We start from the raw sequence: 71,853 nt of genomic DNA on the forward strand, positions 1-71,853 counted from the left end.
CCTCCCCTTGACATTCAATGGAGTTACCTTCACTGAATCCCCTACTATCACCTTGGGGCTTATCATTGATCAGAAACACAACTGGTCTCACCACATAAACACAGTGGCAACAAAAGCAATTCAGAAACTAGGAGTCCTGCAGTGAGCAACTCACCTCCTGACTCCCCTGAGCCTATCCACCATCTACAAGGCATAAGTCAGGAGTGTGATGGAATACTCCCCACTAGCCTGGATGAGTGTGGCTCCAATAACATTCAAGAAGTTTGACACCATCCAGGACAAAGCGGCCCCACTTGATTGGCACCACATCCGCAAGCATCCACCTCCTCCATCACTTATGGTCAGTAACAGCAGCATGTACCATCTACAAGATGCACTGCAGAAATTCAGAGATCTTCAAATAGCATTGATTGATTTGTTGTCATGTGTAGCAAAGTACAGTGAAAAGCTTTGTTAACAAGCTGTAAAGGCAGATCATAGTAAGCAAGGATGTACAGATCAAAAAGACCTAGACAGAGACATACAGGTTATATTGCACAAAGTGCACATGAGACAGCATCCAAGTTAGCAAGATCAGCATTATTTAAGGCTAGACGGTCAGTTCATCAGTCAAAAACAGCTTGGAAGAAGCTGTTCCTGAAACTTATGTTGAACGTCTTCAGGCTTCTGCCTGACAGTAGAGGTTATAGGAGATCATTACCAGGGTGTGATGGGTCTTTGATGAAGTTTGCAGTATTTCCATGGCAGTGAGCTGTGTAAGTGGAGTTCATGGAAGGAACCTTGGTTTTGTGATGGCCTGGGCTGTGCACACAAACTTCTGTCATTTCTTATGCTCTTGGGCAGAGCAGTTGCTGTAGCAGTCCATTATGCACTCGGACATTATGCTTTCAGTGGTGCATCTGTAGATGTTGTTGTGTTTCTTGATGGAAATGCCAAATTTCTTGAGTGGCCTGAGGAAGAACAGATGTTGTGGTGCCTTCTTGACCTTCACATTTATGTGGGAAGTCCAGGGCAGATTGTCAGTTATCATCACTCTGAGGAACGTGACGCTCTTCACCCTTTCAAACCCCAGTTCCGCTGATTGGGGGAAGGGGGGGTGGGGAGCATGTTGTTCTTTTTTTTTATGTCAATTATCACTTTTTTAGTTTTGCCGACATTGAGACAGATGTTGTTCTCATTGCGCCGTGTTACCAAGCCCTCTATCTGCCTTCTGTATTTTCACTCAATGTTGTTGGATAGTTGGGCTTTGGACCGGGGGAAGCCAGATTCTGTTAATATAAGGCAGGATCTAGCCAAAATAGACTGGGAACAGCTAGTTGAGTATAAATCTGCAGCACAGCAGTTCGAGTTACTGGGCAAGAGACAGGCTCAACATGTTCGTTCAGGACGAAATGTGGGAGCAACAAGCCCAGAAAACCCTCGATGTCTAAGAATGTTCAGGGGGTGGATAAAACGTAAAAGAGGAATCCACCTAACCTGCACATCTTTAGGTTGTGGGAGGAAACATACACAGACTACTGGAGGAATGTGAAAACTCCACACAGTAGCCTGAGGCTGGAATTGAACCTGGGTCCCTAGTGCTGTGAGGCAGCAGTGCTAACCACTGAGCCACCATGCCACCCTAAGTCACAAACCTGACTCAACCTTGAGTGTATGCAATGGCCCAGCCCTTTGGGGAACAGAAGTGCAATGGCGATCCAATGGCAGAGAAAGACGTCTTCATTGAAAGACCCTTTGTTTTTAATTGTGCCCCATCATTCGAGTTTCGAGGAGGAAGCACCTTCTCAGAGTCTTCGTTGTCGAGCTGCCTTAAGATCTTACATGTTGTTCTTAAAATGCCAGTGTGTATAAGGCCAATCTGCTCAACTTTTCCTCAGAGAAGAAACATTGAATTTAAGAACAGGATGAGGCCATTCCATTCAATATGGTCACGGCTGATCTTGCAAATCAGTCCCTTCTTGCTACTTTCTCCCTTTAATCCCACAATTTATGTTTTTGTATCAAAAACATCTTTCCTACATCTACTCTTTCTAATCTTGTTTGAATTTTCTATGAGATAGAGTCATACAGCACGGAAACAGAACCTTTGCTACAACCCATCTGCGCCAACCAGACATCCTAATCCTACCGAGATCTATTTGTCAGCATTTGGCCCATATCCCTCTAAACCTTCCTATTCATACACCAATCTAGATGCCTTTTAAAAATTGTAATTTTATCAGCCTCCGCAACTTGCTCTGGCTGCTCATTCCATACATGCACCAACCTCCGTGTGAAAAAGTTCCCTGTGAGGTGACTTTCAAGTCTATCCCCTCTCACCTTAAACCTATCCCCTCTAGTTTTGGACTCCCCCAGCCAAAGAAAAGGCCCTTGGCTATTCACCCTATCCATACCCTTCATAATTTTATAAACCCCTTAAAGATCAACCCTCAGCCTCTGAATTTCCAGGATAAAACATCCGAGTCCACTCAGCCGCTCCCTCTAACTCCCCTTAGATCTCCCCTGATTCTTCTAATCTCCAGTGAATATAATCTGAACTAATGTCATCTCTCCTCAATGTCAGTTCTGCCATCCCACAAAGCAGATTGGTAAATCTTTGCTGCATTCCCTCCATTGCTAGAACAATCTTTATCAGATGAGGCAACCAAATCACATGCAAATTTCCTATTGTGGTCTCACTAAGGCACCGTGCAGTTGCAGCAAGACATCCCTGCTCCTGTACTTGAATTCCCTCACTCCGAGGACCAATATACCATTTGTGTCAACGTAACATAGTTCCCAGCATCACTCATTCCAGGAATCAGTCTAGGAGCCTTCAGGTAGTCTGACAGGAGCCTGCTGTGTGAATGTTTAATGTGAGGAATCTGCGATTTTCTGAATGATGCCACTCGATACAGCCCATTTTGTGTGTATTTTATTTCTGTCTCTGTTTTTCATCCTGACCTTTGGGAAGTATGATGTTGCCTGAGCAGAGGGTCGTTGTACACTTTTCACTGTATTCCTGTACTCAAGTCCAAATCCGAATCCAAATCCAACCGGATGAAAGCAAACAGAAAGGACGGAGCTGACACTTTGGTAGCTGTGACATACAGGCATTAAAGCAGTGTGTTTATCAATTAACATTGGACAGAATAGCTTTGATTCTCACATTCATTGTCAATACTGAAAGATGTCAAACTTGACTGTTACAATCCTCAAACAACTTGATCATCTATAACAAACTACTGGAGAAATGCTGCCGGTCTGGCAGCATCTGTGCAGAGAGAAACAGAGTTAATGTTTCAAATCTGGTACTGGAACGCCATCCTGAATAGGAGGTATGTTGCAGTTTCCTCAATTTCTCTGCTTCAAAATGCTGGAAATCCTTCCCTTAGGGGCACTGTGGGTCCACCGACATTACATGGACTGCATTGGTTCAAGAAGGCAGCTCACCACCAACTTCTCAAGGTACAACTAGGGATTGGCAAGAAATGCTGGGCCCAGCCAGCGATGCCCATGTCTAGTGAATGAATACAATGCTAATTTTCAAGTTCAGCTGATGCTTCAACTCTTGTCAACAGCAACATTCCCACTGATTCCCTGGTTAGGAATCTTGAACAACCTGACCAGACACTTATCATACACCTGTGAGTCAGGTGGACTTTGGGCGGCATGATGGCACAGTGGTGAGCATTACTGCCTCACAGGGACTTGGGTTCAATTCTCACCTTGGGCAACTGTCTGTGTGGAGTTTGCACACTCTCACCGTATCTGCGTGGGTTTCCTCCGGGTGCTCCAGTTCCCTCTCCCAGTCCAAACATGTGCAGATTAGGTGAATTGGCCATGCTAAATTGCCCGCAGTGTGAGGGGAATGGGTCTGTGTGGGCTTGTTGGGTCAAAGGGCCTGTTTCCACACTGGAAGTAACCTAATCTAAAGAGAACTTGTCTTCGCACCCACTCTCCAATGGTCAGATCTGCCTTCAGTCACTGGGGATCTGCCTTTCTATTGGTTGGATCTACCTTCAGTCATGGGGGCTCTGCCTATCGAATGGTTGGACCTTCCTTCAATCACTGTGTCCTTTCCTCTGTATTGGTTAGACCTGCCTTCAGTCATTGGGACTCTCTCTGTCTATTAGATTAGATTAAGATTTTTTTTTTTAGATTAGATTTTAGATTATATTACTTTACAGTGTGGAAACAGGCCCTTCGGCCCAACAAGTCCACACCGACCCGCCGAAGCCCAACCCACCCATACCCCTACCCCTACATTTACCCCTTATCTAACACTACGGACAATTTAGCATGGCCAATTCACCTGGCCCTGCACATCTTTGGACTGTGGGAGGAAACCGGAGCACCCGGAGGAAACCCACGCAGACACGGGGAGAATGTGCAAACTCCACACAGTCGCCTGAGGCAGGAATTGAACTCGGGTCTCTGGCGCTGTGAGGCAGCAGTGCTAACCACTGTGCCACCGTGCCGCCCACGGTGGTTATTGGTTAAATCTGCCTTCAGTCACTGGGGTTCTGCCTCTCTAATGGTCAGAGCTTAATTCAGTTACTGGTACGTCCTCTCTATTGGTCGGATTTGTCTTTAATTTGCACCTCTCTCCCAATCTGCCTTCAGACACTTATTGCCTCTTACTCTATTGGTCAGTCCTGCCTTCAGTCACGACCTTTTCCTCATTCTATTGGTAAGACGTGCTGTCAGTCACCAGCCCTCTCCCTCTCTATTGGTCAGTGCTGCTTTAAGTCGCTGATCCGCACATCCACCAATATCATTTATTGTATCTGTTGCTCCCGATGTGGTCTCCTCTACATTGGGGAGACTGGACGCCACCGAGCAGAGCGCTTCAGGGAACATCTCCGGGACACCCGCACCAATATCAACCACACCGCCCTGTGGCCCAACATTTCAACTCCCCCTCCCACTCTACCGAGGACATGGAGATCCTGGGCCTCCTTCACCGCCACTCCCTCACCACCAGACGCCTGGAGGAAGAATGCCTCATCTTCCGCCTCGGAACACTTCAACCCCAGGGCATCAATGTGGACTTCACCAGTTTCCTCATTTCCCCTTCCCCCCACCTCACCCTAGTTCCAAACTTCCAGCTCAGCACTGCCCCCATAACTTGTCCTACCTGCCTATCTTTCTTTCCACCTATCCACTCCACCCTCCTCCCTGACCTATCACCTCCATCTCCACTCCCACTCACCTATTGTACTCTATGCTACTTTCTCCCCACCCCCACCCTCCTCTAGCCTATCTCTCCACCCTTCAGCCTCTCTGCCTTTATTCCTGATTAAGGGCTTTTGCCCGAAACGTCAATTTTGCTGCTCCTCGGATGCTGCCTGAACTGCTGTGCTCTTCCAGTACCACTAATCCAAAATCCTCTCTCTCGATTGGTCAAGTCTGCTCTTTAGGTGGACCTAAATTGGCCATTCTCTCGTTCTATTGGTCAAGGCTGCCCTCAGTCACAGATATGCCAATGCACTATTGGTTAATCTCACTTTCAGTCATCCGTCCTCTCCCTCTCTATTGGTTAATACTGCTATCAGTCAACATTTCTCTCCCTCTCTGTTGGGGAACACATCACAAACTCACTGGCAGAGGGAGGGAACCCCAGCATGTGGTGACGTCACAAACCTCTGCTGAAATCTAGAGGAACAACATCCCATCTTCAGATTGGATACTTTACAAACTTCTGGACTTAGTATTGAGTTCAACACCTTCAAGTTGTGAACTCACTTCCATCCCTTTCCTTTCTTTTAGCTTTCCTCGTTACATTCCTCAGTCACCATGTCTTCTCTCCTCAGTCCCCATCCCAGTGGGGCTGTCTCCCCCATCCCAGTCTGGGTTGTGCCATTCTCACATTCCCACCACTCAGTCTGAATTATCAACACCCTTTCTCCCCCAGCACTCCAAGACCCATTCCCCCACTATAGCATAGATGCTGACCCCTCCACACATCACCTCAGTGATGATGAGGAGTCATCTAGTCTCGAAAAGTCAGCTGGTACTCTCTCCACGGATGCTGTGACCTCCAGCATTTGTTGTTTTCAGCATAGATTCCAGCATCTGCAGTAATTTGCCGTCACAAGTCTCCACCGACACGTCGAACATTTGGGGTGACAAGAAACGGAGCGACCCTTCAAAGTGAGTGCCCCCTCCCCAGATTTACTCAGTGAAGCCCCAACTGTAAGTGAACCTGTAATGGTTTATTTATTAATTACAATACACTTTCATTCTGAGTGCGACCCAATTCCAAGTGACCCAATGGAATGAAAACACACAACAGGGGGGTTAGGAAAAGGCCAGAGCGGTGGCACATTGTTTGTTGTTTGGTTTGTTTTTGTTTTATTTGGGCCTGTGGCTGAATCTTGCCAAAATTGGGGACGTGACAACTGCTGTCCCTGAGGGATGTGTGAGCACCTGGTCCCCATTCACAACCATGTCGCCATGACAACAGCTACCAGGATGGAGAGAGAAATCACGGCACCTGTGAGCAAATGGAAGTATCATCACGTGATCCCAATTGAGTGGCAGGCACCACCTTAATGGGCTGAACGGACTGACTTATATTTTCTACCTCCCTCCTCTTGGACCAGTGGGTGGTTTTACTTTTAAGAGGAGGAATCTACCAAAACACTTGGGTTTGGAAGAAAGTCTCTGGACTAAACTGAGAGAGAGAGAGAGAGAGAGAGAGAGAGAGAGAGTGACAGTGAGTTAGAGTTAGAGAGAGAGAGAGAGAGAGAGAGAGAGAGAGTGTTACACAGAGAGAGACAATGATGGTGAGTGACACAGGGAGAGGAAGAGAAAGCCAGTGAGTTACTGAGAGAGAGTGATAGTTACAGAGAGAGAGAGAGAGAGAGAAACAGTGAATTATATAGAGAGAGAGAAACAGTGAATTTCAGAGAGAGAGAAACAGTGAATTTCAGAGAGAGAGAAACAGTGAATTTCAGAGAGAGAAACAGTGAATTTCAGAGAGAGAGAAACAGTGGATTACAGAGAGAGAGAAACAGTGAATTATAGAGAGAGAGAGACAGTGAATTACAGAGAGAGAGAGAGAGAGACAGTGAATTACAGAAAGAGAGAGAGAGCAAGACAGTGGGTTACACAGAGAGGGAGTGATAGTGAGATCCACAAAGAGAAAGATAGAGAAAGACAGTGAGTTACACAGAAATACAGACAGACAGTGAGTTCCGTTGAGAGTGAGAGAGGGAGACAGACAGACAGAGTAACACAGAGAGAAAACGACAGTGAGTTACACAGAGAGAAAGACAGGCAGGTATACAGAAAGAATGTGCAAATCTTCTATGACACCTTGATGTGATTTGTTGTAGTCACATGCACCTAAGTACAGTGAAAAGCTTTGTTTTGTGAGCAGTACAGGCAGATCAATGCGTACAAGGACATACAGATCATACAGTGCTTAGACAGAGCGAGGAATACAAGGTTACACTGCACAGGAGATTCACAAAGCAAGATCAACATGAGCAAAATCAATATTATTTGAATTTAGAGCATGAATTCATCAGTCTAATAATCACAGGGGAGAAACTGTTCCTGAACCTGCTGGGAACTGAGTACAGACGTCCCTATCTTCTGCCTGACGAAAGACATTGTAGGAGAGCGTTACTGGGTTGGGAGGGGGCTTTGATGACGTTGGCAGCCTTTCCCTGACAACGAGAAGTGTAAATGGAGTCCATGGATAGGAGGTTAGCTTCCATGATGGTCTGGGCTGTGATCACAATCTTCGGGTCATGGACAGTGCAGTTGCCGTACCAGGCCACCACACACCCAGACAGTGTGCTTTCGATGGGGCATCTGTAAATGTTAGTGAGGGTCATTATGGACATGCTGAATTTCCTAAGCCACCTGAGGGAGAGGAGATGTGATTGTGTCTCCTTGACCGTCACATCTATGTGGTAGGTCCAGGACAGGTTGTCGGTTATCATCGCTCTGAGGAAATTGATGCTCTCAACCTCCGTTCCGTTGATGTAGACGAGTGTGTGTCCTCCTTTCTTCCTGAAGTCAATGATCAGATACCATTTCACAACTTGGGTCAGAAACTTTATTGAACCAAAAGACTTGTTGGATTGTTAATCTTTAATTAATAGTTAACATGGTAAAATCTCATTTTGGTAAAGTCTCATTTTGGGAAAATGTGATTTAGATTCCTGAATCCAAGTTTACTTTTGAGAGCGAGCAGGAAGAGAGCTTCGGGAATGTTTTACATCTAAACAGTTGGAGTGGGGTCTGTAATGCACTGCCTGGGAAGTGAGTTGAGGTGGGGAACCTCGCAAACTTTAAATTATCATTTAGCTGAGCACTTGAACGACGCAACATTCAAGGCTTCGGGCCTTCAGCTGGGAGGTGGGAGTAGTGTAGGTAGTCATGTAGTTTTGGCAGGACAGACTTGATGATGTGTTCCAGCAGTGTAAGTGAGAGAAAGAGAGGACAGCCTGAGTGATATATATATATCTATTTATATATATATAAATAGAAACTGAGGTAGAAAGGCGAGATCGAAAGGCAGAGAGATTAATAAGGATAAATAGAAAGGCAAACAGAAAAAAAGACAGTTATATGGAGTCATTGTGCTGTACAGCACAGAAACGGACCTTTCGGACAATATGTCCATGCCGACCTGATATCCCAACCCAATCTAGTCCCACCTGCCAGCACCCGGCCCATATCCCTCCAAACCTTTCCTATTCATATACGTATCCAAATGCCTTTTAAATGTTGCAATTATACCAGCCTCCACCATTTCCTCTGGCGGCTTATTCCATACACAAACCACCCTCTGCGTGAAAAAGTTGCCCCTTAGGTCTCTTTTATATCTTTCCCCTCTCACCTGAAACCTATGTCCTCTAGTTCTGGACTCCCCACCTCAGGGAAGAGACTTTGTCTATTTATCCTATCCATGCCCCTCATGATTTTATAAAACTCTATAAGGTCACCCCTCTCCCTCCGACGCTCCAGGGAAAACAGCCCTAGCCTCGGAGAGTTATAAAGGCAGGCACATTGATAAGAGAGATAGAAAAACAGAAACCAAAGGGCATCCTCTGTACTGTATGTTTCTATAATCAATGCAACATTTAAACATTTAAGCGTATTTAAGGTAATGGGAGTTTTGGATTTCCAATGTGTTTTTACCAAAGAGTTTGAGTCATAGTTGTGTCACACATTTTATCACAAGCAAAGCTTCTCGTTCTGGAATGAAAGCAAAACAAAACTGCTGCATGAAGCTGCCCGTGTGCAAAAGCAAATATTTAAAAACAATGTTAAGAGTCTGGGAATACGCCTTGTTGCTAATTACCTCTCATTTCACAATGTCCACATGGAGCCTGAGGCTGTGTTATTGTATGTACCATTGTGGATTGAACACTAGGCGACGCTGCTCTCTGCTTGTGTCGTTGCCATCGGGTCCGTCCCTCCAGTCACCAACAGAGGGCAGTGTTTTAACACTTCCAAAACAGATGGGAAACAAGTTTGAGAAATTTCTCCACCCCTTCACAACTCAGCTCCTTTCGCTTTTATCTTCTCGCTTTCTCTCTCTGTTCATCCCTTTATATTCTGCATTCCCTGTCTCTCTACATTTCTCTCTCTATTTATCGTTCTCTCTGTCTTTTTATCTTTATCTGTCTCATTGCCTTTCTATCCCTCTTTACCTATCCCATACATGCCTATCTCTTTACCTCTCTCTGCTTTTCCATCTCTGTAGCAGGCTGTCTGCCATTCTCTCTCTTTGGCTGAGTCTCTGCTTTTCAATCTCTCTGTCTTCTTATTTCTCTGTTCTATCTTGCAGTAACCATCTTTCTTCATTTCTCTCAATCTGTATGTCTTTATCTCTTTATCTGTCTCTCTGCCTTTCCGTCCTTCACTATGTGTTTATCATCCTTTCCATCTCTCTAAATCATTTCTCTCTCCCTTTCTCCCTCTAGCTATCTCTGTGCCTTTGTATCACTCTTTACTTTTCCCTCCTCCTTTCTGTTTGTCTTATCTGTTTCTTTTGTCTTTCTATCACTTATTATCCCTCTTCCTGCCTCTCTCTCTCCTGTTACATATTTGTGGTTCTTGCAGTTCTCTTTTTCTCTTGCCCTGTGCCTGAGCAGATCCCCCAAACTCCGGCCTCACATTTTCCAGTTTGGAACCAAAGCAGACATCAGCAACAGCAGAAGCCATCAGTGTCCATTGGGAAAATGAGTGAGATTGTCTACTCAGGGTATCCCCAAGGTAGGTAGGGAATGCTGGGGAGCCAAATACGGCCCCTCGCCCACCCCAACAAGTCCCTCTGTTTTGTTTAAATGGGGAGAGTGAGCAGGGGAGAAGGAATCGATGTCTCGTGTTGAGCAGGAAGTGTTTTCTGGGGAAACAGGACAACAATTGAATGAGCAGTGACCGAACTCAGAAACTCTGTGAGCTTCAGTTAAAACAGTTGCTTCAAAAGAGATGTGACCGAGAAAGCAGCAATCAGCTGTTTTTAACCCTTCTCAAAAGTTGGCTGAGGGACAGGAGATTATCCCAATGCCATCCAATTCAAAGTTTGAGTCATGTATCTGATTTCCAATGATCCTGAGAGTGGAAGATTTGGGGCAATCACCTGGATCTTCTCAGCAGTAGCAATGATCCCCAGATTGTCATTGGTCTGATCAATATCACAACCTCCACAGGATCCCAATGCCTACCTCTGGCCCACACCCAATCTAACGATCTTGAAACTGGAAGGTTTGACCCCTGACATTGAGGAGACATCTTTGTGTTGTTCATACCTTTCAGTGGAAATGTCTTCCACAGCAATTCTCTTCACTTTCCTCATTTCCATCATAATTTCATCTGAGATGAGGAGCAATTTCTTCATCCAGACAGGAGAGAGCCTGTGGAGGTCCTTGCCTCAAAACCAAAACAGTCAAAGCCAAAACAGTGGCTGTTTCAGGAAGGGGATAGATATAGTTCTGTGGGCGAAAGGGATCAAAGGTTATGGGGTAGAAAGCAAGAACAGGGGACTGACGTGGATGTTCACCATAATTATGTTGAATGTTGGAGCAAGCTTGAAGGGCTGAATAGCCTACTCCTCCTCCTATTATATTTGTACTCTGTTCAATCCATATGCTATTTTGCAACTCTCTGTGAACGTATGTGTGTGTGTCTGAATCTGAATGTCTGTGTGAGAGAGAGAGAGAGAGAAAGTGTGTGAGTGTCTCTTTGTGTGTGAGAGAGGTAACAACTGTGTGTATGAGTGTGTGTGTGTGAGAGAGAGGTAGTAACTGTGTGTGGGAGAGGGAGTGTGTGTGTGTGTGAACGCACATTCCAATGGAGGGAGTTTCTTCTCTCTGTTGGATCTTAAACTGTTCGTTGGTGAGAAGGAGAAAAACAAGGGAGAAGGTTACAAGCGTGTCCCCATGACTGTTGACAGAAATGTAATGATGTGATTAAATGGGTATTTCACCCCGTTCTTCAGCTCCTCTCTGAATTTAGTCTGGGTCACAACATAAATACCTGTGTTAGTGCAAGTACTGAGTACTTGCAACATCTTTGATGTGCGGTATCTGGTGTCGTTCGGGTCAGTATAGGAGTAATACGGTATCATATCTGCAATTCGCCGGTAAATGATGTACACAATGTGTAACACCCATAACAGGATGAAACTGCCTGAAATGCTCAAGAGTAAAATAATGGATTTCCTACGATTCTTCATCTCTGGATCATTGTGCTCATCTCTGTAGCTTTTGCCCCGAAGTCCTCTTCGAACTTTACTTGCTACTGAAATGTGTCTGACTGTCAAAACATTGAGCAGCAGAATTAAAAAGAAAGGGATACAAGGTGTTAACATGTAATGAATCAGTTCTAACGCAGCCCATCCAGGGGATGTGTGGAAGCTTGGTTTAGTGACACAATTCCAGGGAACATTACCAATTACATATTCTGGTTCCTTTACAAAGCACCAAGGGACAGACTCCAAACAGCCCAGCAGGGTCACTGTTGCTATATCCACAGTCGTGATTTTCTTGGTGCAATATTTTGTTTTCAGATTCTCGCAACAAATGGCCACAAATCGATCCATGGTGAAAGCAACTGTGAGCCACACAGAAACAACAGTGGCTGCCATGGGTGAAAAATAAATGACAATGCAGAGAGGAGTAATGAAAATGAAGGAATCTGCAAAATAAATTGAGGCTGACCACCTCAATAAGGGATCGGTGATAACAACAAGAAGATCGGTAGCTGCCATTCCCACAAGGTAGCAAGTGATACATGGCGAGAGACCACACTTGCCTTGGCATTGGATCGCAATGGCCACCAGGCTAACTATCAGAGAGAGAAGGAGAGCGGAAAAGATCAATCAGCAGCTACACATTTAGTTTTGTCTTCACATTCTGTACCCTGATCACCAGTCTAATATCCAAATCCAGCCAAACAATAAAGTCTCTATTAATGTTTCAGTGCTTCTCCAGATGCTCCAAGCTTCTACCTCTGCCTGCACAATTTTCATTTAATCTGCACGCATGGAATGAAGACAATCTAAACTGTCTTCTAGATATCAACCCAATAAACTAATGCTCCTCAAATTTTAGTGTACTGTGTATGATCCCTGTTGAGAAGAAACAAAAACAAAGATCCAAACATACCAAACTGTCCAAGGAGAAAGGAAAACCAATGGACAAAGTTTCCTTTATCTAACTTTTATACTAATATCCAAAGAAAAGTCAATATATATTAAACATGAATTCATGGCAAATTGCAGTAAGTTAATGGTTAACAGGTTGACAACTCAGCATGTATGTGACAAATTACAGCCATAATGTCTGTCAAGACAGTCCTGAAGAAGGGTTACACCCGAAATGTCAACTTCTCCACCTCCTAATGCTGCCTGGCCTGCTGTGTTCTTCCGACCTACTGCCTGTATATTTAAGACTCTAACTTCAGTGCCTTTCCTTGCAAGATATGGTTTCCCAAAAAACAGATCTAAATTAAAATGTGTTCCATGTGTACTTTCTTTGACACAATGGTACATTTCACAGAGGCTGTGAGTCTATTCCCCTTCACTCTTGGCTGCATACATCAATTGAGACTTCCTTTTTCTGAACTGTCAGTGGAGACATTATGCACTGTGGGCCAATTCACAGCTCTCATTTGTTTGAAAGTAACAGAAACAGTGAAAACTTTGACTTGCATATCACCCACTCCAACAGCCAGCCTTCGATTCTCATTTTCCAATTACATCACCATCTTCTTCCAGCAGAAAATTCACTTATCAGAACAGTTTTTTCAGAGATTGATGAGGCACCACGTCTTATATGGATTTATCAAAACACCTGTTCTCTGTGATAAAGGTTGATTTAAAAAGTTACACTGCGGTTAACCCCAGAAAGTGAAATTATTAATACTTCCTGGTGGTCTGATTCCTGCTCTTAACACAGATATGTAATTCCAATATGTTCAGGGAGAGAAGGACCCTGCAACAATACCAACCTTTAATCAGCAAAGACAACTATCAATACAGTTGTCCTGTCAAAATTGAAACAGCAGCAAATATGTTATCATCCAACTGTTGGACAGACCAGATGGCTGTCTAAAACAGTCAAATATAATGTCAGGAACAGCCAACAATAGATTTACAATACTATTAAATGTGATAACAGCTTACCAGGATCTCCAACAGCTGAAATTAATGGATAATAAACACGCCTTATCTCCCATAATACAGAAGAGCCATTTCTGTGAAAAACAGTGATTTCTATTGGTTTGTGCCCAAGACTCTGACAAGATCTCACGCTGATCCACTCTGATAGGTTTATATGGAGAATAAATCTCCACTGGCATTGTTATTCACCTGTTCATTTAGATTATTTACAAGAAATTGAATAAACACATTACCTTACCAGACTCGTCTCTGATGTGGTGAATGGAGAACAACTATTTCACAGTCCAGAAGCTATTGCTAGGGATTATCTCAGTAATGAAGCTGGAATCAGTTCATTTACTAATTTCATGTAATCTACAAGAGCAAATTCACTATCATCGATACAATTATAAATGTGACAGATTTCTCCACTCTCCAACTTTATCAGGGACCCCAACATTCATGCTTCCCTTTGTGCTACAGGTTTCCATTCACAATACCAAGTCACTACAATGGGAACAGATTGAGTCCACATTCAGCACTTCAGTGGCTGAATAGCTGAGTGCAATAATAGAGGATTGCCAAGTGTCCTCTATCTCTTTTTCGGGATTATATGAGTGAAGGTGTGAATGGGTGGGCTGGTAGGCTGACAGCTGAATGTGTTGGTACGTGTATCAGGTCATGGGGGTGAGTTGGCAGGAAGGTTGAGGTGCAGGTGGGTGACTGGGTTGAGAAGTAGGTGAGAGGGTAGGTAGATGCAGTGGCAGGTAGGTGAGGGGATAGATGGACAGTCAGGTCAGGTGGCTGTCAGGTTGTGGAGCTCATCACATCTCACAGGTGAGATGGTTGGTCATACCATCATGGTTAGATATGTCGGGGTGCAGTCTGGTCTTTTAGGTAAAAACAATGACTACAGATGCTGGAAAGCAGAGTCGAGATTAGAGTGGTACTTGAAAAGCACAGCAGTTCAGGCAGCATCAGAGGAGCAGTAAAATCGATGTTTCGGGCAAAAGCCCTTCATCAGGAATACAGGCAGAGAGCCTGAAGGATGGAGAGATAAATGAGAGGAGGGTGGGGGTGGGGAGAAAGTAGCATAGACTACAATAGGTGAGTGGGGGAGGGAATGAAGGTGATAGGTCAGGGGGAGGATGGAGTGGATAGGTGGAAAAGAAGATAGGCAGGTAGGACAAGTCATGGGGACAGTGCTGAGTTGGAAGTTTGGAAATGAGGTGAGGTGGGGGAAGGGGAAATGAGGAAACTGGTGAAGTCCACATTGATGCCCTGGGTTGAAGTTTTCCAAGGTGGAAGATGAGGTGTTCTTCCTCCAGGTGTCTGATGGTGAGGGAGCAGCGGTGAAGGAGGCCCAAGACTCTGGGATACCCGCACCAATCAACCACACCGCCCTGTGGCCCAACATTTCAACTCCCCCTCCCACTCTGCCGAGGACATGGAGGTCCTGGGCCTCCATCACAGCCGCTCCCTCACCACGCGTTCATAATCATCTGATCAAAGAAATTCCACCTCTTCTTCAGTTTTGCCGACATGGAGACAGAGGTTGTTCTCATTGCGCCATGTTACCAAGTCCTCTATCTTCCTTGTTGTTGGATATCTAGGTGTTGGATTTGGAGAAGCCATATTCTGTTAAAATAAGGCAGGATCTAGCCAAAATAGTCTGGGAACAGCTAGTTGAGTGTAAATCTGCAGCACAGCGGTTCGAGTTATTGGGCAAGAGACAGGCCCAACATGTTCCCTCTGGGCGAAATGTGGGAACAACAACCCCAGAGAACACTGGATGTTTCAGAATAATCAGGAGTGGATAAAACGTAAACGAGGGATGCATAATAGTGACAGTGGAATCCACCTAACCTGCACATCATGAGGTTGTGGGAGAAAACATACAGACTACTGGAAGAATGTGCAAACTCTACACAATAGCCTGAGGCTGGAATTGAACCTGGATCCCTAGTGCTGTGAGGCAGCAGTGCTAACCACTGAGCCACCATGCCACCCTAAATCATAAACTTGACTCAACCTTGAGTGTATGCAATGGCCCAGCCCTTTGGGGAACAGAAGTGCAATGGTGATTCAATGGCAGAGAAAGACAAGTCTTCATTGAAAGACCTTTTGTTTTTAACTGTGCCCCATCATTCTAGTTTCGAGGAGGAAGAACCCTCTCAGAGTCTTCGTTGTCGAGCTGCCTTAAGATCTTATATGTTGTTCTTAAAATGCCAGTGTGTATAAAGCCAATCTGCTCAACTCTTCCTCAGAGAAGAAACATTGACTGTAAGAACAGGATGAGGCCATTCCATTCAATATGGTCACAGCTGATCTTGCAAATCAGTCTCCTCTTGCTACTTTCTCCCTTTAATCCCACGATTTATGTTTTTGTATCAAAAACATCTTTCCTAGATCTACTCTTTCTAATCTTGTTTGAATTTACTATGAGATAGAGTCATACAGCATGGAAACAGACCCTTTGCTACAACCCATCTGCACCAACCAGACATCTTAATCCTACCGAGATCTATTTGTCAGCATTTGGCCCATATCCCTCTAAACCTTCCTATTCATACACCAATCTAGATGCCTTTTAAAAATTGTAATTTTATCAGCCTCCACAACTTCCTCTGGCTGCTCATTCCATACATGCACCAACCTCCGTGTGAAAAAGTTCCCTGTGGGGTCCCTTTCAAGTCTATCCCCTCTTACCTTAAACCTATCCCCTCTAGTTTTGGACTCCCCAGCCAAGGCAAAGGCCCTTGGCTATTCACCCTATCTATACCCTTCTTGATTTTATAAACTCCTGTAAGATCAACCCTCAGCCTCTGAATTTCCAGGGTAAAACATCCGAGCCTACTCAGCCACTCCCCATAACACCCCTTAGATCTCCCCTTATTCTTCTAATCTCCAGTGAATACAATCCGAACCAATGTAATCTCTCCTCAAATGTCAATTCTGCCATCCCAGGAAGCAGATTGGTAAATCTTTGCTGCACTCCCTCCATTGCCAGAACATTCTTTCTCAGATGAGGAGACAAAATCCACACGCAAATTTCCTGTTGTGGTCTCACTAAGGCACCGTGCAGTTTCAGCAAGACATCCCTGCTCCTGGACTTGAATTCCCTCACTCCGAGGACCAATATACCATTTGTGTCAACGTAACATAGTTCCCAGCATCCCTCATTCCAGGAATCAGTCTAGGAGCCTTCAGGTAGTCTGACAGGAGCCTGCTGTGTGAATGTTTAATGTGAGGAATCCGAGATTTTCTGAATAATGCCACTCGATACAGCCCATTTTGTGTGTATTTTATTTCTGTCTCTGCTTTTCATCCTGACCTTTGGGGAGTATGATGTTGCTGGAGTATAGCAACTTTGTACAATTTTCACTGTATTCCTGTACTCAAGTCCAAATCAAAATCCAACCGGATGAAAGCAAACAGAAAGGACGGAGCTGACACTTTGGTAGCTGTGACATACAGGCATTAAAGCAGTGTGTTTATCAATTAACGTTGGACAGAATACTTTTGATTCTCACATTCATTGTCAATATGGAAAGAGGTCAAACTTGACTGTGACAATCCTCAAACAACTTGATCATCTATAACAAACTACTGGAGAAATGCTGCCGGTCTGGCAGCATCTGTGCAGAGAGAAACAGAGTTAATGTTTCAAATCTGGTACTGGAATGCTATCCTGAATCAGAGGTATGTTGCAGTTTCCTCAATTTCTCTGCTTCAAAATGCTGGAAATCCTTCCCTTAAGGGCACTGTGGGTCCACCGACATTATATGGACTGCATTGGTTCAAGAAGGCAGCTCACCACCATCTTCTCAAGGTGCAACTAGGGATTGGCAAGAAATGCGGGGCCCAGCCAGCGATGCCCATGTCTGGTGAATGAAGACAATGCTAATTTTCAAATTCAGCTGATGCTTCAACTCTTGTCAACAGCAACATTCCCACTGATTCCCTGGTTAGGAATCTTGAACTACCTGACCAGACACTTATCATACACCTGTTGATTAGGTGGACTTTGGGTGGCACGGTGGTTAGCACTACTGCCTCACGGGACCTGGGTTCAATTCCAGCCTCGGGCAACTGCCTGTGTAGAGTTTGCACATTCTCCCCGTGTCTGCGTGGGTTTCCTTCGGGTGCTCTGGTTTCCTCCCACAGACCAAAGATGTGCAGGTTAGGTGAATTGGCCATGCTGAATTGCCCGTAGTGTTAGGTGAAGATTGGAATGGGTCGGTGTGGGCATGTTGGGCCGAAGGGCCTGTTTCCACACTGCAAATAATCTAATCTTTAAATTGAACTTGAACACTCACTCTCCAATGGTCAGATCGGCCCTCAGTCACTGCGGCTCTGCCTCTCTATTGGTCAGAGCTTAATTCAGTTACCGGTACGTCCTCTCTATTGGTCGGATTTGTCTTTAATTGGCACCTCTCTCCCAATCTGTTGGCAAATCCTGCCTTCAGACACTTATTGCCTCTCACTCTATTGGTCAGTCCTGCCTTCAATCACCGCTGTTTCCTCATTCTATTGGTAAGACGTACCTTCAGTCACTAGCCCCCTTCCTCTTTATTGGTCAGTACTGCCTGCGGTCACCATCCTTTCTCCAGTCTATTGGTGAGACGTGCCTTCAGTCTTCAACCTTCTCCCTCTCTATTGGTCAGTGCTGCTTTAAGACGCTGGTCCGATGTTTCGACAGGTCAGTGTACTCACCGTCGTCAGTCCTCTCTATCGATTGGTCAAACCTGGCCTTTAGGTGGACCGTAAATCGACCGTTCCCTATTTCTATTGGTCAAGAATGCCCTCAAACACAGGTATACGCGCTATTGGCTAATCTCACCTTCAGTTATCTGTCCTCTCCCTCTCTATTGGTTAGTCCTGCTATCAGTCAACGTTTCTCTCCCTCTCTATTGGTGAATACATCACAAACTCACTGGCAGAGGGTGGGAACTCCAGCATGTGGTGACGTCACAAACCTCTGCTGAAATCTCGAGGAACAGCATCCCATCTTCAGGTTGGACACTTTACAAACTTCTGGACTTAGTATTGAGTTCAACACCTTCAAATTGTGAACTCACTCCCATCCCTTTCCTTTCTTTCAGCTTTCCTTGTTACATTCCTCAGTCACCATGTCCTCTCTCCTCAGTCCCCATCCCAGTGGGACTGTCTCCTCCATCCCAGTCTGGGTTGTGCCATTCTCACATTCCCACCACTCAATCTGAATTATCAACACCCTTTCTCCCCCAGCACTCCAAGACCCATTCCCCCACTATAGCAGAGATGCTGCCCCCTCCACACTTCACATTGTAGGAGAACGTTACTGGGTTGGGAGGGAGATTTGATGACGTTGGCAGCCTTTCCCTGACAACGAGAAGTGTAAATGGAGTCCATGGATAGGAGGTTGGATTCCATGATGGTCTGGGCTGTGATCACAATCTTCAGCTCATGGACAGAACAGTTGCCGTACCAGGCCACTACACACCCAGACAGTGTGCTTTCGATGGGGCATCTGTAAATGTTAGTGAGGGTCATTATGGACATGCCGAATTTCCTAAGCCACCTGAGGGAGAGGAGATGTGATTGTGTCTCCTTGACCGTCACATCTATGTGGTAGGTCCAGGACAGGTTGTCAGTTATCATCGCTCTGAGGAAATTGATGCTCTCAACCTCCGTTTCGTTGATGTAGACGAGTGTGTGTCCTCCTTTCTTCCTGAAGTCAATGATCAGATACCATTTCACAACTTGGGACAGAAACTTTAATGAACCAAAAGTCTTGTGGGATTGTTAATCTTTAAATAATAGTTAACATGGTAAAATCTCATTTTGGTAAAGTCTCATTTTGGGAAAATGTAATTTAGATTCCTGAATCCAAGTTTACTTTTGGGAGCGAACAGGAAGAGAGCTTCGGGAATGTTTTACATCTAAACAGTTGGAGTGGGGTCTGTAATGCACTGCCTGGGAGGGGAGTTGAGATTGGGGAACCTCGCAAACTTTAAATTATCATTTAGCTGAGCACTTGAACGACGCAACATTCAAGGCTTCGGGCCTTCAACTGGGTGGTGGGAGTAATGTAGGTAGTTTTGGCAGGACAGACTTGATGATGTGTTCCAGCAGTGTAAGCGAGAGAAAGAGAGGACAGCCTGAGTGATATATATATATGTATATATAAAAATAGAAACTGAGGTAGAAAGGCGAGATCGAAAGGCAGAGAGATTAATAAGGATAGATAGAAAGGCAAACAGAAAAAAAGACAGTTATACGGAGTCATTGTGATGTACAGCACAGAAACGGACCTTTCGGACAATATGGCCATGCCGACCTGATATCCCAACCCAATCTAGATCCACCTGCCAACACCTGGCCCATATCCCTCCAAACCTTTCCTATTCATATACGTATCCAAATGCCTTTTAAATGTTGCAATTATACCAGCCTCCATCACTTCCTCTGGCAGCTCATTCCATACACGGACCACCCTCTGCGTGAAAAAGTTGCCCCTTAGGTCTCTTTTATATCTTACCCCTCTCACCCGAAACCTATGCCCTCTAGTTCTGGACTCCCCACCCCAGGGAAGAGACTTTGTCTATTTATCCTATCCATGCCCCTCATGATTTTATAAAGCTCTATAAGGTCACCCCTCTCCCTCCGACGCTCCAGGGAAAACAGCCCTCGTCTCGGAGAGTTATAAAGGCAGGCATATTGATAAGAGAGATAGAAAAACAGAAACCAAAGGGCATTATCTATACTGTATGTTTCTATAATCAATGCAACATTTAAACATTTAAGCCTATTTAAGGTAATGGGAGTTTTCGATTTCCAATGTGCTTTTACCAAAGATTTTGAGTCATAGTTGTATCACACATTTTATCACAGGCAAATATTTAAAAACAAGTTAAGATTCTGGCAATATGTCTTGTTGCTGATTACCTCTCATTTCACAATGTCCACATTGAGCCTGAGGCTGTGTTATTGTATGTACCATTGTGGATTGAACACTACGCGACGCTGCCTTCTGCTTGTGTCGTTGCCATCGGGTCCGTCCCTCCAGTCACCAACAGAGGGCAGTGTTTTAACACTTCCAAAACAGGAGGGAAACAAGTTTGAGAAATTTCTCCATCACTTCACAACTCAGCTCCTTTCGCTTTTATCTTCTCGCTATCTCTCTCTGTTCATCCCTTTATATTCTGCGTTCCCTGTCTCTACATTTCTCTCTCTATTTATCGATCTCTCTGTCTTTTTATCTTTATCTGTCTCATTGCCTTTCTATCCCTCTTTACCTATCCCATACATTCCTATCTCTTTACCTATCTCTGCTTTTTCATCTCTTTAGCAGGCCCTCTGCTATTCTCTCTTTCTTGCTGAGTCTCTGCTTTTCAATCTCAGTTTCTCTGTTTTCTTATTTCTCTGTTCTATCTTGTATTTCTCTGTAACCATCTTTCTTCCTTTCTCTCAATCTGTATGTCTTTATCTCTTTATCTGTCTCTCTGCCTTTCCGTCCTTCACTATATGTTTATCTTCCTTTCCATCTCTCTAAATCAGTCTCTCTCCCTTCCTCCCTCTCGCTTTGTCTGTGCCGTTGTATCGCTCTTTACTTTTCTCTCCTCCTTTCTGTTTCTCTTCTCTGTTTCTTTTGTCTTTCTATCACTTATTATCCCTCTTCCTGCCTCTCCCTCTCCTGTTACATATTTGTGGTTCTTGCAGTCCTCTTTTTCTCTTGCCCTGTGCCTGAGCAGATCCCCCAAACTCCGGCCTCACATTTTCCAGTTTGGAACCAAAGCAGACATCAGCAACAGCAGAAGCCATCAGTGTCCATTGGGAAAACGAGTGAGATTGTCTACTCAGGGTATCCCCAAAGTAGGTAGGGAATGCTCGGGAGCCAAATACGGCCCCTTGCCCACCCCAACAAGTCCCTCTGTTTTGTTTAAATGGGGAGAGTGAGCAGGGGAGAAGGAATCGATGTCTCGTGTTGAGCAGGAAGTGTTTTCTGGGGAAACAGGACAATTGAACGAGCAGTGACCGAACTCAGGAACTCTGTGAGCTTCAGTTAAAACAGTTGATTCAAAAGAGATGTGACCGAGAAAGTAGCAATCAGCTGTTTTGAACTCTTCCCAAAAGTTGGCTGAGGGACAGGAGATGATCCCAATGACATCCAATTCAAAGTTTGAGTCATGTATCTGATTTCCAATGATCCTGAGGGTGGAAGATTTGGGACAATCATCTGGATCTTCTCAGCAGCAGCAATGATCCCCAGATTGTCATTGGTCTGATCAATATCACAACCTCTACAGGATCCCAATGCCTACCTCTGGCCCACACCCAATCTAACGATCTTGAAACTGGAAGGTTTGACCCCTAACATTGAGGAGACATCTTTGTGTTGTTCATACCTTTCAGTGGAAATGTCTTCCACAGCAATTCTCTTCACTTTCCTAATTTCCTTCATAATTTCATCTAAGATGAGGAGAAATTTCTTCAACCAGGCAGGAGAGAGCCTGTGGAGTTCTTTGCCTCAAAAAAAACAGTCAAAGCCAAAACAGCGACTATTTCAGGAAAGGGATAGATATAGTTCTGTGGGCTAAAGGGATCAAAGGTTATGGGGTAGAAAGCAAGAATAGGGGACTGAGGTGGATGTTCAGCCATAATTATCTTGAATGGTGGAGCAGGCATGAAAGGCTGAATGGCCTACTCCTGCTCCCATTATATTTGTGCTGTGTTCAATCCATATATTATTCTGCAATATTTTGTGAATGTATGTGTTTGTGTCTGAATCTGAATGTCTGTGTGAGAGAGAGAGAGAAAGTGTGTGTGTCTCTTTGTGTGTGAGAGAGGTAGTAACTGTGTGTGTGGGAGAGAGGGAGTTTGTGTGTGTGTGTGAGAGAGAGTGTGTGTGTGTGAGAAAGGGAGAGTGTGTGTGAGGAGTGTGTGTGGGTATGATGAGTGTGAGAGAGAGGGAGTGTGTGTGAGAGAGGGAGTGTGTGTGTGAACACACATGGTGCAGACATTCCAATGGAGCGTGTTTCTTCTCTCTGTTGGATCTAAACTGTTCATTGCTGAGAGGGAGAAAAACAAGGAAGAAGGCTACAAGCTTGTCCCTGTGACTGTTGACAGAAATTTAACGATGAGATTAAATGGGTATTTCACCCCGTTCTTCAGCTCCTCTCTGAATTTAGTCTGGGTCACAACATAAATACCTGTGTTAGTGCAAGTACTGAGTACTTGCAACATCTTTGATGTGCGGTATATGGTGTCGTTCGGGTCAGTATAGGAGTAATACGGTATCATATCTGCAATTCGCCGGTAAATGATGTACACAATGTGTAACACCCATAACAGGATGAAACTGCCTGAAATGCTCAAAAGTAAAATAATGGATTTCCTACGACTCTTCATCTCTGGATCATTGTGCTCATCTCTGTAGCTTTTGCCCCGAAGTCCTCTTCGAACTTTACTTGCTACTGAAATGTGTCTGACTGTCAAAACATTGAGCAGCAGAATTAAAAAGAAAGGGATACAAGGTGTTAAAATGTAATGAATCAGTTCTAACGCAGCCCATCCAGGGGATGTGTGGAAGCTTGGTTTTGTGATACAATTCCAGGGAACATTACCAATTACATATTCTGGTTCCTTTACAAAGCACCAAGGGACAGACTCCAAACAGCCCAGCAGGGTCACTGTTGCTATAACCACAGCCGCGGTTTTCTTGGTGCAATATTTTGTTTTCAGCTTCTCGCAACAAATGGCCACAAATCGATCCATGGTGAAAGCAACTGTGAGCCACACAGAAACAACAGTGGCTGCCACGGCTGAAAAATAAATGACAATGCAGAGAGGAGTAATGAAAATGAAGGAATCTGCAAAGTAAATTGAGGCTGACCACCTCAATAAGGGATCAGTGATAACAACAAGAAGATCGGTAGCTGCCATTCCCACAAGGTAGCAAGTGATACATGGCGAGAGACCACACTTGCCTCGGCATAGGATTACAATGGCCACCAGGTTAACTATCAGAGAGAAGGAGAGAGGAAAAGATCAATCAGCAGCTACACATTTAATTTTGTCTTCACATCCTGCACCCTGTTCACCAGTCTAATAACCAAATCCAGCCAAACAGTGAAGTCTCTATCAATGTTTCAGTGCTTCTCCAGATGCTCCAAGCTTCCACCTCTGCCGGCACAATTTTCATTTAATCTGCACGCATGGAATGAAGACAATCTAAACTGTCTTCTAGATATCAACCCAATAAACTAACGCTCCTCAAATTTTAGAGTGTACTGTGTATGATCCCTGTTGAGAAGAAACAAAAACAAAGATCCAAACATACCAAACAGTTCAATGGGAAAGGAAAACCAATGACAAAGTTTCCTTTATCTAACTTTTATACTAATATCCAAAGCAAAGTCAATATATATTAAACATGAATTCATGGCAAATTGCAGTAAGTTAATGGTTAACAGGTAGACAACTCAGCATATATGTGACAAATTACAGCCATAATGTCAGTCAAGACAGTCCTGAAGAAGGGTTACACCCGAAATGTTGACTTCTCCATCTCCTCATGCTGCCTGGCCTGCTGTGTTCTTCTGGCCTACTGCCTGTATATTTAAGACTCTAACTTCAGTGCCTTTCCTTGCAAGATATGGTTTCCCAAAGACCAGATGTAAATTAAAAGGTGTTCCATGTGTACTTTCTTTGACACAATGGTACATTTCAAAGAGGCTGTGAGTCTACTCCCCTTCACTCTTGGCTGCATACATCAATTGAGACTTCCTTTTTCCGAACTGTCAGTGGAGACATTATGCACTGTGGGCCAATTCACAGCTCTCATTTGTTTGAAAGTAACAGAAACAGTGAAAACTTTGACTTGCATATCACCCACTCCAACAGCCAGCCTTCGATTCTCATTTTCCAATTACATCACCATCTTCTTCCCTTGCAAAAACCCACTTTCAGGGATCCATATTACACACCTTCCCTAGCACGGGAATGTTGGGTTTTCAGACCCTTTGCTCTGAACTCATACACACCAGGGCCTGTGAATATTTCAACCCAATGTTTTTTACAGAAATCGACATAACCTGCAATATAATGCATGATCAATAATGATGGAAAAGTTATCAATCACTTCGGTTCCATATATCAGGATAAACCTCACCCTCAGAAAACATATCCAGCTCAACAATGCCCGATGCCCACCTCCTCCATTATAAACAGCAGAAAATTCACTTATCAGAACACTTTATCACAGAGAATAGGTGTTTTGATAAATCCATATAAGACGTGGTGCCTCATCAATCTTTGAAACAACGCTGATTTAAAAACTTACACTGCGGTTAACCCCACAAAGTAAAATTATTAACACTTCCTGGTGGTCTGATTCCTGCTCTTAACACAGATATGTAATTCCAATACGTTCAGGGAGAGAAGGACCCTGCAATAATACCAACTTTTAATCAGCAAAGACAACTATCAATATGGCGTGGTCCTGTCAAAATTGAAACAGCAGCATATATGTTATCATCCAACTGTTGGACAGACCAGATGGCTGTCTAAAACAGTCAAATGTAATGTCAGGAACAGCCAACAATAGATTTACAACACTATTAAATGTGATAACATCTTACCAGGAACTCCAACAGCTGAAATTAAAGGATAATAAACACGTCTTATCTCCCATAATACAGAATAGCCCATTTCTGTGAAAAACAGTGATTTCTATTGGTTTGTGCCCAAGACTCTGACAAGATCTCACGCTGATCCACTCTGATAGGTTTTATATGGAGAATAAATCTCCACTGACATTGTTATTCACCTGTTCATTTAAATTATTTACAAGTAATTGAACAAACACATTACCTCACCAGACTCGTCTCTGATGTGGTGAATGGAGAACAATTATTTCATGGTCCAGAAGCTATTGCTTGGGATTATCTCAGTAATGAAGCTGGAATCAGTTCATTTACTAATTTCATGTAATCTTCAGGAGCAAATTCACTGCCATCGATACAATTATAAATGTGACAGATTTCTCCACTCTTCAACTTTATCAGGGACCCCAACATTCATGCTTCCCTTTGTGCTACAGTTTTCCATTCACAATACCAAGTCACTACAATGGGAACAGATTGAGTCCACATTCAGCACTTCAGCCTGTGAATAGCTTAGTGCAATAATAGAGGATTGCCAAGTATCCTCTATCTGTTTTTCGGGATTATATGAGTGAAGGTGTGAGTGGGTGGGCTGGTAGGCTGACAGCTGAATGAGTTGGTACGTGTGTCAGGTAATGGGGGTGAGTTGGCAGGAAGGTCGAGGTGCAGATAGGTGACTGAGTTGAGAAATGGGTGAGAGGGTAGGTGGATGCAGTGGCAGGTAGGTGAGGGGTTAGATGGACAGTCAGGTCAGGTGGCCTGATTCCCTCTGGGGTGAGTCTAATCCATCTGGAGTCAGTCAATTAGGTTGTGGAGCTCGTTACATCTCACAGGTGAGATGGTTGGTCATACCATCATGGTTAGATATGTCGGGGTGCACTCTGGGCGTCTAGGTAAAAACAATGACTACAGATGCTGGAAACCAGAGTCTAGATTAGAGTGGTGCTTGAAAAGCAATGCAGTTCAGGCAGAATCCGAGGAGCAGTAAAATCGATGTTTCGGGCAAAAGCCCTTCATCAGGAATACAGGCAGAGAGCCTGAAGGGTGGAGAGATAAATGAGAGGAGGGTGGGAGTGGGGAGAAAGTAGCATAGACTACAATAGGTGAGTGGGGGAGGGGATAAAGGTGATAGGTCAGGGGGAGGGTGGAGTGGATAGGTGGAAAAGAAGATAGGCAGGTAGGACAAGTCATGGGGACAGTGCTGAGCTGGAAGTTTGGAACTGAGGTGAGGTGGGGGAAAGACAAATGAGGAAACTGGTGAAGTCTACATTGATGCCCTGGGGTTGAAGTGTTCCAAGGCGAAAGATGAGGTGTTCTTCCTCCAGGTGTCTGGTGGTGAGGGAGCAGCAGTGAAGGAGGCCCAGGACTCTGGGATACCCGCATCAATCAACCACACCGCCCTGTGGCCCAACATTTCAACTCCCCCTCCCACTCTGCCGAGGACATGGAGGTCCTGGGTCTCCTTCACCGCCGCTCCCTCACCATGCATTCATAATCATCTGATCAAAGAAATTCCTCCTCATCTTTGTCTTAAATGTGTGAACCATGTTCAGAAATTATAGCCTCTGGTCCATCAATGATCACTTCTTCAGTTTTACCGACATGGAGACAGAGGTTGTTCTCATTGCGCCATGTTACCAAGCCCTCTATCTTCCTTGTTGTTGGATATCCAGGTGTTGGATTGGGGGAAGCCAGATTCTGTTAAAATAAGGCAGGATCTAGCCAACATAGACTGAGAACAGCTAGTTGAGTGTAAATCTGCAGCACAGCAGTTCGGGTTATTGGGCAAGAGACAGGCCCAACATGTTCCCTCAGGGTGAAATGTGGGAGCAACAAGCCCGGAGAACGCTGGGTGTTTCAGAATATTCAGGAGTGGATAAAACGTAAAAGAGGGATGCATGATAGTGACAGTAGAATCCACCTAACCTGAACATCTTTAGGTTGTGGGAGAAAACATACACAGACTACTGGAAGAATGTGCAAACTCTACACGATAGCCTGAGGCTGGAATTGAACCTGGATCCCTCGTGCTGTGAGGCAGCAGTGCTAACCACTGAGCCACCGTGCCACCCTAAATCATAAACCTGACTCAACCTTGAGTGTATGCAATTGCCCAGCCTTTGGGGAACAGAAGTGCAATGGTGATTCAATTGCAGAGGAAGACAAGTCTTCAATGAAAGACCTTTTGTTTTTAACTGTGCCCCATCATTCTAGTTTCGAAGAGGAAGCACCCTCTCAGAGACTTCGTTGTCGAGCTGCCTTAAGATCTTATATGTTGTTCTTAAAATGCCAGTGTGTATAAACCCAATCTGCTCAACTCTTCCTCAGAGAAGAAACATTGAATATAAGAACAGGATGAGGTCATTTCATTCAATATGGTCACGGCTGATCTTGCAAATCAGTCCCTTCTTGCTACTTTCTCCCTTTAATCCCACAATTTATGTTTTTGTATCAAAAACATCTTTCCTGCATCTACAATTCTAATTCTGTTTAAATTTTCTGAGATAGAGTCATACAGCATGGAAACAGACCCTTTGGTACAACTCATCTACGCTAATCATACCGAGATCTATTTGACAGCATTTGGCCCATATCCCTCTAAAACCTTCCTATTCATACACCAATTGAGATGCCTTTTAAAAATTGTAATTATATCAGCCTCTGCAACTTCCTCTGGCTGCTCATTCCATACATGTACCAACCTCTGTATGAAGAGGTTCACTGTGAGGTCCCTTTCAAATATCTCCCCTCTCACCATAAAGCTATCCCCTCTGGCTTTAGACATCCCCAGCCAAGGAAAAGGCAATTGGCTATTCACCCTATCCATACCCTTCATGATTTTATAAACCCCTGTAAGGTCAACCCTCAGCCTCCGATTTTCCAGGGTAAAACATCCGAACCTACTCAGTCGCTCCCTCTAACTCCCCTTAGATCTCACCTGATTCTTCTAACCTCCAGTGAATATAATCCAAGCCAATGTCATCTCTCCTCAAATGTCAGTTCTGCCATCCCAGGAAGCAGATTGGTAAATCTTTGCTGCACTCCCTCCATTGCCAGAACATTCTTTCTCAGATGAGGAGACAAAATCCACACGCAAAGTTCCTATTGTGGTCTCACTAAGGCACCGTGCAGTTGCAGCAAGACATCCCTGCTCCTGGACTTGAATTCCCTCACTCCGAGGACCAATATACCATTTGTGTCAACGTAACATAGTTCCCAGCATCCCTCATTCCAGGAATCAGTCTAGGAGCCTTCAGGTAGTCTGACAGGAGCCTGCTGTGTGAATGTTTAATGTGAGAAATCTGCGATTTTCTGAATGATGCCACTCGATACAGCCCATTTTGTGTGGATTTTATTTCTGTCTCTATTTTTCATCCTGACCTTTGGGGAGTATGATGTTGCCAGAGTATAGCAACTTTGTACAATTTTCACTGTATTCCTGTACTCAAGTCCAAATTCAAATCCAACCGGATGAAAGCAAACAGAAAGGACGGAGCTGACACTTTGGTAGCTGTGACATACAGGCATTAAAGCAGTGTGTTTATCAATTAACGTTGGACAGAATACTTTTGATTCTCACATTCATTGTCAATACGGAAAGAGGTCAAACTTGACTGTTACAATCCTCAAACAAATTGACCATCTATAACAAACTACTGGAGAAATGCTGCCGGTCTGGCAGCATCTGTGCAGAGAGAAACAGAGTTAACGTTTCAAATCTGGTACTGGTACGCTATCCTGAATCGGAGGTATGTTGCAGTTTCTTCAATTTCTCTGGTTCAAAATGCTGGAATTCCTTCCCTTAAGGGCACTGTGGGTCCATGAGACATTACATGGACTGCATTGGTTCAAGAAGGCAGCTCACCACCATCTTCTCAAGGTGCAACTCGGGATTGGCAAAAAATGCGGGGCCCAGCCAGCGATGCCCATGTCTGGTGAATGAAGACAATGTTAATTTTCAAATTCAGCTGATGCTTCAACTCTTGTCAACAGCAACATTCCCACTGATTCCCTGGTTAGGAATCTTGAACTACCAGACCAGACACTTAACATACACCTGTTGATCAGGTGGACTTTGGGTGGCACGGTGGTTAGCACTACTGCCTCACGGGACCTGGGTTCAATTCCAGCCTCGGGCAACTGTCTGTGTGGAGTTTGCACATTCTCCCCGTGTCTGCGTGGGTTTCCTCTGGGTGCTCCGGTTTCCTCCCACAGTCTAAAGAAGGTCAGGATAGGTGAATTGGCCATGCTGAATTGCCCGTAGTGTTAGGTGAAGATTGGAATGGGTCGGTGTGGGCTTGTTGGGCCGAAGGGCCTGTTTCCACACTGCAAATAATCTAATCTTTAAATTGAACTTGAACACTCACTCTCCAATGGTCAGATCGGCCCTCAGTCACTGCGGCTCTGCCTCTCTATTGGTCAGAGCTTAATTCAGTTACCGGTACGTCCTCTCTATTGGTCGGATTTGTCTTTAATTAGCACCTCTCTCCCAATCTGTTGGCAAATCCTGCCTTCAGACACTTATTGCCTCTCACTCTATTGGTCAGTCCTGCCTTCAATCACCATCCTTTCTCCAGTCTATTGGTGAGAGGTGCCTTCAGTCATCAACCCTCTCCCTCTTTATTGGTCAGTGCTGCTTTAAGTCGCTGGTCCGATGTTTCGACAGGTCAATGTACTCACCGTCGTCAGTCCTCTCTATCGATTGGTCAAACCTGGCCTTTAGGTGGACCGTAAATCGACCGTTCCCTGTTTCTATTGGTCAAGAGTGCCCTCAGTCACAGTTATGCCAACACAATATTGGCAAATCTCGCCTTCAGTCATCTGTCCTCTCCCTCTCTATTGGTTAATCCTGCTATCAGTCAACGTTTCTCTCCCTTTCTATTGGTGAATACATCACAAACTCACGAGCAGAGGATGGGAACCCCAGCATGTGGTGATGTCACAAACCTCTGCTGAAATCTGGAGGAACAGCATCCCATCTTCAGATTGGACACTTTAAAAACTTCTGGACTTAGTATTGAGTTCAACACCTTCAAATTGTGAACTCACTCCCATCCCTTTCCTTTCTTTCAGCTTTCCTTGTTACATTCCTCAGTCACCATGTCCTTTCTCCTCAGTCCCCATCCCAGTGGGGCTGTCTCCCCCATCCCAGTCTGGGTTGTGCCATTCTCACATTCCCACCACTCAATCTGAATTATTAACACCCTTTCTCCCCCAGCACTCCAAGACCCATTCCCCCACTATAGCAGAGATGCTGCCCCCTCCATACTTCACATTGTAGGAGAGCGTTACTGGGTTGGGAGGGAGATTTGATGACGTTGGCAGCCTTTCCCTGACAACGAGAAGTGTAAATGGAGTCCATGGATAGGAGGTTGGATCCCATGATGGTCTGGGCTGTGATCACAATTTTCGGCTCATGGACAGAATAGTTGCCATACCAGGCCACTACACACCCAGACAGTGTGCTTTCGAGGGGGCATCTGTAAATGTTAGTGAGGGTCATTATGGACATGCCGAATTTCCTAAGCCACCTGAGGGAGAGGAGATGTGATTGTGTCTCCTTGACTGTCACATCTATGTGGTAGGTCCAGGACAGGTTGTCGGTTATCATCGCTCTGAGGAAATTGATGCTCTCAACCTCCGTTCCGTTGATGTAGACGAGTGTGTGTCCTCCTTTCTTCCTGAAGTCAATGATCAGATACCATTTCACAACTTGGGACAGAAACTTTATTGAACCAAAAGTCTTGTTGGATTGTTAATCTTTAATTAATAGTTAACATGGTAAAATCTCATTTTGGTAAAGTCTCATTTTGGGAAAATGTAATTTAGATTCCTGAATCCAAGTTTACTTTTGAGAGCGAGCAGGAAGAGAGCTTCGGGAATGTTTTACATCTAAACAGTTGGAGTGGGGTCTGTAATGCACTGCCTGGGAGGGGAGTTGAGGTGGGGAACCTTGCAAACTTTAAATTATCATTTAGCTGAGCACTTGAACGACGCAACATTCAAGGCTTCGGGCCTTCAGCTGGGAGGTGGGAGTAATGTAGGTAGTCATGTAGTTTTGGCAGGACAGACTTGATGATGTGTTCCAGCAGTGTAAGTGAGAGAAAGAGAGGACAGCCTGAGTGACATATATATGTATATATTTATATAAAAATAGAAACTGAGGTAGAAAGGAGAGATCGAAAGGCAGAGAGATTAATAAGGATAGATAGAAAGGCAAACAGAAAAAAAGACAGTTATATGGAGTCATTGTGATGTACAGCACAGAAACGGACCTTTCGGACAATATGTCCATGCCGACCTGATATCCCAACCCAATCTAGTCCCACCTGCCAGCACCTGGCCCATTTCCCTCCAAACCTTTCCTATTCACATACATATACAAATGCCTTTTAAATGTTGCAATTATACCAGCCTCCACCACTTCCCTGGCAGCTCATTCCATACACGGACAACCCTCTGCGTGAAAAAGTTGCCCCTTAGGTCTCTTTTATATCTTTCCCCTCTCCCCCTAAACCTATGCCCTCCAGTTCTGGACTCCCCACCCCAGGGAAGAGACTTTGTCTATTTATCCTATCCATGATTTTATAAAGCTCTATAAGGTCACCCCTCTCGCTCCGACGCTCCAGGGAAAACAGCCCTCGCCTCAGAGAGTTATAAAGGCAGGCACATTGATAAGAGAGACAGAAAAACAGAAACCAAAGGGCATCCTCTGTACTGTATGTTTCTATAATCAATGCAACATTTAAACATTTAAGAGTATTTAAGGTAATGGGAGTTTTGGATTTCCAATGTGCTTTTACCAAAGATTTTGAGTCATAGTTGTGTCATACATTTTATCACAAGCAAAGCTTCTCGTTCTGAAAGGAAAATAAAACAGCTACATGAAGCTGCCCATGTGCAAAAGCAAATATTTAAAAACAATGTTAAGATTCTGGCAATATGTCTTGTTGCTGATTACCTCTCATTTCACAATGTCCACATGGAGCCTGAGGCTGTGTTATTGTATGTACCATTGTGGATTAAACACTAGGCGACGCTGCCCTCTGCTTGTGTCGTTGCCATCGGGTCCGTCCCTCCAGTCACCAACAGAGGGCAGTGTTTTAACACGTCCAAAACAGGAGGGAAACAAGTTTGAGAAATTTCTCCATCCCTTCACAACTCAGCTCCTTTCGCTTTTATCTTCTCGCTATCTCTCTCTGTTCATCCCTTTATATTCTGCATTCCCTGTCTCTGTACATTTCTCTCTATATTTATCGTTCTCTCTGTCTTTTTATCTTTATCTGTCTCATTGCCTTTCTATCCCTCTTTACCTATCCCATACATGCCTATCTCTTTACCTATCTCTGCTTTTCCATCTCTGTAGCAGGCTCTCTGCCATTCTCTCTCTTTGGCTGAGTCTCTGCTTTTCAATCTCTCTGTCTTCTTATTTCTCTGTTCTATCTTGCAGTAACCATCTTTCTTCCTTTCTCTCAATCTATATGTCTTTATCTCTTTATCTGTCTCTCTGCCTTTCCGTCCTTCACTATGTGGTTATCTTCCTTTCCATCTCTCTAAATCAGTCTCTCTCCCTTTCTCCCTCTGGCTATGTCTGTGCCTTTGTATCACTCTTTACTTTTCTCTCCTCCTTTCTGTTTGTCTTATCTGTTTCTTTTGTCTTTCTATCACTTATTATCCCTCTTCCTGCCTCTCTCTCTCTTCTGTTACATATTTGTGGTTCTTGCAATCCTCTTTTTCTCTTGCCCTGTGCCTGAGCAGATCCCCCAAACTCCGGCCTCACGTTTTCCAGTTTGGAACCAAAGCAGACATCAGCAACAGCAGAGCCATCAGTGTCCATTGGGAAAACGAGTGAGATTGTCTACTCAGGGTATCCCCAAAGTAGGTAGGGAATGCTAGGGAGCCATATATGGCCCCTCGCGCACCCCAGCAAGTCCCTCTGTTTTGTTTAAGTGGGGAGAGTGAGCAGGGGAGAAGGAATCGCTGTCTCGTGTTGAGCAGGAAGTGTTTTCTGGGGAAACAGGACCACAATTGAACGAGCAGTGACCGAACTCAGGAACTCTGCGAGCTTCAGTTAAAACAGTTGCTTCAAAAGAGATGTGACCGAGAAAGCAGCAATCAGCTGTTTTGAACTCTTCCCAAAAGTTGGCTGAGGGACACGAGATTATCCCAATGACATCCAATTCAAAGTTTGAGTCATGTATCTGATTTCCAATGATCCTGAGAGTGGAAGATTTGGGGCAATCACCTGGATCTTCTAAGCAGCAGCAATGATCCCCAGATTGTCATTGGTCTGATCAATATCGCAACATCCACAGGATCCTAATGCCTACCTCTGGCCCACACCCAATCTAACGATCTTGAAACTGGAAGGTTTGACCCCTGACATTGAGGAGACATCTTTGTGTTGTTCATACCTTTCAGTGGAAATGTCTTCCACAGCAATTCTCTTCACTTTCCTCATTTCCTTCATAATTTCATTTGAGATGAGGAGAAATTTCTTGAACCAGACAGGAAAGAGCCTGTGGAGTTCTTTGCCTCAAAAAAAAGTCAAAGCCAAAACAGCGGCTGTTTCAGGAAGGGGATAGATATAGTTCTGTGGGCTAAAGGGATCAAAGGTTATGGGGTAGAAAGCAAGAACAGGGGACTGAGGTGGATGTTCACCATAATTATGTTGAATGTTGGAGCAAGCTTGAAGGGCTGAATAGCCTACTCCTCCTCCCATTATATTTGTGCTGTGTTCAATCCATATGCTATTTTGCAACTCTCTGTGAACGTATGTGTGTGTGTCTGAATCTGAATGTCTGTGTGAGAGAGGGAGAGAGAGAAAGTTTGTGTGTGTCTCTTTGTGTGTGAGAGAGGTAACAACTGTGTGTATGAGTGTGTGTGTGTGAGAGAGGTAGTAACTGTGTGTGGGAGAGGGAGTGTGTGTGTGTATGTGTGTGTGTGTGAACGCACATTCCAATGGAGGGAGTTTCTTCTCTCTGTTGGATCTAAACTGTTCGTTGGTGAGAAGGAGAAAAACAGGGGAGAAGGTTACAAGCGTGTCCCCATGACTGTTGACAGAAATGTAATGATGAGATTAAATGGGTATTTCACCCCGTTCTTCAGCTCCTCTCTGAATTTAGTCTGGGTCACAACATAAATACCTGTGTTAGTGCAAGTACTGAGTACTTGCAACATCTTTGATGTGCGGTCTATGATGAAGTTAAGGTCAGTGTCAGAGTAAGACATTTGCATATCTGCAATTCGCCGGTAAATGATGTACACAATGTGTAACACCCATAACAGGATGAAACTGCCTGAAATGCTCAAGAGTAAAATAATGGATTTCCTGCGACTCTTCATCTCTGGATCATTGTGCTCATCTCTGTAGCTTTTGCCCCGAAGTCCTCTTCGAACTTTACTTGCTACTGAAATGTGTCTGACTGTCAAAACATTGAGCAGCAGAATTAAAAAGAAAGGGATACAAGGTGTTAAAATGTAATGAATCAGTTCTAACGCAGCCCATCCAGGGGATGTGTGGAAGCTTGGTTTAGTGACACAATTCCAGGGAACATTACCAATTACATAATCAGGTTCCTTTACAAAGCACCAAGGGACAGACTCCAAACAGCCCAGCAGGGTCACTGTTGCTATAACCACAGTCGCAGTTTTCTTGGTGCAATATTTTGTTTTCAGATTCTCGCAACAAATGGCTACAAATCGATCCACGGTGAAAGCAACTGTGAGCCACACAGAAACAACAGTGGCTGCCACGGCTGAAAAATAAATGACAATGCAGAGAGGAGTAATGAAAATGAAGGAATCTGCAAAATAAATTGAGGCTGACCACCTCAATAAGGGATCGGTGATAACAACAAGAAGATCGGTAGCTGCCATTCCCACAAGGTAGCAAGTGATACATGACGAGAGACCACACTTGCCTCGGCATAGGATTACAATGGCCACCAGGTTAACTATCAGAGAGAAGGAGAGCGGAAAAGATCAATCAGCAGCTACACATTTAATTTTGTCTTCACATCCTGCACCCTGTTCACCAGTCTAATAACCAAATCCAGCCAAACAGTGAAGTCTCTATCAATGTTTCAGTGCTTCTCCAGATGCTCCAAGCTTCCACCTCTGCTGGCACAATTTTCATTTAATCTGCACGCATGGAATGAAGACAATCTAAACTGTCTTCTAGATATCAACCCAATAAACTAACACTCCTCAAATTTTAGAGTGTACTGTGTATGATCCCTGTTGAGAAGAAACAAAAACAAAGATCCAAACATACCAAACTGTCCAAGGAGAAAGGAAAACCAATGGACAAAGTTTCCTTTATCTAACTTTTATACTAATATCCAAAGAAAAGTCAATATATATTAAACATGAATTCATGGCAAATTGCAGTAAGTTAACGGTTAACAGGTAGACAACTGAGCATGTATGTGACAAATTACAGCCACAATGTCTGTCAAGACAGTCCTGAAGAAGGGTTACACCCGAAATGTCGACTTCTCCACCTCCTAATGCTGCCGGGCCTGCTGTGTTCTTCCGGCCAACTGCCTGTATATTTAAGACTCTAACTTTCCTTGCAATATATGGTTTCCCAAAGACCAGATCTAAATTAAAAAGTGTTCCATGTGTACTTTCTTTGACACAATGGTACATTTCAAAGAGGCTGTGAGTCTATTCCCCTTCATTCTCGGCTGCATACATCAATTGGGACTTCCTTTTTCTGAACTGTCAGTGGAGACATTATGCACTGTGGGCCAATTCACAGCTCTTATTTGTTTGAAAGTAACAGAAACAGTGAAAACTTTGACTTGCATATCACCCACTCCAACAGCCAGCCTTCGATTCTCATTTTCCAATTACATCACCATCTTCTTCCCTTGCAAAAACCCACTTTCAGGGATCCATATTACACACCCTCCCTTGCACGGGAATGTTGGGTTTTTAGACCCTTTGCTCTGAACTCACACACACCAGGGCCTGTGAATATTTCAGCCCAACGTTTCTTACAGAAATCGACATAACCTGCAATATAATGCATGATCAATAATGATGGAAAAGTTATCAATCACTTCAGTTCCATATATCAGGACAATCCTCACCCTCAGAAAACATATCCAGCTCAACAATGCCCCATGCCCACCTCCTCCATTATAAACAGCAGAAAATTCACTTATCAGAACACTTTATCACAGAGAACAGGTGTTTTGATAAATCCATATAAGACGTGCTGCCTCATCAATCTCTGAAAAAATCATTGATTTTAAAAATTACACTGCAGTTAACCCCACAAAGTAAAATTATTGATACTTCCTGGTGGTCTGATTCCTGCTCTTAACACAGATATGTATTTCCAATACGTTCAGGGAGAGAAGGACCCTGCAATAATACCAACCTTTAATCAGCAAAGACAACTATCAATATGGCGTGGTCCTGTCAAAATTGAAACAGCAGCAAATATGTTATCATGCAATGGTTGGACAGACCACATGGCTGTCTAAAACATTCAAATGTAATGTCAGGAACAGCCAACAATAGATTTACAACACTATTAAATGTGATAACATCTTACCAGGAACTCCAACAGCTGAAATTAAAGGATAATAAACACGTCTTATCTCCCATAATACAGAATAGCCCATTTCTGTGAAAGACACTGATTTCTATTGGTTTGTGCCCAAGACTCTGACAAGATCTCACGCTGATCCACTCTGATAGGTTTTATATGGAGAATAAATCTCCACTGACATTGTTATTCACCTGTTCATTTAAATTATTTACAAGTAATTGAACAAACACATTACCTCACCAGATTCGTCTCTGATGTGGTGAATGGAGAACAACTATTTCATGGTTCAGAAGCTATTGCTTGGGATTATCTCAGTAAAGAAGCAGGAATCAGTTCGTTTACTAATTTCATGTAATCTACAAGAGCAAATTCACTGTCATCGATACAATTATAAATGTGACAGATTTCTCCACTCTTCAACTTTACCAGGGACCCCAACATTTGTGCTTCCCTTTGTGCTACAATTTTCCATTCACAATACCAAGTCACTACAATGGGAACAGATTGAGTCCACATTCAGCACTTCAGCCTGTGAATAGCTTAGTGCAATAATAGAGGATTGCCAAGTATCCTCTATCTGTTTTTCGGGATTATATGAGTGAAGATGTGAATGGGTGGGCTGGTAGGCTGACAGCTGAATGAGTTAGTACGTGTGTCAGGTAATGGGGGGGGGGAGTTGGCAGGAAGGTTGAGATGTAGGTGAGTTGAGAAGTAGGTGAGAGGGTAGGTGGATGCAGTGGCAGGTAGGTGAGGGGATAGATGGACAGTCAGGTCAGGTGGTCTGGTTCCCTCTGGGGTGAGTCTAATCCATCTGGAGTCAGTCAGTTAGGTTGTGGAGCTCGTCACATCTCACAGGTGAGATGGTTGGTCATACCATCATGGTTAGATATGTCGGGGTGCAGTCTCGGCTTCTAGGTAAAAACAATGACTACAGATGCTGGAAACCAGAGTCTGGATTAGAGTGGTGCTTGAAATGCACAGCAGTTCAGGCAGAATCCGAGGAGCAGTAAAATCGATGTTTCGGGCAAAAGCCCTTCATCAGGAATACAGAAAGAGAGCCTGAAGGATGGAGAGATGAATTAGAGGAGGGTGGGGGCGAGGAGAAATTAGCATAGACTACAATAGGTGAGTGGGGGAGGGGATGAAGGTGATAGGTCAGGGGGAGGGTGGAGTGGATAGGTGGAAAAGAAGATAGGCAGGTAGGACAAGTCATGAGGACAGTGCTGAGCTGGAAGTTTGGAACTGAGGTGAGGTGGGGGAAAGGGAACTGAGGAAACTGGTGAAGTCCACATTGATGCCCTGGGTTGAAGTTTTCCAAGGCGGAAGATGAGGTGTTCTTCCTCCAGGTGTCTGGTGGTGAGGGAGCAGCGGTGAAGGAGGCCCAGGACTCTGGGATACCCGCACCAATCAACCACACCGCCCTGTGGCCCAACATTTCAACTCCCCCTCCCACTCTGCCGAGGACATGGAGGTCCGGGGCCTTCTTCACCGCCGCTCCCTCACCACACATTCATAATCATCTGATCAAAGGAATTCCTCCTCATCTTTGTCTTAAATGTGTGATCCTTGTTCAGAAATTATAGCCTCTGGTCCATATTCTCCCACAAGGGGAAAAAAACCCCTCTGTCAAGTTGTCCAAGAATCTTGTATCTTCCAATAACGTTGCCTCTAATTTTTGATATGTAAGTGGTTACAGACTCAAAACTACTCAAACTCTCCCCATAAGACAGTTCCTCCAAACTGAGTAAGAACTCAGTTCACCATTCAGGACAAAGCAGCCCACTTGATTGGCACCACATCCACAAGCTTCTGCTCTCTCCATCACTTATGCTTAGTAACAGCAGTGTGTACTATCTACAAGATGCACTGCAGAAATTCAGAGATCTTCAAACAGCATTGATTGATTTGTTGTCATGTGTAGCAAAATACAGAGAAAAGCTTTGTTAACATGCTGTATAGTCAGATCATAGTAGGCAAAGATGCACAAATCAAAAAGACCTAGACAGAGACATACAGGTTATATTGCACAGGCCGCGCACGGGGCAGCATCAAAGTCAGCAAGATCAATATTATTTGAGGATAGACATTCTGTTCATCAGTCAAAGACAGCTAGGAAGAAGCTGTTCCTGAACCTGCTGGTGAATGTATTCAGGCTTCTGCCTGACATAAGAGACTGTAGGATATCATTACCAGGGTGCGATGTATGTTTGATGATGTTGGCAGCCTTTCTGTGGCAGTGAGCTATGTAAGTGGAATCCATGGATGGAACGTTGGCTTTGTGATGGCCTGAGCTGTGCACACAAACTTCTGTAGTTTCTTCTGCTCTTGGGCAGAACAATTGCTGTACCAGCCCATTATGCACCTGGACAATATGGTTTCAGTCGTGCATCTGTAGATGTTGGTGAATTTCTTGATGGAAATGACAAATTTCCTGAGCCACCTGAGGAAGAACAGATGTTGTGGTGCCTTCTTGACCGTCACATCTACGTGGGCAGTCCAGGACAGATTGTTAGTTATCATCACTCCGAGGAACTTAACGCGCTCCACCCTTTCAACCTCAGTTCCATTGATTGGCGGACATATTCTCCTTTATTTTCTGAAATCAATTATCACTTCTTCAGTTTTGCCGACATGGAGACAGAGGTTGTTCTCATTGCGCCACGTTACCAAGCCCTCTATCTTCCTTGTTGTTGGATATCCAGGTGTTGGATTGGGGGAAGACAGATTCTCTTAAAATAAGGCAGGATCTAGCCAAAATAGACTGAAAACAGCTAGCTGAGTGTAAATCTGCAGCACAGCAGTTCGGGTTATTGGGCAAGAGACAGGCCCAACATGTTCCCTCAGGGTGAAATGTGGGAGCAACAAGCCCGGAGAACGCTGGGTGTTTCAGAATATTCAGGAGTGGATAAAACGTAAAAGAGGGATGCATGATAGTGACAGTAGAATCCACCTAACCTGCACATCTTTAGGTTGTGGGAGAAAACATACACAGACTACTGGAAGAATGTGCAAACTCAACACAATAGCCTGAGGCTGGAATTGAACCTGGATCCCTAGTGCTGTGAGGCAGCAGTGCTAACCACTGAGCCACCATGCCACCCTAAATCATAAACCTGACTCAACCTTGAGTGTATGCAATGGCCCAGCCCTTTGGGGAACAGAAGTGCAATGGTGATTCAATTGCAGAGAAAGACAAGTCTTCATTGAAAGAACCTTTGTTTTTAACTGTACCCCATCATTCTAGTTTCGCGGAGGTAGCACCCTCTCAGATTCTTCGTTGTCGAGCTGCCTTAAGATCTTATACGTTGTTCTTAAAATGCCAGTGTGTATAAACCCAATCTGCTCAACTCTTCCTCAGAGAAGAAACATTGAATATAAGAACAGGATGAGGTCATTTCATTCAATATGGTCACGGCTGATCTTGCAAATCAGTCCCTTCTTGCTACTTTCTCCCTTTAATCCCGCAATTTATGTTTTTGTATCAAAAACATCTTTCCTGCATCTACAATTCTAATTCTGTTTAAATTTTCTGAGATAGAGTCATACAGCATGGAAACAGACACTTCGGTACAACTCATCTACGCTAATCATACCGAGATCTATTTGACAGCATTTGGCCCATATCCCTCTAAAACCTTCCTATTCATACACCAATTGAGATACCTTTTAAAAATTGTAATTTTATCAGCCTCTGCAACTTCCTCTGGCTGCTCATTCCATACATTTACCAATCTCTGTATGAAGAGGTTCACTGTGAGGTCCCTTTCAAATATCTCCCCTCTCACCATAAACCTATCCCCTCTGGCTTTAGACACCCCAGCTAAGGAAAAGGCCATTGGCTATTCACCCTATCCATACCCTTCATCAGTTTATAAACCCCTGTAAGATCAACCCTCAGCCTCCGAATTTCCAGGGTAAAACATCCGAACCGACTCAGCCGCTCCCTATAACTCCCCTTAGATCTCCCCTGATTCTTCTTACCTCCAGTGAATATAGTCCAAACCAATGTAATCTCTCCTTAAATGTCAGTTCTGCCATCCCAGGAAGCAGATTGGTAAATCTTTGCTGCACTCCCTCCATTGCCAGAACATTCTTTCTCAGATGAGGAGACAAAATCCACACGCAAATTTCCTATTGTGGTCTCACTAAGGCACCGTGCAGTTGCAGCAAGACATCCCTGCTCTTGGACTTGAATTCCCTCACTCCGAGGACCAATATACCATTTGTGTCAACGTAACATAGTTCCTAGCATCTCTCATTCCAGAAATCAGTCTAGGAGCCTTCAGGTAGTCTGACAGGAGCCTGCTGTGTGAATGTTTAATGTGAGGAATCTGCGATTTTCTGAATGATGCCACTCGATACTGCCCATTTTGTGTGTATTTTATTTCTGTCTCCGTTTTTCATCCTGACCTTTGGGGAGTATGATGTTGCTGGAGTATAGCAACTTTGTACAATTTTCACTGTATTCCTGTACTCAAGTCCAAATCAAAATCCAACCAGATGAAAGCAAACAGAAAGGACGGAGCTGACACTTTGGTAGCTGTGACATACAGGCATTAAAGCAGTGTGTTTATCAATTAACTTTGGACAGAATACTTTTGATTCTCACATTCATTGTCAATACGGAAAGATGTCAAACTTGACTGTGACAATCCTCAAACAACTTGACCATCTATAACAAACTACTGGAGAAATGCTGCCGGTCTGGCAGCATCTGTGCAGAGAGAAACAAAGTTAATGTTTCAAATCTGGTACTGGTACGCTATCCTGAATCGGAGGTATGTTGCAGTTTCTTCAATTTCTCTGGTTCAAAATGCTGGAAATCCTTCCCTTAAGGGCACTGTGGGTCCACCGACATTACATGGACTCCATTGGTTCAAGAAGGCAGCTCACCGCCATCTTCTCAAGGTGCAACTAGGGATCGGCAAGAAATGCTGGGCCCAGCCAGCGATGCCCATGTCTGGTGAATGAATACATTGCTAATTTTCAAATTCAGCTGATTTTTTTTATTTCAAAATATACTTTATTCATAGAAATAAATCTTTGGTACTTGTACAATTTGTCATGTCGTTCATAGATATATACATTGCATGTATTAACATTACAAAGAACAGATTGAATTACTCGAATTTACAGTTATCCTATTTACAATTCCCTTTATTAACCATCCAGTCTCTTATTATTTAGCTGTGGCTTCAGCAGAACCCACCTACTGAGTGGGTGCCCTGTTATACTATAGCAAATGAACCTTTTTTAATCCCAGTGTATGGGGTTATCGTTGTCCATTTGACTGTCCTGTCTCTGGGGGAGCTGTCTGCATCCCCATGGTGAGCACGAACTGCTGGACCCTTGCTGGGCTGAGGTAGCTATCCAGCTCCTCACTGGGGTCATTTACCCGCTCTGGTGTCATTGAGCCAAGGCAAGGGTCCGCACCATCCAGTTCTGTGTCTGACAATGGGACTGTCAGAGGATCGCAGCTCTCAGTTGTCTGTGGTGTGGGGCAATGGGTACCCCCTGGTTCCCACTGGGTGGAGGGTGGACTTCAGGGGGTCCGTTGTTTCCTGGTTGGGAGGAAATGCCCTCCTCTTTGTCTACGGCGCTCTGTCTCTTCTTCTGGTGGTGATGATGTTCTTTGTGCCCGTCTTCCCCATCCGAAGAGCTGGCCGTCCCTCCCTCGTGCAGCTGTCTTTTCCCCCTTTGCTGGGAGGCTTTGGGAGCCTGGCCGGATTTTCTCTTCCTGTTTTTAACAGGTATCCACTCCTCTGCCTGCTCGATGACCTTCTCCTCCATTGCTTCCACCTGCTCAGCGAGAGCTAGGATCAGCTGCTGTGTCTCTCCGCTGGCTGCCGCCTCCTCCACTCCGGCCTGTTCTTCTTTCTGGGTGCCACCAGACTCTGTTTCCCTGCTGTCTGGGTGCACATTATTGGTCTTTGGGGGTCCACGGCTCACATTGCCACCTCCAGCCATCTGTGCGTAAGTGAGGCCCCCCTGTCTTGGGCAGGTCTTGTACATGTGGCCCGCCTCTCCGCACAGGTTGCAGCTCTTTGCTTCCTGACAGTCCTTAGTCAGGTGACCCTCCTGTTTACAGTTCCTGCAGATGGTCCCCTTGCAGTCCGCCGCCACGCGTCCCGACTTCCCGCAGGTTCGGCACACTTTCGGCTGCCCTGCATATGTCAGGTAGCCTCTGTTCCCTCCAATTGCGAAGCTCGAGGGTGGGTGGAGAATGTTCCCATTGTCATCGACCCTCAGGGTTACCCTGACCTGCCGCTTACTGGTCCAGATCCCAAAGGGGTCGATCACATCGATGGCTTCTCCTTCAACTTGGACGTACCTTCCCAGGAAGGTCAGGACATCAGCCGCTGGAACATAGGGGTTGTACATATGGATTGTAACAACCCGACTCCTCTGTGCAGGAAGCACACACAATGGGGTTGTTGACAAGATGGAAAACAGCGGCTCCCCTTCCTTCTCCTTGAAGACCTTCAGGAGCTATTCGCACTGCTTCACACTCCTGAAGGTCACATCAAAGTAGCCTGTCCCAGGAAAATCCAATACACGACTTGCTTTTTTATATCATAAATATACTTTATTCATAAAATAATTTGATGGTCTGTACAGTTGGTCATGCCATACATCTGTAAACATGTACATACAGAGATCAGAATTGATCATTTTTATACAGGTCTGTACATTTTTCAATCATATGCCCATATAATTGGCTGAGGCGTCAGCAGAGCCCAAATGACTGCATGGGCCCCCTGTTCTTCGTTAGGCAGGCAGACTTTACACAGTGGTCTTTCCCCACCGCGCCTTAGCGGCAGCTGCTCCAAGCTTCAGCGCGTCCCTCAACACGTAGTCTTGGACCTTGGAATGTGCCAGTCTGCAACACTCAGTCGGGGTCAACTCCTTCAGCTGGAAGATCAGCAGGTTTCGGACCACCCAGAGAGCGTTCTTCACCGAGTTGATGATCCTCCAGGCACAGTTGATGTTCGTCTCGGTGTGTGTCCCGGGGAACAGGCCGTAGAGCACGGAGTCCCGCGTCACAGCGCTGCTCGGGATGAACCTCGACAAACACCACTGCATTCCTCTCTGGAATTTGCATAGGCACATTCCAGAAGGAGGTGTGTGACAGTCTTGTCCCACCCGCAGCCGCTTCGAGGGCAGCGTGCGGTGCGGCTGAGAGTCCGGGCGTGCATAAAGGATCTCACAGGCAGAGCCCTTCTCACCACCAGCCAAGCCATGTCTTGGTGCTTGTTGGAAAGTTCTGGCGATGAGGCATTCTGCCAAATGGCTTTGACAGTCTGTTCAGGGAACCGCTCGATAGGATCTGCCCTCTCTTTTTCCCGAAGGGTCTCAAGGACACTACGTGCTGACCACTTCCTGATGGACTTGTGGTCAAAGGTGTTTTTCTTCATAAACTTCTCCATGAAGGACAGGTGATACGGAACGGTCCAACTACTCGGAGCGTTCCGCGGCAGCGAGGCCAGACCCATCCTTCGCAACACCGGGGACAGGTAGAACCTCAGTACGTAGTGACATTTGGTGTTTGCGTACCGGGGATCCACGCACAGCTTGATGCAGCCACACACAAAGGTGGCCATCAGGGTGAGGGTGGCATTGGGTGTATTTTTTCCCCCGTTGCCCAGATCTTTGTACAGCGAATCCCTTCGGACCCGGTCCATCTTTGACCTCCATATGAACTGAAACATGGCCCGGGTGACTGCAGCGGCACAGGTTCTGAGAATAGGCCAGACCTGTGCCACGTATATTAGCAATGACAGTGCCTCTCACCTGATGACCAGGTTTTTTCCCGCGATGGAGAGCAACCGTAGCTTCCATCTGCCCAGTTTCTGCCTCACTTTGCTGATACGCTCCTCCCAAGACTTGGCGCACACCCCAGCCCCCCCGAACCAAATACCCAGCACCTTCAGGTGGTCGGTCCTGATGGTGAAGGGGATCGAGGATTGGTCGGCCCAGTTCCCAAAGAGCATGGCCACGCTCTTGCCTCGGTTTACCTTGGCCCCCGAGGCCCGTTCGAACTGGTCACAAATGCACATGAGTCTGCTCACGGACAACTGATCCGAGCAGAAAACGACGACGTCATCCATGTACAGGGAGGCCTTAACCTGCAGGCCCCCGCTGCCAGGAATAGTCACCCCTCTCAGGCTCGCATCCTTCCTGATGGACTCGGCAAATGGCTCTATGCAACACACAAACAAGGCAGGAGAGAGAGGGCAGCCCTGCCTGACTCCAGATCTGACTGGGAAGCTATCTGATTCCCACCCATTGATTGAGACTGCACTGACAATGTAGAGCAGTCTGATCCAATTGCAGATTCCATCCCCAAAGCCCATTTTGGAGAGAACATCTCTCATATACCTGTGTGATATCCTGTCAAAGGCTTTCTCCTGGTCCAGGCTGATCAGGCAGGTGTCCAACCCTCTGTCCTGAACGTAGGCGATCGTATCCCTGAGGAGTGCGAGACTCTCAGCAATCTTCCTGCCCGGCACAGCACAAGTTTGCTCAGGGTGAATCACCGACCCCAGAGCAGACCTGACCCGGTTGGCGATTACCTTTGACAGAATTTTGTAATCCGCATTCAACAGTGAGATTGGTCTCCAATTTTTGAATTCCTCCCTCTCCCCCTTCCGCTTGTAGATGAGGGTGATGATGCCTTTCCTCATGGATTCACTCATGGTACCTGACGAAGCATACTGACATACACCTCCAGCAGGTCCTGGCCAATCAAGTCCCACAGAGCGGAATAGAGCTCGACCGGTAAGCCGTCGCTTTCGGGAGTTTTATTCTTTTCGAAGGACCCGAGGGCCTTGGTCAGCTCGTCCAGAGATAGCGGCTGGTCCAGCCTCTCCCGTGCTCTGTTGTCTAAGATCTCCGTGATAGAGGACAGGAACGACTGGGAGGCTGTGCTGTCGGTCGGCTTCGCGTCATACAGACTGGCATAGAAGGATTTACTGATCCTCATGACGTCAGCCTGAGATGACGTTATCGAGCCATCTTCTTTCAGCTGATGCTTCAACTCTTGTCAACAGCAACATTCCCACTGATTCCCTGGTCAGGAATCTTGAACTAACAGACCAGACACTTATCATACACCTATTGATCAGGAGGACTTTGGGTGGCACGGTGGTTAGCACTACTGCCTCACGGGACCTGGGTTCAATTCCATCCTTGGGCAACTGCCTGTGTGGAGTTTGCACATTCTCCCCATGTCTGCATGGGTTTCCCCGAGACCCGTTCGAACTGGTCACATATGCACATGAGTCTGCGCACGGACAGCAGATCCGAGCAGAAAACGGCTTCCTCTGGGTGCTCTGGTGTCCTCCCACAGTCCAAACATGTGCAGGATAGGTGAATTGGCTATGCTGAATTGCCGTAGTGTTAGGTGAAGATTGGAATGGGTCGGTGTGGGCTTGTTGGGCCGAAGGGCCTGTTTCCACACTGCAAATAATCTAATCTTTAAATTGAACTTGAACACTCACTCTCCAATGGTCAGATCGGCCCTCAGTCACTGGGGCTCTGCCTCTCTAATGGTCAGAGCTTAATTCAGTTACCGGTATGTCCTCTCTATTGGTCGGATTTGTCTTTAATTAGCACCTCTCTTCCAATCTGTTGGCAAATCCTGCCTTCAGACACTTATTGCCTCTCACTGTATTGGTCATTCCTGCCTTCAATCACCACCCTTTCCTCATTTTATTGATCAGCCATGCTTTCAGTCACCACCTTTCCCTCATTCTATTGGTCAGGCCTTCCTTCAGTCAACAGTATTCTTCCTCTTTATTGGTCAGTCCTGCCTTCAATCACCATCCTTTCTCCAGTCTATTGGTGAGACGTGCCTTCAGTCATCAACACTCTCCCTCTCTATTGGTCAGTGCTGCTTTAAGTCGCTGGTCCGATGTTTCGAAAGGTCAATGTACTCACCGTCGTCAGTCCTCTCTATCGATTGGTCAAACCTGACCTTTAGGTGGACCATAAATCGACCTTTCCCTGTTTCTATTGGTCAAGAGTGCCCTCAGTCACAGGTATGCCAACACACTATTGGCAAATCTCGCCTTCAGTCATCTGTCCTCTCCCTTTCTATTGGTTAATTCTGCTATCAGTCAACGTTTCTCTCCCTCTCTATTGGTGAATACATCACAAACTCACGAGCAGAGGGTGGGAACCCCAGTATGTGGTGACGTCACAAACCTCTGCTGAAATCTGGAGGAACAGCATCCCATCTTCAGGTTGGACACTTTACAAACTTCTGGACTTAGTATTGAGTTCAACACCTTCAAATTGTGAACTCACTCCCATCCCTTTCCTTTCTTTCAGCTTTCCTTGTTACATTCCTCAGTCCCTGTTAGAAACGAAAATCGCTTCTCAATAATCGCTCTAGACAAATTCAGGAAAACAAAATTTTATTAACAAGTCAAGTCTGCAGAGTCGGGCACCCTTAAAGAAAAGGCGCGCTGAGGCTTACAAAGTCTCCATTATTTATAGGACAAGTCCCTCCTCTCCTTGGCTCCAACAAGCCATGAGGTTCACATTCTTAAAAACATCATTATTTTTATCACAAAGTCTGCAACAAAAGGCTCCAGAGTCTCCAAAGTTTGTTGTTTTTCTCACCCTGTAGTCTTATCAGTCAAAAGCTTTAATCTTGAAACAGATGTCTCAAGTCGTACTCCCATCCTGGAGTCTTATCAGCCAAGGACTCATCCTTCTCTGCTGTGTGAATGGCTTCATTAATCGCCGCACAGACTTCATGATCGCGGCCCAAACACCCGCCTCCGGGATCGCCGCACAGACAACCTGCTCTGCGATCGTCATGAAGACAATCGCCAACAGATTGGCAACCTCCGCGGCTACGGGGAAGAACTCTGTCTCCGTGGTCGCCGCAGCTACTTCCGCCCCCAGTGACGTCAGCGACCTGCATTCGGACATCGCCGCATGTGTCTCCGCCCCCCCGCCGCGTTCCGTCACCACGCCTAACCCCACCCCCCTGCCGCGTTCCGTCACCACGCCTAACCCCGCCCCCCGGCCGCGTTCCGTCACCACGCCTAACCCCGCCCCCCGGCCGCGTTCCGTCACCACGCCTAACCCCGCCCCCCGGCCGCGTTCCGTCACCACGCCTAACCCCGCCCCCCGGCCGAGTTCCGTCACCACGCCTAACCCCGCCCCCCGGCCGAGTTCCGTCACCGCGCCTAACCCCGCCCCCCGGCCCAGTTCCGTCACCACGCCTAACCCCGCCCCCCGGCCGAGTTCCGTCACCGCGCCTAACCCCGCCCCCCGGCCGAGTTCCGTCACCGCGCCTAACCCCGCCCCCCGGCCCAGTTCCGTCACCGCTCCTACCCCCCCCCCCCCCGGACGAGTCCCGTCACCGCGCCTAACCCCGCCCCCCCGCCGACCTCTGTCCCCGCCCCCAGGCCTAACCCCGCCCCCACATCCAGCTCCAGCCCCACACCAGGTCCTAGCTCCCCGCCCTGCCGTGTGTTCACCATCCCTCCGGACCTGCCCCTCTCTGAGGATGAGAGATCAGTCCTCAGGAGGGGTCTCACCTTCGTTCCCACACGTTCTCGGGTCAATGAATTCAATACACGGAGTGACATTGAACGATTCTTCCGCCGCCTTCGCCTCCGTGCCTTCTTTTTCAATCAAGACCCTCACCCACCCTCTGACGACCCCTTCTCCAACCTCCAACACACCCCGTCCACCTGGACACCCCGTGCTGGCCTCCTACCTGCCCTCGACCTCTTTATTGCAAACTGCCGCCGCGATAGTAACCGCTACCTGAACTCCCCCACCCCTCCCACCCACTCCAACCTCTCACCCTCGGAACGCACAGCCCTCCACTCCCTCCGTTCCAACCCCAACCTCACCATCAAACCAGCTGACAAGGGAGGCGCAGTAGTAGTTTGGCGCACCGACCTCTACACCGCTGAGGCCAAACGCCAGCTCGCAGATACCTCCTCCTACTGCCCCCTTGACCATGACCCCACCCCCCACCACCAAACCATCATCTCCCAGACCATCCATAACCTCATCACCTCAGGGGACCTCCCATCCACCGCCTCCAACCTCATAGTACCACAACCCCGAACCGCCCGTTTCTACCTCCTGCCCAAAATCCACAAACCTGACTGCCCCGGCCGACCCATTGTCTCCACCTGCTCCTGCCCCACCGAACTCATCTCCTCCTACCTCGACACGGTCCTGTCCCCATTAGTCCAAGAACTCCCCACCTACGTCCGTGACACCACCCACGCCCTCCACCTCCTCCAGGATTTCCGCTTCCCCGGTCCCCAACGCCTCATCTTCACCATGGACATCCAGTCCCTGTACACCTCCATCCCCCATCACGAAGGACTCAAAGCACTCCGCTTCTTCCTTTCCCGCCGTACCACCCAGTACCCTTCCACCGACACCCTCCTTCGACTGACTGAACTGGTCCTCACCCTGAACAACTTTTCTTTCCAATCCTCCCACTTTCTCCAAACAAAAGGAATAGCCATGGGCACCCGCATGGGCCCCAGCTATGCCTGCCTCTTCGTAGGGTATGTGGAACAATCCATCTTCCGCAACTACAGTGGCCCCACCCCCCATCTTTTCCTCCGCTACATTGATGACTGTATCGGCGCTACCTCGTGCTCCCACGAGGAGGTTGAACAGTTCATCCACTACACTAACACCTTCCACCCCGACCTCAAATTCACCTGGACAGTCTCGGACTCCTCCCTCCCCTTCCTAGACCTTTCTGTTTCTATCTCAGACGACCGAATCAACACGGACATCTACGACAAACCGACCGACTCCCACAGCTACCTGGACTACACCTCCTCCCACCCCGCCCCCTGTAAAAACGCCATCCCATTCTCCCAATTCCTTCGTCTCCGCCGCATCTGCTCCCAGGAGGACCAGTTCAAAATCCGCACAACACAGACGGCCTCCTTCTTCAAGGACCGCAATTTCCCCCCCGACGTGGTCGACGGTGCCCTCCACCGCATCTCCTCCACTTCCCGCTCCTCCGCCCTTGAGCCCCGCCCCTCCAACCGCCACCAGGACAGAACCCCACTGGTCCTCACCTACCACCCCACCAATCTCCATGTACAGCGCATCATCCGCCGTCACTTCCGCCACCTCCAAACGGACCCCACCACCAAGGATATATTTCCCTCCCCTCCTCTATCAGCTTTCCGTAGAGACCACTCCCTCCGCGACTCCCTTGTCAGATCCACACCCCCCACCGACCCAACCTCCACTCTCGGCACCTTCCCTTGCAACCGCAGGAGGTGCAACACTTGCGCCCACACCTCCCTCCTCACTTCTCTCCAAGGCCCCAAAGGAAACTTCCATATCCGCCACAGATTCACCTGCACCTCCACCCACATTATCTACTGCATCCGCTGCAGCCGGTGTGGCCTCCTCTATATTGGGGAGACAGGCCGCCTACTTGCGGAGCGATTCAGAGAGCACCTCTGGGCCACCCGGACGAACCAACCCAATCACCCTGTAGCACAGCATTTCAACTCCCCCTCCCACTCCACCGAGGATATGCAGGTCATTGGACTCATCCACTGCCAAACCACAACAACGCGACGGTCGGAGGAGGAGCGTCTTATCTTCCGACTGGGAACCCTCCAACCACAGGGGATGAACTTGGACTTCACCAGTTTCTTCATCCCCCCTCCCCCCACCTTGTCTCAGCCGAATCCCTCCAGCCCGGCACCGCCTTCCTGACCTGCAGTCTTCTTCTTGACCTCTCCGCCTCCACCCTACTCCGACCTATCACCCTCACCTTGACCTCTTTCCACCTATCACATTTCCAACGCCCCTCCTCCAAGTCCCTCCTCCCTACCTTTTATCTTCTCCTGCTGAACACTCTCTGCTCATTCCTGAAGAAGGGCATGTGCCCGAAACGTCGAATCTTCTGTTCCCTAGATGCTGCCTGACCTGCTGTGCTGTTCCAGCAATAAAGTTTCAGCTTTGATCTCCAGCGTCTGCAGACCTCACTTTCTCCCCTTCATTAATCAAGAGCCTGCTTGCTTTTACTATCGCTCACAAATTGTCAGCATTCTGCACAATTTAAACTACTCTACTTTTGAGTATATAAAATGGTTGTTAGAAAAGAAACAAAGGTTTTGTCTTTTATTATAGATCAGTCTGTGGTCCAGGCACATCTTAAAGTTTAAACCGAAATTACCTCTCACAATTCCACCCTTTTCTTTCTTTAAGATGTGCCTGACCAAGATAAGCCCCCCCCCCTTCCCTCAAGGGCCCGGGAAATCCTTGGTCTTTCGCAGCAACATCACTTTAAGTTCCCGTGTCCCATGTTGTGGAACCACCACTGCCTGGAGTCGGGAATTATTTTTCTGAATTAAAAACTGAATACAGGGAGTTAGGCAGGGTAATACGAGAAGAAGAATCATGCCGCCCCCAACCACCAGCAACGCCATGCGCCACCAGCTACCACCTAGGAGACCATCCCACCATCCGATGCCACTAAGAGGACGCCAAGATTGTACTGGCACATGGGCCAATCTCCGAATTTCATCGGAAATTTTCAAAACCGCTTTACCATTATCATCAATTTCTAGACAGCAGTTTGTCAGGTTAAATTTCCCGCACACACCCCCCTCCGAGGCCAACAGATAATCCAAGGCAAGTCGGTTTTGATATATAGCAGCCCTCATCTGATCCTGCTGTTGAGCCAACAGCTCTAGGGCCAGGGCAGTCCGGTTAGTAATGACCTCTACGACTGCTTGGAGCCTGATAATTCGATTTAGCATATAGATAGGAGTACGATATCCCCATGATACGTCCTGTGCCCAAGTAGCCGGCCCATAGTATTCAATAATCCGGGCCGGTGGCCACTCATCCCCCCAATCACCGACTTGGATATCCCTTGGCGACCTACGCAGGGAGTCAAAGAGTTTAACTCCCAAATCATCGCCTTCCTCCCGGGGTAATAGGAAGAACGCAGGTCGTATTAGACCCAGGAAGCATACCCCAGCCCATCCCATGGGCAGTTTGGAGTATGCCTGATTACCGCATATCCAAAATAGGCCATCTGGAGCAGGCCCTCCCTGCCTCACAACGTCATCCCACAACTCCTTTACCCCAGGGACGCCCTCATAAGGACCAGGACCACTGCAATTCCAGTATTCGGATTGTTGACCCCGTGGCAGAGTCTGGACAGGATTATTCCAGCATTGATTCCCCTGACAACCACCGCTCCACACTCTTTTCATGCCATCGGAAGGGTCCGCACTGAGCTCGTAAGAGGAGGGATCAGAACGTAACCGAATGCAATTTTGATGATCTCGGTTTGCAATGTACCAAGCAATATTCTCAGGCCACCATACTCGCGTGGTTGCATCCAATATATTCTGACAGGGGCTAATCCCTACCTTCATGGTCCCCTTGCCTTCAATACAGAACTGGCCCTCAGGGCTGTTTGTCAGTCTCCACCCCTGGCTTTTTCTGTCGTTGTCATGAGTCCAAGTGGTTTGCAGCAATTCCCCTATGTCTAAGCTTTGACCAGTCCACGGCCATTGTTCCGACATATGCGGCCCCCCACAGACCCAGCAATTGCTAACATTTAAAACAGTGGCTATTCTAGAGGTGAGATCAATAAACAGGTTTTGTGTAACATCAGGGAGTTCAATCTGTCCTTCTACCTCTTCGTATACAGATGGCACTTTAGGGAGCACGACCGTTCCCTGACGGTCTTGCTCTTTCCCCAACCCCCCATCAGGGATCTGTATCTTGGTCTCCTTGACTCTGTCAACCTGCTCCCTGAGCAACACGGAGGATAGGTCCCACCTCCCAGTTTTGCTAATACACACCCAGCGGTCATTTATAGGGCATCCATGGATTTTGCCACCGTATCCTTTATTATATACCTGATAATAGGGTCTCCCATCCTCCCAACATTCATGGCGTGCACTCACATCGTAACACCTATCGGCCACATAGGAATGGGACACAAATGATCCCGAATAGATTCGAATCCCAAGTCTTACTGTAGTTCGACATTTGTCACATCTCCCCTCACCCTCCCCCACATACAGGAGTAAACTGATCAATATCCCCACCAATACAGTCCAAGTAGAGTTCATTATTGCTGTCTTTTCAGTTTTACCGACAACGGCTTGTCCCCTTGCTCGCATGTCCAGGTGCTTTCTTCTTCAGGCGGAACGGGCCCCTTTATCCTTGATGCGTGGACCCACCCTTTTTCTTTCGTTCGAACAGCTGCCTCAGTTGTTAACAGAACCAGGAACGGTCCTTCCCACCGCGGCTGGAGCTTTTCGGCCTTCCAGGTCTTAACAAGTATCCAATCTCCGGGCTCCACCTTATGCAGGAGGAAGTCGAGCGGCGGAGTCTGAGCCAGGAGACCTTTCCTTCGGAGTTCTGCAAAAGAACGGGATAAGGCCAGTAAATAGGTTCGGATAAATACATCCCCCCCTTGTAGAGTGGGACATCCATCAACCTTACTCCAATACGGTAATCCGAAGAGCATTTCATAGGGGGAAACCCCGACATCTCGGTGAGGTGCCGTACGTATCCTCATTAGGGCAATGGGCAGGCACTTTGGCCAGGGTAACTTAGTTTCTAACATCAGCTTAGTCAATTGGGTCTTGAGCGTGCCATTCATTCTCTCAACTCGACCCGAACTCTGAGGATGCCAGGGTGTGTGGAATTTCCATTGGATACCCAGGGCATTACAGATCAAATGGTGTAGCTTAGAAATAAAATGCGTCCCGCAATCGGAGTCAATAGATTCCATTATGCCATATCTCGGGATTATGTTCTCTAACAACAGTCGGGCCACGGTTGGTGCATCGTCTTTGGCAGTTGGGAAAGCCTCTACCCAGTGAGTGAAATGGTCTACTATTACTAGCAGATATTTCCATCTCTGTACTGGGGGTAATTCTGTAAAGTCAACTTGGATCCTCTGAAATGGCCTAATCGCTAGGGGCTGACCACCAGCTGGCATAGAACGCATGGCTTTCTGATTAATACGCCGGCAAGTGGGGCATCCGACTACCTCTTGTTGGGCTAATGTGTATATCCCCTTGCATACATAGTCTCTCAGGATTGTGTCACACATGGCTTGCACCCCCCAGTGGGTCTGATGGTGTAATCGGTGCAGAATACCCCGGGTGATCTGTTTGTTCAGTACTTGTCTCCCATCAGGAACCGTCCACTTCCCGTTAGTATCTAGCCGGGCACCCAATTGATCCATTTTATCAATCTCCCCCTGGGTGAAGACGGGTTGTTTAGCGAGGCCCTCCCTCAACGGTGTTAACGTTAACAATTGGACGGATTTTTCGACCGCTGCCCGCTTGGCTTCCTCGTCTGCCAGCCGGTTTCCCACCGCTTCCGGTGTCGACCCCTTCTGGTGACCGGGTACATGGACTACTGCAAGTTCCGTAGGTAACGCCAGGGCTTCCAACGTTAGGCTGATCATTTGTTCGTGAGCTAATTCCTTTCCCCGGGAAGTTATCAATCCTCGCTCTTTCCAGATTTTCCCGAAAGTATGAACGACTCCGTATGCATACTTTGAGTCAGTATATATGGTCCCCACTTTCCCTTCCAACAGCTTCAGGGCCTTCTGGAGGGCGTACAACTCACAGGATTGGGCTGACCACTTCCCGGGCAGTCGTCCAGACTCAATCGTCCGTTTCGTTGCACCATCTATAACAGCATAGCCACTGTATCGTACTCCACTGATGCACCGGGAGGACCCGTCGATATACAGTTCCTGTCCCTCACCCAGCGGGGCTTCTTGCAGGTCCTCTCGGCTTTTGGTCTGCAAGTCCACAAATTCCACACAATCATGCTCCTGTTCCCCGTCTGCAGGACGTCCGTACAGAAACTGGGCTGGGTTGCAACTGAGATCTTTTGCAAAATTGAGATCGTTCCCGGTCATCAAAATCGTCTCATACTTTAGGATGCGAGAGTCTGTTAACCAGCGGTGAGCCTTCTGAGCCAGTATGGCACTAACCGAATGTGGGGAGTATACTGTGATCCTTCCTCCAAAGGTAAGTTTTCGGGCCTCTTCTACTAACATTGCCGTAGCTGCCACTGCCTGTATACAGGTCGGCCATCCACATGACACAGGGTCTAACATTTTTGACAAAAATGCAACCGGCTGACGTTTCCCTGCCCGCAGCTGAGTGAGCACACCCTGGGCAATTCCGCCGGCGCTATTAACATATAACTGGAACGGTTCCTTCAGGGTGGGTAAAGCCAATACCGGAGCTCGAATCAGTTTATTTTTAATAATATTAAATCGCTGCTCCTCCTCATCTGACCAGTCCACCTTTTGTCCTTCTTGTCCCAGTTTGTCGTACAAAAATTTTACTAAAGTGGTGTAACTTTCAATCCATATCCGGCAATACCCTACTAGTCCCAGGAATTGTCTGACTTCCTTCTTCGTCCTGGGTATTGGCATACCCGTAATTCCTGATATTCGTTCTGGCGTGATACGGCGGTGCCCCTTACTGACTTGATGGCCCAGATATCTTACTTCTCGCTCCACAAACTGGAGTTTTGTCCTGGAGACGTGTAGACCCTGTTTCCCCAGGAAGTTCAACAGGGCAACGGTGTCTGCTCGTACCTCCTCTTCTCTTGGTCCTGAGAGTAAGAGATCATCGACATATTGGAGCAATTGATTCTCCGCGTTACACTGAAATCCTTCTAAGATCTGCTCCAGTATTTGTCCAAACAAATTGGGTGACTCCGTGAATCCCTGCGGCAAGACCGTCCATCTTAACTGTCGCTTTCGTCCTGTGAAGGGATTCTCCCATTCAAAGGCAAAAAGGTTCCGACTTTCTTCATCAAGGGGGCAACTCCAAAAAGCATCCTTCAGATCTATTACGCTGAACCATTCATGTTCGGGGGGAATTTTACTCATTAACGTGTAGGGATTAGGTACCACCGGGTATCTAGCCTGGACTACTTCATTCAACCCCCGCAGGTCTTGCACCAGCCTGTATGTCCCGTCCGGCTTCCTCACAGGGAGTATTGGAGTATTGAAAGGGGACATGCATTCCTCCAGTAGTCCATCTGTGATTAATCTTTCTATCACAGGTTGTAACCCCTCCCGTCCTTCCATAGCAATCGGGTATTGTTTCCTTCTTACCGGGCCTCTTCCTGGTAACATGGTGATTTGGAGAGGTTTGATGTTTAGACCCCCTCTGTTCCCCTCTCGGTACCAAACTTCCGGGTCTATTTGTTGATCATCTTCTTCGGTGAGGGCGAACAACCTTACCACCATTTCCCCGTTACTTGGTACCGTTCCGATCCCTAGTTTGACCTGCAAGTCTCTTCCTAACAAATTAAATCCCGCCGATGGCAGTAGAAGGAGGTCTCGTTTAGTAGTTCTGTTTTCATATCCAATTTCCACGTCCTCTACCACTGGGACTTGTAATTTCTGTCCTCCAATTCCAGATACCCCCATAACTTTTCCTCCTGCTCGGGTGCCGGGGGGTATTTGGATTATACTTGATCTTTCGGCTCCCGAGTCCACCATAAATGTGATCTCCGATCCTTGGGGCCCTACTTTCAAGTTTACCAGGGGTTCCTGTCGATAGTCCTTTTGCCCCAAGGGTAGGAACCCCCGACCTCCCTAATCTTCCTCCATCAGGGCGTACGACCTCACCTCCCGTTTGTAGCGGGAGCACTCCCGTTTAAAATGTCCCTCTTCATTACAATAGTAACATCTGAGTGTCCTCTTCGTTTCCCTGTCGCGGTCTCGCGTTCCTCCACTCTTCCTTTGTTCCGGCCATGGTTCTCTTTTCCTCTGCTCTTGCCACGACTCTCCCCTTTCCTGTTTCTGCCACGGCTCTCCCTTTTCCTTTCTTCCAGCTGTCATTTGTTGCACCGTTTGCATCATTATCTTTGTCGCCTTCCTTTGCTTCTCATCGTCCCTTCTCACAAACACCTTTTGCGCCTCTCGTAGTAATTCACTTAAAGATTTACTATCCCAATCATCCATTTTCTCTAACTTCTTTCGTATGTCCGGCCAGGCCTTTGATACAAACTCTACCCGTATGAGTTATTGCCCCACGTCCGTCTCAGGGTCCACCCCAGCAAACTGCTGCACATTCTTCCTAATCCTGTCTAGGAAGTCCGTAGGGGTTTGCTCCGGATTTTGATGATTACCAAAGGCCTTGGTAAAATTGCGCCCCTTCGGGGCTGCGTGTCTTATTCCTTTTATCCAATATTCCCGCATGTCTCTCATGTTGCGCCGTCCTCCCTCCGTGTTCTTATCCCACTCGGGGTCGGTGAGGGGAAACTTCTGCTCCCCTCCTTCTCCCCCCTCTCTCTCCCAGACCAAGAGCGCAGCTTGTCGTATCATCTGACGCTCCTGGCTAGAGAACAATGTTTTCATGATGGAACACATCTCTTCCCGCGTGTAAGTATTCGGACCCAGGAACTGATCCAATTGTTCAGCAAGTCCCATGGGGTCCTCTAGTAGACCCTTCATCTCCCTCCTGAAATTCTTAAAGTTTAAACCGAAATTACCTCTCACAGTCCCCATGTCCTCTCTCCTCAGTCCCCATCCCAGTGGAACTGTCTACTCCATCCCAGTCTGGGTTGTGCCATTCTCACATTCCCACCACTCAATCTGAATTATTAACACCCTTTCTCCCCCAGCACTCCAAGACCCATTCCCCCACTATAGCAGAGATGCTGCCCCCTCCATACTTCACATTGTAGGAGAGCGTTACTGGGTTGGGAGGGAGATTTGATGACGTTGGCAGCCTTTCCCTGACAACGTGAAGTGTAAATGGAGTCCATGGATAGGAGGTTGGATTCCATGATGGTCTGGGCTGTGATCACAATCTTCAGGTCATGGACAGAGCAGTTGCCGTACCAGGCCACTACACACCCAGACAGTGTGCTTTCGATGGGGCATCTGTAAATGTTAGTGAGGGTCATTATGGACATGCCGAATTTCCTAAGCCACCTGAGGAAGAGGAGATGTGATTGTGTCTCCTTGACCGTCACATCTATGTGGTAGGTCCAGGACAGGTTGTCGGTTATCATCGCTCTGAGGAAATTGATGCTCTCAACCTCCGTTCCATTGATGTAGACGAGTGTGTGTCCGCCTTTCTTCCTGAAGTCAATGATAAGATACCATTTCACAACTTGGGACAGAAGCTTTAGTGAACCAAAAGTCTTGTTGGATTGTTAATCTTTAATTAATAGTTAACATGGTAAATCTCATTTTGGTAAAGTCTCATTTTGGGAAAATGTAATTTAGATTCCTGAATCCAAGTTTACTTTTGAGAGCGAGCAGGAAGAGAGCTTCGGGAATGTTTTACATCTAAACAGTTGGAGTGGGGTCTGTAATGCACTGCCTGGGAGGGGAGTTGAGGTGGGGAACCTCGCAAACTTTAAATTATCATTTAGCTGAGCACTTGAACGATGCAACATTCAAGGCTTCGGGCCTTCAGCTGGGAAGTGGGAGTAATGTAGGTAGTCATGTAGTTTTGGCAGGACAGACTTGATGATGTGTTCCAGCAGTGTAAGCGAGAGAAAGAGAGGACAGCCTGAGTGATATATATATATATATATATATATATATATATATATAAAAATAGAAACTGAGGTAGAAAGGCGAGATCGAAAGGCAGAGAGATTAATAAGGATAGATAGAAAGGCAAACAGAAAAAAAGACAGTTATATGGAGTCATTGTGATGTACAGCCGACCTGATATCCCAACCCAATCTAGTGCCACCTGCCAACACCCGGCCCATATCCCTCCAAACCTTTCCTCTTCATAAACGTATCCAAATGCCTTTTAAATCTTGCAATTGTACCAGCCTCCACACTTCTTCTGGCAGCTCATTCCATACACGGAACACCCTCTGCGTGAAAAAGTTGCCCCTTAGGTGTCTTTTATATCTTTCCCTTCTCACCCTAAACCTATGCCCTCCACTTCTGGACTCCCCACCCTAGGGAAGAGACTTTGTCTATTTATCCTATCCATACCCCTCATGATTTTATAAAGCTCTATAAGGTCACCCCTCTCGTACGACGCTCCAGGGAAAACAGCCCTCGCCTCGGAGAGTTATAAAGGCAGGCACATTGATAAGAGAGACAGAAAAACAGAAACCAAAGGGCATTATCTGTACTGTATGTTTCTATAATCAATACAACATTTCAACATTTAAGCGTATTTAAGGTAATGGGAGTTTTGGATTTCCAATGTGCTTTTACCAAAGTTTTTGAGTCATAGTTGTATGACACATTTTATCACAAGCAAAGCGTCTCGTTCTGGACGGAAAATAAAACAGCCACATGAAGCTGCCCGTGTGCAAAAGCAAATGTTTAAAAACAAGTTAAGATTCTGGCAATATGTCTTGTTGCTGATTACCTCTCATTTCACAATGTCCACATTGAGCCTGAGGATGTGTTATTGTATGTACCATTGTGGATTGAACACTAGGCGACGCTGCCCTCTGCTTGTGTCGTTGCCATCGGGTCCGTCCCTCCAGTCACCAACAGAGGGCAGTGTTTTAACACGTCCAAAACAGGAGGGAAACAAGTTTGAGAAATTTCTCCATCACTTCACAACTCAGCTCCTTTCGCTTTTATCTTCTCGCTATCTCTCTCTGTTCATCCCATTATATTCTGCATTCTCTGTCTCTGTACATTTCTCTCTCTATTTATCATTCTCTCTGTCTTTTTATCTTTATCTGTCTCATTGCCTTTCTATCCCTCTTTACCTATCCCATACATGCCTATCTCTTTACCTCTCTCTGCTTTTCCATCTCTGTAGCAGGCTGTCTGCCATTCTCTCTCTTTGGCTGAGTCTCTGCTTTTCAATCTCTCTGTCTTCTTATTTCTCTGTTCTATCTTGCTGTAACCATCTTTCTTCATTTCTCTCAATCTGTATGTCTTTATCTCTTTATCTGTCTCTCTGCCTTTCTGTCCTTCACTATATGTTTATCTTCCTTTCCATTCCTCTAAATCAGTCTCTCTCCCTTTCTCCCTCTAGCTATCTCTGTGCCTTTGTATCACTCTTTACTTTTCTCTCCTCCTTTCTGTTTCTCTTATCTGTTTCTTTTGTCTTTCTATCACTTATTATCTCTCTTCCTGCCTCTCTCTCTCCTGTTACATATTTGTGGTTCTTGCAGTCCTCTTTTTCTCTTGCCCTGTGCCTGAGCAGATCCCCCAAACTCCGGCCTCACATTTTCCAGTTTGGAACCAAAGCAGACATCAGCAACAGCAGAAGCCATCAGTGTCCATTGGGAAAACGAGTGAGATTGTCTACTCAGGGTATCCCCAAGGTAGGTAGGAAATGCTCGAGAGCCAAATACGGCCACTCGCCCACCCCAACAAGTCCCTCTGTTTTGTTTAAATGGGGAGAGTGAGCAGGGGAGAAGGAATCGATGTCTTGTGTTGAGCAGGAAGTGTTTTCTGGGGAAACAGGACAACAATTGAACGAGCAGTGACCGAACTCAGGAACTCTGCGAGCTTCAGTTAAAACAGTTGCTTCAAAAGAGATGTGACCGAGAAAGTAGCAATCAGCTGTTTTGAACTCTTCCCAAAAGTTGGCTGAGGGACAGGAGATTATCCTAATGACATCCAATTCAAAGTTTGAGTCATGTATCTGATTTCCAATGATCCTGAGGGTGGAAGATTTGGGGCAATCACCTGGATCTTCTCAGCAGCAGCAATGATCCCCAGATTGTGATTGGTCTGATCAATATCACAACCTCCACAGGATCCCAATGCCTACCTCTGGCCCACACCCAAACTAACGATCTTGAAACTGGAAGGTTTGACCCCTGACATTGAGGAGACATCTTTGTGTTGTTCATACCTTTCAGTGGAAATGTCTTCCACAGCAATTCTCTTCACTTTCCTCATTTCCATCATAATTTCATCTGAGATGAGGAGAAATTTCTTCAACCAGACAGGAGAGAGCCTGTGGAGTTCTTTGCCTCAAAACCAAAACAGTCAAAGCCAAAACAGCGACTGTTTCAGGAAAAGGATAGATATAGTTCTGTGGGCTAAAGGGATCAAAGGTTATGGGGTAGAAAGCAAGAACAGGGGACTGAGGTGGATGTTCAGCCATAATTATCTTGAATGGTGGAGCAGGCTTGAAAAGCTGACTGGCCTACTCCTGCTCCCATTATATTTGTGCTGTGTTCAATCCATATGCTATTCTGCAATATTTTGTGAATATGTGTGTTTGTATCTGAATCTGAATGTGTGTGTGTGTGAGAGAGAGAAAGTGTGTGCGTCTCTTTGTGTGTGAGAGAGGTAGTAACTGTGTGTGAGAGAGAGAGGGAGTTTGTGTGTGTGTGAGAGGGAGTTTGTGTGTGTGTGTGAGAGAGAGAGTGTGTGTGTGAGAGAGGGAGTGTGTGTGTGTGTGTGTGAGAGGAGTGTGTGTGTGTGAGGAGTGTGTGTGAGGGAGAGAGTGTGTGCGTGAGAGAGAGAGTGTGTGTGTGAGAGAGGGAGTGTGTGTGTGTGTGTGAGAGAGAGGAGCTTGTGTGTGTGAGAGGGAGTTTGTGTGTGTGAGAGAGTGTGTGTGTGTGAGAGAGGGACTCTGTGTGTGTGTGAGTGAGGAGAGTGTGTGTGTGAGAAGTGTGTGTGAGAGGGAGAGTGTGTGTGTGTGTGTGTGTGAGGAGTGTGTGTGAGAGGGAGAGTGTGTGTGTGTGTGTGTGAGAGGGAGTGTGTGTGAGAGAGAGGGAGTGTGTGTGAGAGAGGGAGTGTGTTTGAGAGAGGGAGTGTGTGTGAACACACATGGTGCAGACATTCCAATGGAGCATGTTTCTTCTCCCTGTTGGATCTAAGCTGTTCATTGCTGAGAGGGAGAAAAACAAGGGAGAAGGCTACAAGCTTGTCCCTGTGACTGTTGACAGAACTTTAACAATGAGATTAAATGGGTATTTCACCCCGTTCTTCAGCTCCTCTCTGAATTTAGTCTGGGTCACAACATAAATACCTGTGTTAGTGCAAGTACTGAGTACTTGCAACATCTTTGATGTGCGGTATCTGGTGTCGTTCGGGTCAGTATAGGAGTAATACGGTATCATATCTGCAATTCGCCGGTAAATGATGTACACAATGTGTAACACCCATAACAGGATGAAACTGCCTGAAATGCTCAAGAGTAAAATAATGGATTACCTGCGACTCTTCATCTCTGGATCATTGTGCTCATCTCTGTAGCTTTTGCCCCGAGGTCCTCTTTGAACTTTACTTGCTACTGAAATGTGTCTGACTGTCAAAACATTGAGCAGCAGAATTAAAAAGAAAGGGATACAAGGTGTTAAAATGTAACGAATCAGTTCTAATGCAGCCCATCCAGGGGATGTGTGGAAGCTTGGTTTTGTGATACAATTCCAGGGAACATTACCAATTACATATTCTGGTTCCTTTACAAAGCACCAAGGGACAGACTCCAAACAGCCCAGCAGGGTCACTGTTGCTATAACCACAGCCGCGGTTTTCTTGGTGCAATATTTTGTTTTCAGATTCTCGCAACAAATGGCCACAAATCGATCCACGGTGAAAGCAACTGTGAGCCACACAGAAACAACAGTGGCTGCCACGGCTGAAAAATAAATGACAATGCAGAGAGGAGTAATGAAAATGAAGGAATCTGCAAAATAAATTGAGGCTGACCACCTCAATAAGGGATCGGTGATAACAACAAGAAGATCGGTAGCTGCCATTCCCACAAGGTAGCAAGTGATACATGGCGAGAGACCACACTTGCCTCGGCATAGGATTACAATGGCCACCAGGTTAACTATCAGAGAGAAGGAGAGAGGAAAAGATCAATCAGCAGCTACACATTTAATTTTGTCTTCACATCCTGCACCCTGTTCACCAGTCTAATAACCAAATCCAGCCGAACAGTGAAGTCTCCATCAATGTTTCAGTGCTTCTCCAGATGCTCCAAGCTTCCACCTCTGCCGGCACAATTTTCATTTAATCTGCACGCATGGAATGAAGACAATCTAAACTGTCTTCTAGATATCAACCCAATAAACTAACGCTCCTCAAATTTTACAGTGTACTGTGTAATGTCCCTGTTGAGAAGAAACAAAAACAAAGCTCCAAACATACCAAACTGTTCAAGGGGAAAGGAAAACCAATGGACAAAGTTTCCTTTATCTAACTTTTATACTAATATCCAAAGCAAAGTCAATATATATTAAACATGAATTCATGGCAAATTGCAGTAAGTTAATGGTTAACAGGTAGACAACTCAGCATGTATGTGACAAATTACAGCCTTAATGTCTGTCAAGACAGTCCTGAAGAAGGGTTACACCCGAAATGTCGACTTCTCCACCTCCTAATGCTGCCTGGCCTACTGTGTTCTTCTGGCCTACTGCCTGTATATTTAAGACTCTAACTTCAGTGCCTTTCCTTGCAAGATATGGTTTCCCAAAGACCAGATCTAAATTAAAAGGTGTTCCATGTGTACTTTCTTTGACACAATGGTACATTTCACAGAGGCTGTGAGTCGACTCCCCTTCACTCTTGGCTGCATACATCAATTGAGACTTCCTTTTTCCGAACTGTCAGTGGAGACATTATGCACTGTGGGCCAATTCACAGCTCTCATTTGTTTGAAAGTAACAGAAACAGTGAAAACTTTGACTTGCATATCACCCACTCCAACAGCCAGCCTTCGATTCTCATTTTCCAATTACATCACCATCTTCTTCCCTTGCAAAAACCACTTTCAGGGATCCATATTACACACCTTCCCTAGCACAGGAATGTTGGGTTTTTCGACCCTTTGCTCTGAACTCACACACACCAGGGCCTGTGAATATTTCAGCCCAATGTTTCTTACAGAAATCGACATAACCTGCAATATAATGCATGATCAATAATGATGGAAAAGTTATCAATCACTTCTGTTCCATATATCAGGACAAACCTCACCCTCAGAAAACATATCCAGCTCAACAATGCCCAATGCCCACCTCCTCCATTATAAACAGCAGAAAATTCACTTATCAGAACACTTTATCACAGAGAACAGGTGTTTTGATAAATCCGTATAAGAGGTGGTGCCTCATCATTCTTTAAAATATCGCTGATTTAAAAACTTACACTGCGGTTAACCCCACAAAGTGAAATTATTAACACTTCCTGGTGGTCTGATTCCTGCTCTTAACACAGATATGTAATTCCAATACGTTCAGGGAGAGAAGGACCCTGCAATAATACCAAACTTTAATCAGCAAAGACAACTATCAATATGGCGTGGTCCTGTCAAAATTGAAACAGCAGCATATATGTTATCATCCAACTGTTGGACAGACCAGATGGCTGTCTAAAACAGTCAAATGTAATGTCAGGAACAGCCAACAATAGATTTACAACACTATTAAATGTGATAACATCTTACCAGGAACTCCAACAGCTGAAATTAAAGGATAATAAACACGTCTTATCTCCCATAATACAGAATAGCCCATTTCTGTGAAAGACACTGATTTCTATTGGTTTGTGTCCAAGACTCTGACAAGATCTCACGCTGATCCACTCTGATAGGTTTTATATGAAGAATAAATCTCCACTGACATTGTTATTCACCTGTTCATTTAGATTATTTACAAGTAATTGAACAAACACATTACTCACCAGATTCACCTCTGATGTGGTGAATGGAGAACAACTATTTCATGGTCCAGAAGCTATTGCTTGGGATTATCTCAGTAATGAAGCTGGAATCAGTTCATTTACTAATTTCATGTAATCTTCAGGAGCAAATTCACTGTCATCGATACAATTATAAATGTGACAGATTTCTCCACTCTCCAACTTTATCAGGGACCCCAACATTCATGCTTCCCTTTGTGCTACAGTTTTCCATTCACAATACCAAGTCACTACAATGGGAACAGATTGAGTCCACATTCAGCACTTCAGCCTCTGAATAGCTGAGTGCAATAATAGGGGATTGCCAAGTATCCTCTATCTGTTTTTCGGGATTATATGAGTGAAGGTGTGAATGGGTGGGCTGGTAGGCTGACAGCTGAATGAGTTGGTATGTGTGTCAGGTAATGGGGGGGGGGGGAGTTGGCAGGAAGGTCGAGGTGCAGGTGGGTGACTGAGTTGAGAAGTAGGTGAGAGGGTAGGTGGATGCAGTGGCAGGTAGGTGAGGGGATGGATGGACAGTCAGGTCAGGTGGCCTGGTTCCCTCTGGGGTAAGACTAATCCATCTGGAATCAGTCAGTTAGGTTGTGGAGCTCGTCACATCTCACAGGTGAGATGGTTGGTCATACCATCATGGTTAGATATGTCGGGGTGCAGTCTGGGCTTCTAGGTAAAAACAATGACTACAGATGCTGGAAACCAGAGTCTAGATTAGAGTGGCGCTTGAAAAGCACAACAGTTCAGGCAGCATCCGAGGAGCAGTAAAATCGATGTTTTGGGCAAAAGCCCTTCATCAGGAATACAGGCAGAGAGCCTGAAGGGTGGAGAGATAAATGAGAGGAGGGTGGGGGTGGGGAGAAAGTAGCATAGAGTACAATAGGTGAGTGGAGGAGGGGATGAAGGTGATAGGTCAGGGGGAGGGTGGAGTGTATAGGTGGAAAAGAAGATAGGCAGGTAGGACAAGTCATGGGGACAGTGCTGAGCTGGAAGTTTGGAACTGAGGTGAGGTGGGGGAAAGGGAACTGAGGAAACTGGTGAAGTCCACATTGATGCCCTGGGTTGAAGTTTTCCAAAGCGGAAGATGAGGCGTTCTTCCTCCATGCATCTGGTGGTGAGGGAGCAGTGGTGAAGGAGGCCCAGGAGTCTTGGACACCCGCACCAATCAACCACACCGCCCTGTGGCCAACATTTCAACTCCCCCTCCCACTCTGCCAAGGACATGGAGGTCCTGGGCCTCCTTCACCGCCGCTCCCTCGCCAAGCATTCATAATCATCTGATCGAATAAATTCCTCCTCATCTTTGTCTTAAATGTGTGATCCTTGTTCAGAAATTATAGCCTCTGGTCCATATTCTCCCACAAGGGAAAAAAAACCCTCTGTCAAGTTGTCCAAGAATCTTGCATCTTCCAATAACATTGCCTCTAAGTTTTGATATGTAAGTGGTTACAGACTCAAAACTACTCACACTCTCCTCATAAGACAGTTCCTCCAAACTGAGTAAGAACTCAGTTCACCTTGTCTGCATGGTCTCCAGTAGCCAGTATATCTTTTCGTAGATAAGGGAGCCAAAGCCATTCAGAGGTTGTGCCTTGTACATTTTTTCACAAAACCTCTGCACTTTTATGTTCCATTTCCTTTGGAATAAAGGCCAACATTCCATTCAGTCACAGTGTCAGGTGTATTCCAGACCCAAGTCAGCAGCAATTGAGCAGGAGATAGGTAGGCAATTTGCGAAGGTATGCAAAATTATATTAGGGGATTTCAACCACCCCAATATTAATTGCAATAATCATACAATAAAAGGTTAGACAAAATAGATTTCTTGAAATGTATTCAGGAGAGCTTTTTATATCACCATAAAGATGGTGCTTCAAGGCACAGTGTTGAAGAGTGTGGTGCTGGAAAAGCATAGCCGGTCAGGCAATGAGTAGGAGAATTTACGCTTCGAGCAAGGAGAGCTAATGCTCGAAATGTCGACTCTCCTGCTCCTCAGATGCTGCCTGACCGGCTGTGCTTTTCCAGCACCACACTCTTCTACTCTGATCTGCAGTCCTCACTTTCTCCCTCAAGGGACAGTGACTGGTTCTGGGAATCTCTGCAGGAGTTCCTCATGGTAGTGTCCTAGGCCCGATCATCTTCAGCTGGTTCATCAATGACCTTCCCTCCATCATAAGGTCAGTAGTGGGGATGTTCGTCAATTGTTGCACAATGTTCAGCACCATTCACGACTCCTCAGACTCTGAAGCAGTTGTGTGTAAATGCAACAAGATCCGGACAATATCCAGGCTTGGCCTGACGAGTGCCAATTAACATTTGCACCACACAAATGCCAGGCTATGACCATCACCAATTAGAGACAATCTAATCACTGCCCCGTTACACTCAATGGTGTTACCATCACTGAATACCCTGCTATCAACGTCCTGGGTGTTATCATTGATCAGAAATACAACTGGTCTCACCACATAAACGCAGTGGCAACAAAAGCAATTCAGAAGCTAGGAATTCTGAAGTGAGTTAACTCACTTGCTGACTCCCAGAGCCTGTCCACCATCTACAAGGCATAAGTCAGGAATGTGGTGGAAAATTGCCTGGATGAGTGCCGCTCCAACAACATTCAAGAAATTTGACACCATTCAGGACAAAGCGGCCCCACTTGATTGGCACCACATCCACAAGCTTCCGCTTTCTCCATCACTTATGCTTAGTAACAGCAGTGTGTACTATCTACAAGATGCACTGCAGAAATTCAGAGATCTTCAAACAGCATTGATTGATTTGTTGTCATGTGTAGCAAAATACAGAGAAAAGCTTTGTTAACATGCTGTATAGTCAGATCATAGTAGGCAAAGATGCACAAATCAAAAAGACCTAGACAGAGACATACAGGTTATATTGCACAGGCCGTGCACGGGTCAGCATCAAAGTCAGCAAGATCAGTATTATTTGAGGATAGACATTCTGTTCATCAGTCAAAAACAGCTAGGAAGAAGCTGTTCCTGAACCTGCTGGTGAATGTGTTCAGGCTTCTGCCTGACATAAGAGATTGTAGGAAATCATTACCAGGGTGCGATGTGTCTTTGATGATGTTGGCAGCCTTTCTGTGGCAGTGAGCTGTGTAAGTGGAATCCATGGATGGAACGTTGGCTTTGTGATGGCCTGAGCTGTGCACACAAACTTCTGTAGTTTCTTATGCTCTTGGGCAGAACAGTTGCTGTACCAGCCCATTATGCACCTGGACAATATGGTTTCAGTCATGCATCTGTAGATGTTGGTGAATTTCTTGATGGAAATGACAAATTTCCTGAGCCACCTGAGGAAGAACAGATGTTGTGGTGCCTTCTCTTTTTTTATAGATATTTTTATTAGAGATTTAACATTTTTACAAGTTTACAAAAATAAACAAAACTCTCAAATACAAACACTGATATACAATTAAATCAAATATATAATAGCCAAAATTTAACAAAAGAAAAAATACCAAAAAAGAAAAAAAATCAAAACTCAACTGTCTACTAATCTAACCTACAACTAACCAGAATGTATATTTAAGTCGGAATGTAAGAGCATGTAATGTAATAAAATGTAATAAAACCCGTATTCGTACGGGATTCCTCTCCCAAGGGGCCCCGGACCAGCCAGGTTTGTAATCTCAATTAAATAAAAGCCCTTGTTAGGATAGCCGAAATATCTGTATTTATGTAATTCAAGAAGGGCTGCCATATTTTATGAAATAATTCGGTCTTTCGGTGCACCATATTTGTAAGGAGGTCAAGGGGAATACATTCCATAATTAATCAGTGCCAATTTGAAAGTCCTGGGGGTCCTCAGACACCCAGTTCATCAAAAAATTTTCCTTGCACAGAAAGAGAGAATAGAAAATAGTCTCTTCCCATACATGTCCAGGGAGGGAAAGTTCGAAAAGCCCAAAAGGAGAGATACAGGGTCCACTTTAATTTCCGTTCCAAAATTTCTGTCAGGGTACTTGCTACTTTAGTCCAATATCTACGGATCTTATGACAGGTCCATAGGCAATGTACAAGAGTGCCCACCTCTATTTTACATTTGGGACACGTTGGAGATGCTCCTGCCTTAAATTTTGCCAATCGAACCGGTGCTATATGGGCCCTATGAAGTATCTTCAGCTGGATAGCCTGGGTTCTGTTACAGATAGTAATTCTTCTAGCGTTTTCCCAAATATCATTCCATGTTTCTATAGAGATTTCTAGTCCCAAATCCTGATCCCATGTTTTAAGCAGATTATCCACATCTCCTGATACTTCATCATGTAGTAAATGATAAATAGTACTGACGGAAGATACCCCCACTGGTCGTAGGACACTACATTCTCTATCTGATTTATGAAGACTATCTAATAACGTAGTCTTCTTCTGTATATAGTCTCGAATTTGGAAGTATCGAAAGAGGTCTCCATTAGGTAATCTGAATTTCTGATGCAGCTGTTCAAAAGACATCAGGACCCCATCTTTAAATAGATCCCCTAGACATGAGATACTCCTGGATCTCCAGAGTTTAAAAGTGGCATCTGTAAACCCCGGTTGCAATCCCCATGCTCCCACTATCGGTTCATGGGGGGATGTTTTATGTAAATTACCCTCATTTTGCCGCATTATATTCCAAGCCTTAATTGTGTTTAGTATTATAGAGTTTTTACAGTGATCTGTAATGATTTTCCTCTTGTCTGAAAATAAAAGGTTAATAAGTGGGTATTTTACTTGAGAGGCCTCGATGTCCAACCAGATTGATTGTGGATCAGACAAGACCCAATCAGCTATGTAACTTAATAGGGAACTTAACTGATATTTCCTGAAATCTGGGAAGTCCAATCCTCCCTTGGCCTGTGGAAGCTGTAGCTTCTTCAGCTTAATGAGGAGCTGTCTATGATTCCAGATAAAGGAACCCAGCCAGCCATATAATTTACGTAGAGCCGTCCTCGGCAGCATAACCGGAAGCATTCTCATAGGATATAGGAGACGGAGCAGGACATTCATTTTAATTCATGCTATTCTACCCAACCAGGAAATTGGAAGGTCTCCCCATCGCTGGAGGTCCTGCCTTATCCTTTCCAGTAAATGCACAAAATCAGCCTTATACAACTGACCAAATACTGGGGTAATAAAAATGCCTAAATATAAGAAGCCCTCCAGGGACCAACGAAAGGGAAAAAGGGATCCGTCCACTAAGTGGGGTATCATAGCAAGGCAACCCATTGGCATAGCCTCCGATTTTGAAAAATTAATTTTATAGTCTGAGAATGCGCTAAATGTATTAATAACTTGGATTAGGCGAGGTACGGACATCAGAGGATTACTGAGGAATAGAAGAACATCATCTGCATAAAGGGTAATTTTATGTTTACCTGTACCAATCCTCGGGGCCGTTAGATGAGGATCAGCTCGTATAGCTTCTGCTAGTGGTTCAATTATTAGCGTAAATAACAATGGTGAGAGAGGACATCCCTGACAGCAGCCCCTACCCACATTGAAGCTATCCGAACCTAATCCATTGGTAACCACAACTGCTTTGGGATCACTATACAATGTTGAGACCCATTTGGTAAACACCTGTCCAACGCCAAACCTTTCCAATGTGTAAAACAAATATGACCATTCAACCCTATCAAATGCCTTTTCCGCGTCTGTAAATTCTTTATAGAATTCAGCTTGAAAACCATCTTGGCCCAGTGCCTTACCACTCTAAAGTTGCCTAATTGCATCAAGTATTTTTTGGACTGTTAGGGGAGCATTTAGGACCGATACCTGTTCCGGAGTTAGGCTCGGAAAGGTCAAATTTTTTAAAAATGACTGCACCCTCCTAGTCCTGTCTTCACAATCCTGCGAAAAATATAACTCAGAATAAAATTCTGTAAAGATCGCATTAATCTTTTTATGATCATGAGTCAAAATACCCGTACTTTCCTTGATAGGCGTAATAGTCTGAGGGGCCTTTTATTTCTTTGCAAGAAATGCTAAGTATCTACCTGGTTTGTCGCCATATTCATATAACCTTTGTTTTGCAAATAATATTTCCCTCTTAGCTGTTTGAGTAAGCGTAGTGTTTAGAGCTGTCCTAAGAGCCGTAATCCTTTGCAATTTAATAATAGAAGGTCTATCAGTGTATGCTGTTTCAGCTGCTTTTAAGCGAGCTTCAAGCAGACGCTGTTGTTCTCCCTTCAATTCTTTCTGGGTCGCTGAGTAGGAGATAATCAAACCTCGCGTGTAAGCTTTGATGGTCTCCCACATCATTGATGGGTTGCTCGCCATACCTGAATTAATTTCTAAAAAAGTTTTAAATTCTTGAGAGAAGTACTTTACAAATTTACTATCTTTCATTAGGAAGGGGTCCATACGCCAATGCCGAGGGGATGTCCCATTGTTCCTCGCCTTAGTTTCCATATATACAGCAGCGTGGTTGGAAATTGCTATACTACCTATTTTACAGGATGATATGGAATTTTAAAAACTCGAGGGGGCAAAAAACATATCAATTCTGGTATGACATTTATGTGGATTGGAGTAGAAAGAAAAATCTCTGCCCTGTGGATGAAGACATCTCCATACATCTACTAATCCTAATTCTTTGTTCAGATCCACCAATTGTCTAGATCTGGGAGATACTCCTGCAGTACTCTTGGGAATCCTATCTGTTTCCGGATCCATAATACAATTAAAGTCTCCCCCTATAATTGTATGACGGGCACCAAAAGCCATCAATTTTGAAAAGGCTTCAGTTATAAATTTAAAGAGGTGTTCCGGGGGGCAGTACAAATTTAAAATCCCATGTTCCTCTCCATTTATAAGGGCTTTAATCAAAATATATCGTCCAGATTCGTCTTTTATCTGATTTAGGATTTTGAAAGGGAAATTCTTCCAAACAAGAATAACAACTCCCCTGCTTTTTGAGCTAAAAGAAGAAAAAAAGGCCTGATCAAATCCACCCTGTCGTAATTTCAAGTGTTCTTTATCCGACAGGTGTGTCTCCTTTAGGAGAGCTATATCAACTCTTTCTTTCTTAAGATTTGATAATATTTTCTTCCTTTTGACTGGCGAATTACTCCCCTTGACATTCCAGGTGCACCACTTAACTGACTGATCAACCATAATCATCCGGGCAAATCCGAGACCCCTCGGGAGGGGAAACCCTATCCAGAACATCCCGAGCATAGAGCATATAAAATTCACAAAAATAAAGGCTGTCTAATAAACTCACAACAGTATAATAAAAAACTATTTCTAAATAATAAGAAAAATACAAAACATATTTAAGTGGAGATTTTCCCCCTTGTTCCCAGGGGGTGTCACTTCCTTTCCAAAAGTCCATCATATCCTCTCCCAACCAATGCCCCACCCTTGACCCAGGC

General features: G+C 45.7%; 3 protein-coding genes and 1 pseudogene across 3 annotated transcripts; all 4 read right to left on the bottom strand.

Moving 5' to 3' along the window:
- Positions 1–11,371: 11,371 nt before the first annotated feature.
- On the bottom strand, positions 11,372–22,055 carry LOC148139301 (uncharacterized). The gene is made up of 3 exons (XM_087980831.1): positions 22,000–22,055; positions 13,634–13,704; positions 11,372–12,294 (listed from the first exon to the last, which is right to left on the bottom strand). Exons 1-3 carry the CDS (start codon positions 22,053–22,055, stop codon positions 11,372–11,374), a joined length of 1,050 nt encoding a protein of 349 aa, XP_087836957.1.
- A 635-nt stretch (positions 22,056–22,690) lies between these two features.
- Positions 22,691–25,351, bottom strand: LOC148139302 (neuropeptides capa receptor-like). Its single transcript, XM_087980967.1, has 2 exons — positions 25,234–25,351; positions 22,691–23,613 (listed from the first exon to the last, which is right to left on the bottom strand). Exons 1-2 carry the CDS (start codon positions 25,301–25,303, stop codon positions 22,691–22,693), a joined length of 993 nt encoding a protein of 330 aa, XP_087837093.1. The 5' UTR covers positions 25,304–25,351.
- An 8,939-nt stretch (positions 25,352–34,290) lies between these two features.
- Positions 34,291–36,944, bottom strand: LOC148139303 (putative G protein-coupled receptor 139). The gene is made up of 2 exons (XM_087980965.1): positions 36,827–36,944; positions 34,291–35,213 (listed from the first exon to the last, which is right to left on the bottom strand). Exons 1-2 carry the CDS (start codon positions 36,894–36,896, stop codon positions 34,291–34,293), a joined length of 993 nt encoding a protein of 330 aa, XP_087837091.1. The 5' UTR covers positions 36,897–36,944.
- Positions 36,945–61,678: 24,734 nt separating this feature from the next.
- LOC148139304 (uncharacterized) lies at positions 61,679–64,339 on the bottom strand (annotated as a pseudogene).
- Between the last annotated feature and the right edge of the window lie 7,514 nt (positions 64,340–71,853).

Source organism: Chiloscyllium plagiosum, unplaced genomic scaffold (genome assembly GCF_037043375.1).
Source record: "Chiloscyllium plagiosum isolate Xiang-an unplaced genomic scaffold, Cpla_swu_hap1 HiC_scaffold_38, whole genome shotgun sequence".
Classification (NCBI taxonomy): Eukaryota; Metazoa; Chordata; class Chondrichthyes; order Orectolobiformes; family Hemiscylliidae; genus Chiloscyllium; species Chiloscyllium plagiosum.

Bases quoted from the DNA above. Each gene is read 5' to 3' on its own strand.
- LOC148139301 (XM_087980831.1), bottom strand. From the start codon at position 22,055: ATGAAGGAAATTAGGAAAGTGAAGAGAATTGCTGTGGAAGACATTTCC. The intron at 13,705-21,999 runs GTATGAACAACA...TGTTTTTCACAG, and splicing joins GAAGACATTTCCACTGAAAG to AAATGGCTCTTCTGTATTAT. The intron at 12,295-13,633 runs GTAAGCTGTTAT...TCTCTCTGATAG, and splicing joins TTCAGCTGTTGGAGATCCTG to TTAGCCTGGTGGCCATTGCG.
- LOC148139302 (XM_087980967.1), bottom strand. From the start codon at position 25,303: ATGGGCTATTCTGTATTATGGGAGATAAGACGTGTTTATTATCCTTTA. The intron at 23,614-25,233 runs GTAAGATGTTAT...TCTCTCTGATAG, and splicing joins TTCAGCTGTTGGAGTTCCTG to TTAACCTGGTGGCCATTGTA.
- LOC148139303 (XM_087980965.1), bottom strand. From the start codon at position 36,896: ATGGGCTATTCTGTATTATGGGAGATAAGACGTGTTTATTATCCTTTA. The intron at 35,214-36,826 runs GTAAGATGTTAT...TCTCTCTGATAG, and splicing joins TTCAGCTGTTGGAGTTCCTG to TTAACCTGGTGGCCATTGTA.